Source organism: Heterocephalus glaber, unplaced genomic scaffold (genome assembly GCF_053883595.1).
Source record: "Heterocephalus glaber isolate CG9 unplaced genomic scaffold, H.glaber_assembly_v1.0 deba00001111, whole genome shotgun sequence".
Taxonomy (NCBI): domain Eukaryota; kingdom Metazoa; phylum Chordata; class Mammalia; order Rodentia; family Bathyergidae; genus Heterocephalus; species Heterocephalus glaber.
Window position 1 is genome coordinate 2,430,557 of NW_028258194.1, and position 70,499 is coordinate 2,501,055.

Consider the following 70,499-nt stretch of genomic DNA (forward strand, 5'->3'; position numbering starts at 1 on the left):
CAAAACCTGGGGCATCCAAGGCCAAGCTTCATCGGAAGGGAATTCTTGCAGCAAAAGTAGGAGGAGCTTCATGGGCAAAAGAGGGAAAGGCAATGTTTTTCTCCTCCTTTGAAGTAAAACCATTTGAGGCAACTGTGAAAAGTTTAGCAATACCCGGGGATTGTTTTCAACGCCTTTTGTTTACATCTCAATGATTTGAGCTGTCCACGCTCGCTGGCTCCTTACTTTAGCAGAAAGAGAGCTGCCAAGTTATTTTTTAAAAAACTCCCTGTGACAAATACATTACAAGGAAGGATGTTGGAAGGATGCTGAATATATACCTCTTTAGAGCATTCCCACATCCCCAGTGAGAGACAAACAGTAACAGAGCTGTGTTTATCTAACTGCAGCACATTCTAGCCAGTCACTAATCTGGACAGGTAACTTTTTCTGACTCCTGAACACATAAAGAAGGGAAATTACAGTGGAAGTCAGAACACTGAAATTATGATCCCCACTCAGGTGCTAATTAGTATGTAACCTAGATAAAGTAATGAATTTTCTTGTTAAAAAAAGTTGCTGCGCAGAGTTACTGAGAGAAATGAACGAGGCAGTACCTCTAACGCACTGGGCACCTAACACATTCTAAACAGAAAATCCTATTTTCAAACCCAGAGAATTTATCTGGCTGAATGTTGTGACAGACATCAAGGAAAGTGGAAATTCAGTTCATCACTCCAGAATCATCTTCCTCATTCACAAAAATAGACTCTCTCTTCAAGCAAAGCTACAGAACTCAGTGCAATTGTAACCAATGGGCAAAAGGATCTCTTGTGGCTCTTGATATGTTGGTTTGACATTTGTCAAAACAGTGGTTCACCAGCTGCATCAACAAGAATAGATTTCAAGACAAAACAATTTAAAAATGGAACTGTAAAAGTGCTAGGAGATCCAGGCCCAATATGTAAAACAGTAAGCAAATTCCGAAATGTGGCGATAGGAAGGCAGAGGCGCTGGTTCCCTCAGGACCAAGGGTGCTCCCTGATGAACCCCTGGGCTTGCCTAACAGGCTCCGTACCGGGAGCCGGCGAAGGTAGTGACTGAAGAGCCCCAAGACTTGCCTTCTCTCTCCGGCCTGGACCAGCAAGGGGCAGCCAGACAGGAAGCTCACTGCTCTGTTCCCGTGCAACCTGATGAAAAACTAGGATTTGGCAGCCCGGCAGCCCTGCCACTCTGGGCCCTGCTCCTCCCCATGCCTGTGGCCCTGGGGCTTTGAGAGGCTGCTGCTCTGCTCAGCAACACTGCTCTTTGCTCCAGCTGGAAGGGGCAGTGCAGAGGGTAGGGCAGGTGCTGACCCGAACTTCTTCCCTCCTTCACCAGCTGCAATGTCCCTGTGTCCCCTGGGTCCAGCACTTCCGTGTGCACTCTGGTCTCTACCTTTTCAGGTTTCTCGAGTGCCCTCAGGCTCCGTGGCAAGGCCTGCTTGTGAGTGAATTCATCCTTCTTTGTTTGCCTGCCCTCTGGTGGTTAGTAAGAGGGAGGCTGGAACTCGGGAGAATATCTCTTCCTGGAGGGTCTTCCGGGTGGCTAGGGCGTCTGCCTCAGTGGAGGATTTAATTCCTGGTTCTGGCGTCTGCCAGCTACAGGGGCCTGGACAGGTCCCGCCCTCTCTCTGCCCACACGTGGCTCATCTGGAAGGCCAGGGGGCCAGCAGATGGCGCTGCTATGGCATGACCAAAAGAAGGGTGAAATCCCCTCAGAGGCGTGCAGACCAGCCCCAAGGGCACAGATTCAGAGCTAAAACATGTTCTCTGGCAAACAAAAGCAGTTCATCTTTTATCTAGGACTTTCAGTTCACTCCAGTAGAGACTTTTGACCTCTCTGTGATCCCCCTGGTACAGGCCATGCCAAGAAAACACGGGGCGGAGAAAACCCAGATAGGCAGGGATTCCTACCAACCTGCTCCCAAACTGGTGTCCTTTCGCCTGACTTCACGCATCTAGTGTCCTTCTATGATCTCTGCCTGCACTTAAATAAGAATCTTTTTTAAACATCCTCAGACCTGTGGGAGTGTGTTCTAAAAGAAGTAAGCAATAAACTCCCCCATATTCTCTCTATATATATTAGCAAAGTTAAAAAAAAGTCCAGCACCCAGCCTGCCATGATTCATCTCTTGGAAATGACAATGGAAGCTGCCTCAGACTCTAAAGCATCTAATTTGTAAGTAGCTCAACTATTTTTATAAAAGGGAGAGAGAGAGCCATGGAAGGAGGTATCCAGTCTCATTAAAATTCTTACAGTGATTTAATGAGGATGGATTGTCTTCATTTTACAGTTCCTGGAACAGGGATTCAGAAAGATTAAGCAACTTTTTCAAGGTCATCCTACGCATTAACAGGGGACTAGGAATATAAAACCAGCTTTCTGAGACCGAGCATTCTAGGCTCTCTGTGTTGGCTGCCACAGCCTCACTAAGAATACATAGGGTGTTTTGAGTAGAAAAAAATGTAAACAAAAATCTTCCAAGTTTAGATGTAGAAAAAGGATGGCGGGATTAAACAATAGCATTCTAAGAGAAGAGTCCTTGGGACTCTCATATGAAAGGCAGATGGGCCCCAGATAGTCCCTCCCACCTCTGTTCAACCCTGATTTTATTTTCCTGCTTGATACATGCACGATTTGGAGCCACCCGCCCCCCACCCTGAAGCATGAGATACACCCTGAGCTCAGTTCTAGGATCTGTGTCACTTTCCCGGGTTGGAGGCGCCCAGCCGGGAGCCATTGCCTCTCCCTGACGTCCCAGACATTACAGTGGCACACAGGAGACAGCCAGGCTGGGCTTCATCTGCAGCAATCACAGGGAGAGGGTTTCAGGCTCCAGGATGTGCCAGCTGTTATTGCATTTGTCAGGATGACCTTGTACGATCGACAGATCACAGAATATAAAATCCCATGGCATTTTAATATGCTTTCCTGTTATGTTGTTTAACCAATTTGTAATTGAGAACCTTCTAGGCCAGGAAATTTTAAACAAATATAAATCCATGTCAATTAATCCAAAATTATGTACCATACTCAAGGTTAAAGAGCAAGGGCTCATGAGAGTAGACCAGGAGCTCACATTAAATATTAAGGAACAGAGTGAGACCAGAGATGGGCTGTCAGGCTCTTTCCATGAGTCCAGGGCTCAGAAATGTTACGTGTAGACGTCCAGACAGCAACTATTTCAGGTTTTGTGGGCCATGCTGTCTCTGTCACAGCTATTCAACTTTGTCCTTTAGTCCAGAAGGAGCCCTAGAAAACCTATAAGGAATGACTATGGATGCACCCCTCAAAACATAAATTATGGCCCAGATCGGTCCTGCACCCTGTGCTGCCTGATCCCTGCAGGAGGTTATAGGCTTGGCCCACGGTGTCCTCAGCCAGGTCTGTACGAACCAACACCTACGAACCAACACCAAGCCAAGCCACCTGTGTGCCTCTCCTCCTCATCCTGGCTGTGTGGCTTGGTCAAAGAACAGAAATCTACAATCAGCCCTGAACTTAACCTGCATCTTCTATTAGATTAAAATTGATTACAGTCACAGAAAATACCTGTGTGCCCCCGAAGGAGAAATTGTACATTTGTACTGGAAGAAGCCTGGTGACTGGAGCCCTCCAGGGGCCTCGTGGACATGTTGGCTCTGATTAGTCAGGTTCTGGGAATACCAGAAAAAGAAATGCATATTCTCAGGTCCCCTGTCATGGCTGGGTCTAGACATCTCCCCAAAGCCTCATATGTTCCTAGGTGGGGATTTTCAAAGGTGGCTTGATCTAGAGTGTATGATACTGGGATTAAGGGTGTGTGATAGCTAAATGTGTTTAGCATAGTTCTAGATGTCGATGATAGAAGCCCCACTCTGCATGTGGGTGGCACTAATCAAAAGGTTTGTAGCCTGGGTGGAATATAAAGGGAGAGAGGGAAGGCAGGCTTGCTCCTGCTCCTTGGTTCCTTCTGCCTACCACACCATGAACTGCTTCTCTTCTGTGATGCCCTCTGCCATGCCACCTGCTTGGAGCTGATTTGGACTGAAACCTCTACAGACTGTGAGCTAAAATAAACATTTCCTCCTTTAACTTGGGCGTGTCTGGTATTTCATTCCAGCAACAAGAAAGGTAACTAGGACACCTCCCGAGTGCTGCCAGGGCTCTGGGCCAGGACGCTGAGGACTTGAGCTCACCATGACCACATGTTCTTAGCCAGGCTATCCTTCTGGTCCCAGCGCCACAACACACGTGGGCTGAAGAACTCATGCAAAGGTGCACCATCCTTCAAGTGCACACCACGCCTCGGGCCTGCTGCCTGTCTCCTGGTGTCTTCTCTGAACCCACACAAAGGAGAAGGTCGATTTGGTGGGCTTGCCATGTGCCCCTCCAGAGGGTCCCCACTGAGCAGAGCTTTGGTCTGCTGTGTGCCAAGCACTATGCTGGGTACTGGAGACATACTGATTAACAAAACAGTCTCTGCTCTCAAGAAATGGCATTTATTCAGGGCGAGAGAGGACAAAGGGAAATGAATACATGTATGAAATTGTAGGGAGGGAGGAAAAGGGACATGGACAGATAGAGGGAAGGGAGAATTTCAAGTCAGAGGACTAGAGAGAAACTTTTGATTAGTGATATCTGTGCAGAGATGTGAGCAAGGCAAGGGCTGAGCCATGTGGATATCTGGAGGAAAAGTAGCCAGCAGGGCCAAGGGCTTGCAGTGGGAAGACAGCGGCAATCTGGGCAAGGTAAAAGGCACAGCGACAGGAGCAAGGCTAGCGAGGGGCAGAGGCACCAGAGGAGCTCACAAACCTGTCCGTGCTGCTGTGACAAAATGCCTGAGGCTGGGTGACATGTAAACAACACAAATGGTTGCTCACCATTTTGGAGACTGGAAGGTCAAAGGCCAAGACACCAGCAGTTCCGGTCTCTGCTTCCAAGATGGTGCCGCGAACACTGTGTCCTGTGAGGGTACAAAGAGTGTCCTTGCACAGTGGGAGGGGCACAGGGACACACCCAGCTCGGGATCCAATCCCTCTTGAGTCCTGAGACTCCACTTCTTAATATTCTTGCCTTGGGTTTTAGCATGGACTTTGAAATGGGTGTGAACACTCAAGCCATAGCAGAAAGATTGGAAGGGACCAAGCCATGCAGGATTTTGTAGATCTTAGAAAGGACTGGATTTTATTCTGAGTGAGATGAAGGGATTTGGATTTGGGAAGGGGAAAGACACACTATGGCATGAGCCTTGCTGTCCACCGCAGGTACGAGGTGTGCTGTGGGGGACAGGGAAGAGGGGAGAGGTGGGAAGGTGCCCATCGGGAAACTATTTCCGTCACTCAGATGGGCGATGTGGGCAGTTTAGAACGGAATGGCAGCCACCAGGATGGAGAGAGCTGGTCACATCCAGATGCGATTCTGAACTAGAGCCATGGGAATTACTCACGAGTGGACTGCAAGGTGAAGAGGAAGTGCAGGTCACGGACGACTCTCAGATACTTAGCTTTCCCATTCTGTGGAGACCCCATCAATAGTGGCCACAGCCTGGCTCCACCTTGGCCTCAGCTGCATGGTGCTTCTCTTGCCACCTGCCCAGGGGCTTCTCAGCCGCTCTCCAGAGCTCCCGGAGGGGCCACAGTCCAGCCATCCAGATGCCTGTGAAGCCTGGGGCTTCCAGGCAGTCAAGGCCACGGAGGCAGTGTCTACCACAGAGGGCGTGGAGCCAGGTCGGCAGGGCTGAGGGTCCCCCGGCATGGCTCTTCAGCAAGGCCTCCCGGACCCGAGCCGCTAGGCACCCGCAGCAGGAGCCAGCCCAACCGCTCTTCCCTGCGCTGCGTTCCCCTCTTTCCATTTTACTCTGCCCAGGGGCTCTCTATTGTTTCCTGAGTTTCCTTCCCCAAATGTACTCAAAACTCCCCGAATACCAAGGATCAACGTAGGCAGATGAATGTTCAAGCTGCTTGTTAGATCCTCAAGCAGAGAAGGCAAAGACACGGTCTGTTATGCGGAGTCTTGGATCAAGAGCACACGGTTATGGCGCTGGGACACGACAGGTGGCTCCCGCTCTGCAGCTCCACAGCACCATGCACCTCCATCTCCCAGGGCTCCAGAAAGGTGGCTCCTTCCTGGCCCTCTCGAGGAGCCAGAGAGGATGTGATGGACAGCAGCAGGGCCCAGCAGCGGGGCCCAGCAGCGGTCTGTCCAATCTGGCGATGACAGCTCTTGCACGCTGTCCTCGAGCTATGCTAGCTGCATGAGCTCTGCGCTTCATAGCACAGGAGCACCCTCATGCACAGGAAGGCTTTTGTAGGTCAGCATGGTTGCCTGACACAGGGACATTATCTTGTGGAACCTTTTTCCCTTCATTGAGATCCCTCCTGGGGTTTCAGGGAAGCAGAAAGAAAAGGGGTCAGATGGGAGGCAGTTGGAGAGAGGAGGCAGAGAAAGTGAGCAGCTTTGCCTCAGGGGGTCGCAGCCCCTCCAACAGCCCCTACCCTGCCCCAGCCAAGCCTGGATTTCCAACACCCTGCAGAGCCAGGGCAGGGCTTCTGTTTTCATTTCCATTTAATTTGCTCAAATAAAAACTGCAATTACTGAACAGTTAAACATCCCCATGTGCTCCAGGGATGCTGTCCCTGGCACTTTTGCTGTCCCCATTTGGAAAATTCACCCATAAAAGCATTTGATGTGCCTGCACTGTCTGTGGAAATCTGCAATGTCATCCTCTGTGTGAGGAATAAAAACTCACCCGGGGTACCAATTTTAATAAAGCTTAATTAGACCAATCTGTAGTAAGCTGAGGATTCCACGCTGCAGTCTGACAAGCAACTTGAGCTGTTTCACTACATTTTTATGTTTGTGAATTTCTGTGACTCAAACAAAAGGTCAAATGGAACATAAAATTCTATGCAAAGGACTCCTGAAGGAATTGCAAAATTCTGCTGCCACAGGAAAGTGTTTCATTTTGCCTTGCTTTTTATCATGTCCTTATGATGCTAAAGGAGCAACATTGAGGAGGAGAATAATGGGATCCTTTCATGTCATCCAGGTACCTGCAGGTGCAGGAGGGGACATGGAACTGGCCACCCCCTGTTCTCATGTCTGGAGAACGACTTCACAGCACCCAACACAAAAAGAACACAAACATCAACTAAAAACCACAGCATCACCCTGTGAGATAAGCCATCTTGCTTTGGAGTAACAGATACATTTCAAGCATTGTGTTATTTTTTCATCACTGTAACAGATACCTGAGGTAATCAGTTTATAAAGAGAAAAGGTTTATTTTGGCCCACAGTTTTAGGGGCTCCAGTCCATGACTGGCTGGGCTTGGGGCAAAGCAGCGCCTGTAGTGGGGGTGTCTGGTCACCAGGAAGTAAAAGACAAGGAAGAGAAAAACATAAACACCTCCCACTAGTCTCCAGCACATTGTACTTCCTCCAAATTGCGCCACTCCAGGGTGGAGCCTTTAGCCCAAAGGCTTTGGGGAACATCCAGAACCCAAACTATAGCACGCATTATACCAGGATTGGGAAACTGCTCCCTTGAGCTGTATTTTCATTCGGATGAGCAGCAGGTTGATGTTACTGGCTTTCTCTTCTGTGCCCTATCCTTGCCTAGAAATAACACATATGTTTCAAGCACTGTGGTAGCCACGTCTCTGAAATGTCATTCAGGACCACGAGGAGGAAAGATAATACAGAATCCACTCCTGCGGCTGCACAGAAATAGCTGAGGCCACTCTTCATGAGAAAGGAATGTGGGTCAGGAAACAGGAGAGGACAAAGTTGAACAATACCTGTTTTCTTGAGCGAACTCTGACAGAAATTCTAGACATTCTACCTAAAAAGGCAAGGAGTGGCCTCTAACCAAAAGATGTTTCAGAGGGGCTGTGGCGGACACAGCCAGGCATCCAGTCATCCACAGGCCAGAGGTGCATTGTGCCTGCTCTGGGAGGTGCCTGACAGCGCCTCCTGTCCAAGTGCTTCCCTCTGATCAGATGCATTGCCTAAATGCCTTCCAAATCCAAGAAAAAAATACGAAAAATGGTACTTTATACTGATTACCTGATAAGCCTGCTAACAATTCAGATAGACTGTTGGCAAAGTGAGTCTTGAGGGAGTAAATCTAGGTCAGCTACATTTTTCTAAAGTGCAGGGAAAATGAGCATAAAATGCTACCAGGAGGGCAGGCCCAATAGAGTGGAGATGAGGAGACAGTGGTGAAAAGCAGAGGAAAACCATTTGGCAGAGGAGAAAAGTTAAAGAAACATGGAAGAAGGGGGCAATGAGAGAGGGTGGCACCTATAAATGCTGCCGTGACGACACTGTGCTTATTTCTGGGGAAGGTTTTTAGGAAGCCACACTGTCACTTTGTCTTCTAGTGGGCAAGCCAACTGCCACTGGCCCCCACCCCTCTCTACCTGTGATCTGTGCTGGACACGCTGGCCTCCTCCGGCCTGAGAGGGAACGGCCAGGGCCAGCCCCATGGGGCTCCTCCTAGCTCATGCACCCCAGGCAGCCTGGGCTCCTGCTCACCGCCCAGGTCCAGGCAGTGAGTGCAGCCGGGCCTGCACAGCCTCCTGCATGCGCCCAGCCACTGCAGCGCGAGGCTGGCCGGCTGGAACTCGGCCTTTGCTCTGACCACTGGCCACCCAGATGGCAGACCAGCGGCCTTTTCACTGGTCCCATGGCCTTGAAAGGCCCACTGCTGCAGACAGTGTAGCCAGCAGCGCAGTTCCCACGAGGGGGCGTCACTGAGCAGCAGGGCTGAAGCTGCATCTCTGCGTGGGGCAGCCCTTCCCTGGAGCTGCTGAGCCTCGGACTCCCCCGCCTCCTATTGGCCCTTCCTGCATAGTAAAAAGAACAGTGTACCTGTGCTCCGAAGAGCAGAGACAGAGGGAGCTAAGTGCATTATTGATATAAAGGTAATGAACGCTAAGTTTTGTGGGACAATGATAAGCACATATATTTAAGCAAATATTTCAATAGACTTGCTCTCATACAACAGTCCAAATAAGTCACCAAATGAACAATAAATCATTTAACTAATTTCAAGGAAAACAAGCATTACTTTGGAAAGCTGTATTAAAAAGACATGCACTTGTAATCAACTGAATTTGAAAAATTTAACATTCAATAAATCAGATAGAATTTGGATCCAATAAAATGTAAAATTTGCTAAACTTCAAAATAATTTTTAGTTAGGCCAAGTTTTGTCAGAATAAAAGAATTAAAATAGGTATAGCATATTTGTTCATTGACATTTTTATAGTTTTTCTCCGTAGGAAAACCAAAGGAAATAAACGTCAATTTCAGATAAAATTATTGTGGGGAAAGCCTCCTCTCTCCTGCCTTCTCTGTCCTCAAAGGGAGTGGATTCACTGGGCCTGTGGAGCGGTGCCCACCCGCCTAGGCCTCCAGCATGATGGGACCATCCGTTCCGGGAGGGGTTCCCGGCCACCATCTTGGTTGTCTTTGTGGGGCCCAACCCAACCAAAAGCCAAGGAAAGGTGAAGCAAGCAGACCCTGCATTCCGCATGGTCTGTACAGGTCAGCCAAAGCTGCTTTGGGAGGAAGGGGCTCCTGGGAGGACAGGCGTGTGGTGGCCAAAAGGACGCACTCCACGCATCCGAGAAAGTGGGAGCACCGGATGGCTGTGGAGCCGCCTGGGCACGACATCCTGCGGGAGACGTGAGCTGCCCTCGTCCTGCCCAAGGCAGGCGCTGTGGGCAAACCTGGCTTTCAATCCTCTCTCCTCCCTCCATTCTCCCGTCACAGCCACTTAGTTCCGAGCACAAGTCAAGGCAGTGGCAGGTTTGTTCGAGTCTGATGTCCTCCAAGACTTTACAAACGGGGAATTCATGCTGAGTGGAGAGGATCCTTTGAAAGCCTTCCTCACAGGATCAGGTGGGACAGCGCATGCAGCTCCCAGGGAGGGGCACTGCCAGCAACCGCCGCAGGCTCCTCCTCCCTCCTTGGTGCATGTTTAAACCCTGAGCCGGGAGCTGATCAGGATCAAATTCTTTAAGTCACATGTGGGAACACAGAGGAAAAGACAACATGACAAAGAGCATTTATACTCTGGAGCCAAACTGAGACTGTCTCGCCACGGCAAACCTTTCTCTAAGCCCCGCCTCTGCTGCCCAGCGAGCCATCAGTGGACCCACTGAGGAAGCCGGGCTCCAGGTGGATGTGGGGGAAGCAGGAGGGGCTTATGTCACTTTTGAAGGCCTAAGCTGGGTCACAGAGTGGCTGGGAGGGGCCAGAGCTGCTCCATGGAATCCTGAGCCTTCACCCACAGGTGTGACCAGAGCTGCTCGGACGCCAAGTGCCCTCCACCCTGAGCCACAGCTGAGCAGCCCCACAGAGGCAGGGCTGGTGCGTTGGCACCGTGGCTCAGTCCTGCTGAAGCAGGCAATGCCTTCGGGGTCTGAACTCCCCCTTACCATTCGGGGAGCCCAGAAGATGGCGAGAACAGCTGCTGGGAGCTCTTCTTCCTTCCTCCCCGCCCCAGATGCCCTGAAGACAGGTGAAGGCTCATCGAGTGCAGGGGGCCAGGAGGCTTGGGGAGAAAGGCCTCTGACCCCACTTGTGCTTGGGCCCACAGGATCCAGGAAAGCTCGCAGAGACCTCTCTGGCCCGCGCCCCTCAGCTCCAGCCTTCTGCAAACCTGGTACACGTGGTAGTGTTGAGAGCCTTGCTGCTGTGCTCACCCACAGAGCTGCCTGTGCCACTGTGCGGGCTTGCTGTCCCATGTGCTGTAAACACCCAGGCTGGCGCACACACACGCACACACACACACCCCTGGCATAGGCCAGTCCTACTCAGTTTCCTGAAAGTCACCCCTGGAGTCCCACTGCCCTCTGCCTGGGGCACCTTTTCCGTGTCTCAAGGCTTATTTTCTAAACACGAACTGCCCGTCCCTCCCCCCAATTCACCTTCGCAGAGCTAGCTTGCTCCAAATTAATCTGAAAGGAAACCACGAGAAAAGCAATGGCTTTCATGCATGCTTTGTCATTTAGCTGTTTTAATTAAACCCTAAGTGGTGACCAGACTCCAAAGCTGGGAGATCATCTTAAAGGAATAAACATCTGAAGTCCTAATTCCAGGGCAGCATAATCACCAGCATTGGTTTATAATCCCTCTCTCTTGTCGTCCACTTGAACACTGTCACTTTTCCAGGATTAACATGGGTCCTGGGCAGGCTTGCTGGGCAGGGTTAGAACTGAATCTGTCTGCTGGTTCCTGGGAGCTGTCCTTGGAAGAGAGAGCTGGTTAAAATATCCTGGCGCCTGTCCCCACCCAGCGCTTCCCACACACTCTTGTGCTTTGTCAGATCTGGATGGTGTGCGTGACAGAGTGACAAAGAGTACCAAAGTGAACAGGAGCTTGTGGGGGGGGGGGGGGACCTCGGCGTGCTCTGCAGAGCTGTGGCAGCAGCTGGGAGACCTGGCACTCACATTTTATTTACTCAGGAAAAACTCGCTGACCTCTTGCCACATTATTTTTCTTAAGTAGGGTATTGTGTTCTTGGGTGTTTGCAACATTATCACCTAGGCCTTTTTGTGCCTGAAAGATCTCATAACAGGAAAGAGTTCCCTTAAACATGGCCAATGTTGCCCAGTCTTCCTCTGTCTGTCGGGTGGGCAGCGCCCCCTGGTGGTACTCGGGGCTTGGGAAACAGCCAGGTAGGAGCAGCCAGACCCGCCCTGCGCCAGCTGGCGATTCTCCTCCAACATAAACTGCTCTGTTCAGGGTCACGGTTGTTTTTTTCCTGGTTCAGAATTGTCGACCAGGGTGCACACACATTCCTGTTTCCATGGGGAGAAGGGAAGGGCTCCCTTATACTGAGCACCAAAGGGGCCCCAATTGTACTTATGCTTCTTCCAGGGCGTTTGTTCCTTGTCAAGTTCAACATTCCCAGTGAACCTCGTGATCACAACATCTGTATACAGGGACCGCGCAGCAATTATGAAGGTTTTAAGTCTCTGTATACCATGGAAGAAAGCTAACTGGTACCCTGGATTATGTGCACTAAAGAGGGAGGCAGAGCGTTTTTATTTCGGGTCACCTAATGCCCCGCCCAGCAGTTTGGCTTTGAGAACGTCCCCACGCAGGGGTAGTTGGTCCCACCATCACCACACACTTGCCTCCTCCACTGTAACCAGTCCGTAGACAGAGTTGCTCCATTGTAGCACTGGGCTGAGCCCTGAAACCTGCAGACAGCATCAGCTGCTTTCCTCTCTCGCCCACCAGTCAGCTCCCTGCTTGGATCTGGGGTCTGAATAACCCTCTGCCTGCTCTGACATCTTTTTCTTCCTGGATTGGGCTTTTTTAAAAGGTGCCCGAGGTAGGGCTGGGGATTTAGCTCAGTGGCTCCATTGCCTGCCCTGCAAGTGCAAGGACCCGAGTTCGATTCCCGGTACCAAAAATAAAAGTGCCTGCGGTTCAGCTAAGGCTCGATAAGGTAGGGGTGTCATGCAGACTTCTACTGGAAGCTCTGTAACCGACTGGGCCCCCAGAGGGTCCTTGTCCTTCTCCCTCCACAGTGGCCTTGATTATGAGTTGGAGAGAGGCTGCTCAGGCTTCTCGGGCAGTTACTCCATCCATGATGAGTCATGAGCAGTCAACAGCCCCTGACATCCTCCATCTTCATCATTTCCCTCAAACAGGGAAACCCAGAGTGACCAGGACAGGGGTCAGAGCAATGCTCACGGAGCCCAGGTGGAAGGTCAGCCGGTTTGTCCTGTCCCTTCTTTCAGAGGAGACAGGAAATGGACATGGGGACAAGTATGGAAGCATGGGCAGCCCTGGTGCCTCCGCGGTGGCTCACTAGGGGCATGAAGGTGGCAGGGCTATAGGTGTCCAGGCTCCTGAGTCTCAATCCTGCCTGAGACAGGACAATGAGAAAAGGTGGGGGTGGGTGCCTGGAACATGTGCAAGGTCATCGCCGCACATCAGGGCCCGGCACCTCGGCGCAGCCTCTGCCGGTACAGCACTGGACCACGAGTTGGCCCGCGAGGACCCGAGAACCGCAGTGACGAAGCCAGATGCCTGGTGCCGGCCACCAGCTTCACACGGCGACCGTGTCCGGTCCCTCAGACACTAGCCGCTCGGGAAGGAGCCGCAGCGATGCCTCTGCTGTCGGAATGCTAAGGACACACGCGCCCTTGACAGCAGGGCTAGTACTCCGACTGCCAGATGGAGGCATTTTCTATCATCTGTTAGTAGTGCTCTCTATCTATAAAAGCTAATGGAGGGTTTATCAATTATGACTAAATACAACTATTAAAGTGGACAACCCTGAAGTCGACACAGCTAATTTATAAAGTATAATACAGGACGTCTCACAGGAGAAAATGCTTTGGCTGAAACTTCATCCATTTATTTACTACAGTGCAGAACATTTTGTCTTTAGAAATCAGTGGGTTTGTTTTTGCTGACATTTCACTTGTTTAACAGAAAACGAAAGTCAGGAAAATCACGTGGTAAGTGGGAGCGACGTCATGGGTAAATTGCAAAGTGCATGGGACGTGCTTTATTCGGAATGACGTAGAGCAACTGGTCAGTGAGCCTCTCCTGTCTAAAAGTGCGGCACACTCATGGTCGCTGACAGCACTGGACGGGAGCCCCCTGGAGACTATCGAAGGCTTTCTGTTCACGCGTGGGACATCACAGGGGCAGAGGCCTCCATCTCCTCACCGATGGCTCTGAGTCAGAGACAGGGAGGTTCTTCACCCACTGAGCACCTTCTCGTGCCAACATGAACACGGCACCCGGATACTCCTCCATCTCGACGCATGACACACGGCCACCTCTGCCACACGCAGAGAAATTAGGAGGCTCGAGGACCTGCAAAGACTGCAAGAAACCGCTCCACCTCTGGTTGCGCCCTAGTGACACATGCGTATTTCCTGGTGACAGCCAGTTTTGGAAACAGTGCCAGACAGCAACCCCTCCCCTTGCTTGCTTTGCAGGCAATGTCAGGGCCTGTCCCCAGTCGTCCACCCTCTCTCGGGCACACACTCCTTTCTTCGGAAACATGAAACGTCCCCAAATAAGTATGCCTTTCTCCAAAGAAACACATTTTCCACTCGGTGACAAATACTGACTCCAAGCTAAAATGAATGCTGGCAGGCAGCTGAGGGTCCTTAGCAAACTTCCTTAAGAAGGAGAAATGTGTGGATGTCACAGCCATCAGTGAAGTCTGCATGCTGCCTATTAAATTAAACACACTTGCTGTCCTTATACACAACATCCAATGGGATCCTAGAAACAAAACCTGTTTTATAGCAAAAAATATACATACAGTGCTGCACTACAGTCCATATAAATGACGAAACGCTTGAATATGGCTATACCTCTATGTGTGTACACATATGCACTGTGTGCCCAGTCAGGCACACACGCTCTGCGGTCCTTCCCTGGCTCTTCCACTGCAGTGTCCAGGGCACCTGGCTTCAGTGTCCATGGCTGGCACGGAGGTCACCGCTGAGGACACAGCCCTGGCGCGATGCACCGTCCCCTGTGCAGGACCAAGTCAGCTGGACAGTGGCAGCCCGCCACACACGGCTTGCTGCAGGGACCGATGTCATTCCAGGTGTGACAGGTCTTCACACACCCCGGGCCACAGGGGTCATACACAGCGCCGTGCTTGCACTGGGTGGCTGCAGAGGAGGAGACAAAGCAGGATCTCAGCTCCCTCAGCCCGGGGCCATGCCTGCAGGCAGTGCCCTCACCCGGGTGTGCATTTTAAAAAGAGAATAACCAACAACTAACCCCCCTCCCATGCTGTGGGAACCACCTGCATCTATAAAACTAAATCCTAAGGTCTATCTCCTGGGTCAGTGAACTTCAAACTAACATATAATAATAAGGAAAGCTTTTCATTCCCAGGCGAGGCACACTAAATTCATAAGGCTACAGGAATAAACATAAGGTTATTTAGTTACTGCAAACAGCATGAAAAATTAATCCCAAATAATTCTTCCAGCGATTGAGCTGCGGTGAATAAGAATATTCTGTGCAACTTTATAAATATGAAAATATATGAAGTGATACACACAGGAAAACCTGCCAAGGATATCAGAAATGTGTGACATACTTCAGCCACAGCAGCCGAGAGCTGCGTGAATCCATCTGAGCAAGGTAGGGCGGGAGTGGGGCCCAGCCGCAGAGAGAAACCCACGTGTGACCGCAGCAGGGCAGAGCCCGAGGGGCGGCCAGGGAGCGGGCGCCGATGCTGGCGCGTAGGCGAGCCTGGCCGAGCTGCTCCGCCATGAGCTCAGGCCTGAGCTCATCTGGACAGCAAGCCTGAGAGACTCCCGGGGGGCGTGGTGAGTGCGTCCTGGAGGCCTCGGACACTCGGACCTCTCCACCTCTCCACCGAGCCGCTGCCAGGGGCAGGGCAGGGGCTGCCGCTCGCTCTCCCCGCCAGGATTGCTGCCCACGGGGGGTCTGGAGGTCTGGAGCGCGATTCTCCCAACACCAGGAACGATGATCCCCTTCACCTGAGCTCGCTCCCGGCAGAGGCAAACGCGGGCGGGTCCACAGTCCGAGGCACGCCCGTGCTGCTGCTGTCCACGGGCTCCCAGAACCGCCCCGGCGCAGGCTCAGGACTGCAAGGCTGAGGAACAAAGCTGGCCCCAAGCGGACGGCCCAGCCGCGCGCCCCCGAGCTCTGCGTGGAGAGCTGCTCTGCAGGGCTGGTGTTCGCGAACAGCAAGGTCATGAGACGACGGTAAATTCTAGGGAGGCTCCTGGGTGCCCATCACACGAGTCAAAGCCAAAAGAGCAACGTGCACCCTGTCCAGAGAGCTCAGGGATTCTTCACACTTTCTTTCTTATTTTCAGAACGGGGCTGTGAGACAGCACTGACATTTGACTGGAACCGATTTTAAAATACTGGACTCTACAATCAACATTTTTCCTGCCGGATTCATACGAAACCCCGGCCTATTATTTAGCCCTCTCATAAACGCTAGCTGAATTATGAGCCGTTGCTAAGCGCCCGCTCTGAGCACAGCCACTGTGCACCTGCTCACCGTGCGGCCTCTGTCTGGTGGGGAATCGCGGCCGAGGCGGAGACTGCGGATGGGACCTAGCAGATTCCCGTGCCTGGCTCCCCCGCTCTGCTCCGGAGGGGCGTGTTTCTGGCTCCCCTCCCGAACCGCTCTCCCACCGGCTCTGCCCCTGCCGTTCCCCTGCACACAGCTGCTCCCACCACGGAGCCGTGCTCGCTCTGTCTCTGACGCCGGAACGCAAGCTTGCAGAGGGCGGAATGCTGCCTGCCTGTGGCACCGACTCCAGCATCCAGAGGCCCCGCTACCACAGCCAGTGTGAGGCCTTGCTCGTGGGCGACGGCACCGTGAGCGGACCTCGGGCAGAGCGGGCTGGGCACTGCCATTTGTCCCGCGGTGGGCCTGCTCCCTGGCCGCCTCTACCTGGCTCTGCAGTCCGGGGCCCATTCACCTCCTCCTCAGGGGCACCAGGGCTCCCTGGGACACAGATCTCCAGCAGCAGATGGGAGGCAGGCGCACAGCAAGGCCAGGTCCTCAGTCCTCACCCTGTGCTGCTGAGGCCGCTGTGGGCCACTGCTCCCGCTGCGGGCCCCTCTGCATGCAGTGCTCCCGTCTCCCGGGTCCATCGCTAACTGCTCCCGGCCTTTTAGGGCCAGGTGAAAACAGCCCACCGGTCAGGAACTCAGTAAACATCTGCCGAGCATTTGCTGGGCACTGGGCATCCTCATAAGCCCGGGGTCAGAAGGGAGCCAGGTACCACCCGACCTCCAGCTACAAGAAAGCGGGCTTGGACCAAGCAGGTAAAGCTGGTGGGCAGTTTCCAAGTGAAATGCGACACAGGTCCCAGGAAACAGGGAGCCGGAACACAGTGGAAGCCAGAGAGGACTCGGGCTCGCCAGGCAGAGAGCAGGTCCGGAGGGCGTGAGAGGTGGGCAGAAACTCGCCACACAGGCACGGCGGAAGAGCTTCCCTGGCAGGGAGAGCAGCCGCGGTGTGACAGCTGCATCAGGCAGGGGCCCGGGCGTGGGAGGGTGGGGGAGACAGACAAAGACCAAGGCAGCACCAGAGACCACGGAGACCCACGGCCGGGAAGCGGGCAGCCTGGAAGCGGGCAGCCGGGGAGGCGTGTGAGCCGAGAAGGACACCCTCAGGTTGGCCATCCGTTTGGCACAGCTCCTGGGTGGCCTCACAGGTAATAGTGACTTGAGCCCTCTTTTATCTTAGGAAAAAGCAAATGTTAAGTTTTTAAACACAAAGGCCGTTTGGTTTGCACGCCTCTCTTTCAAAAGCATTCATTTGGTCAATTCCTTTAAAACAAAGAGCCGCCAAAGTGGTTAGTGCTAGCATGTGTTTATTCTCCAAGGGACACGGGGACCTCTGCGTGACCCACAGAACACGCGTGCTCATTGCACTGATGGTTCAGTGAGTGCGGCTCTCTGCCTCCCGGAACCGAGCTGCTTCTCTGCCCCACGGGTGCTGCAGGTCCCAGCACTGGGCCTCATCTCGAACTGACCCGTTGGAATGACGCCTGCCCCAGCGATGCCCGCTGCAGTCAGTACGCAAACCAAGGTGCTGCCCAAGGGACCCTGGGGTAAACTGCTCCGTGGTTAGAGGCGGCGTCCAGGCAGCAAGGAAAAGCTCCGTGTACACCAAGGGCAGAGTTGCTGAGGGGAAGGAGCGGCGTCACCTGGGCCCACAGAGCCCAAAAAAGGAGGAGAAGGGGGCTCAGGGAAGCCAGCGGGGAGCATCCACGAGCCACAGAGACACACAGCCGCCCCCCAGAACCCACTGCAGGGAGAAAGGGCACTTCTGAGGGCGCAGTGCTGATCGCTGTGGGTGGGAGTCAGAGGCGGTAATTCTGCTCAGACTGTGGTGTAAGACACGGGAGAGAGCAGCTTAACAAACTCACAACCCAGAGGCACCAAGGCACCCTGCCAGTGATAGGGAATGGGCGAGCAGACGCCGGAGCCATTATGGTAAACAAAGACCTGGATGTCACATAGCTGGGTGGAGCAGCTGGTGCTCACATGAACACAGCAATAAGGGTGAATCCAGTGCCGCGTCCTCAGAACGATAAAAACAGAAGCTGGGATGCAAACGGACCTGGGTTCCACTCTCAGCCTCCTTGTTTTCCAGAGCTCTTGGCTTTGAGCAAACTCCTTAACTATCTAAATCCTCAATGTCTTTATCTATAAGATGTGGCAACATAAAGCTGTTCTGGGCAGAAAGTCCGATAAAATATAATACAAGACGCTATTGTGGTCCTTGGGGAAGGAGGCGCTTTCAAAATCATAAACGCTAACAGAAACGGTATTATGGAACTGAGCACCTTCACTGGAGCCGTCAGCAAAGGTCCTTTTACGCAGTAATCCCCAGGCGAAATTACAGTCCTCCTAGTCTTTCCCAACACCGCGAGTGGGCACGGCCACGTTCAGAGCTCTTGGTCTTAACACCCAGGCCAGTTTTCAAAATGTCACTCGTTTATCAGGCTTTTTGGTGGCTCCTTGGTTGTCCGACGATCAGGCTTTGTACCCTGGACATTCCTCTCTTCTGCTTTACGCGCCCGCAATGCTGCTCTGGGTCAGAGCACCCGGGAGCTGAAACAAGCTACACACGGTCTTGCTGTCTGCTGAGGTGAGCGACTGAGAGGAGCCGTGTGGCTCTGCAGATTCAGCTCTTCGAGATGCCACTGTCAGACAGTAGCTGTCCGTGGTGTGCACGCACGCCTGTGAAGCACTGCTCTCCAGCTGCACTGTGATGGAGTGACTCCTCACCCCGACGGCTCCACTAATACTGGGAGGGAAAAGCGACCTTTCTGGGGCCACATTCCTCTTCCATTAGCAAAGCGGGTTCTGCTCCTGAAATGAGGGGGCCCACGTGAAGTGTGCAGCCCTCGGATGCAGCGTGCGCGGAACTGGAACTGAGCATAGCACTGGGCCAGGAGGAGAGGTCCCCAGACCCCAGATCCAACCCCAGCAGCACCGCAGCTGGCAGGGAGAGTCGTACCCCCGAGCCCTGCCTCACACCACGATGGACGGGAGACCTGGACGGGGATTTACTCCTTTTCTGGTAGATTCAAGGGCAGCAGGACTCAAGACAGAGCAAGGGAGCTGGGATATTCTGAGGCTGGAAGGACCCAGACCTCGCACATCACCCTCACGTGCTGCCTGCACCCAGGTCCCCACGGCCCTGCCCCTCAGCAGCTGCAGCCACGCCACGGTGTGGGTCACGGGCATCACATCCAGGCTCCTCTGAGGCTTGGAAAGTGCTTTCTGGTAGGAAGCTGCACTCGGCCTGCAGAGGCGACGGCCGAACTGAAAGGAAGGTCAGAGGAAGGCAGGACTCAGAGCGGTGCCTGCAGCCGGGCAGCTGAGGGAGCTCGGAGCCACCGGCCACGGGCTGTCACCGCGCCCCCAGAGCCCCAGGCAGACACAGCCACTCAGTGCTTTGCACTCCGGCCGCGCTCGGTCACCTGGGAAGTCTGTGACGCGCGCAGGGCCCTAGAAGCAGGGCCTGGGCACCGGAGGCTTCCGAGTGTCCCGCCAGCTCCTCTCGTGCCCCCCCCCGGCCGGGCGGAGGCGCCCACTCGGCCCAGGAGAACGGACGTCAGTGCTCCTTGAGCACAGCTTCGGTGCTCTCCTGACCCTCCACCCGCGGCCACGCCTGCCCCCACCAGCGCAGACCCGCCAGGCTCCCGGCAGCCACGCTGCCTTCTTTTCCAAGGCTGGGGCGGACGCTGCGAACCCGTCTCTTCATGGGGACAGAGACAAGGTGGCCACGCCCTGCACGGGTGACACCCAGTCACTCCCCGCACTTCTAAAGGATAGCAGCAGCGGCCACGGATGGCGTCTTCCGTGAGCTGGACACCCCTGAGCTGCCCCACGCACGCCTCACCGATGCTCCTGCCCCAGACGGCAGACGGCACGGGAACCCAGGCACATCCGGGCCCTCGCCCCTCTCTGCACATGCGCCGCCACCGTCCGCTTTAACCGGGCTCCTGCAGCAGCACCCTGCCAGGCCAGCTGCTCTCAGGCTTTCCTCCTGAACCTCTCCACACCAGGCCACCGCCGGGCAGCGGGCCAGTGCCGGTGCCCGGGGTGCCGGGAACGGGGCGGCACAGCGGCAGGTGAGCTGTGGGTGAAGCTTTGCCTGTGTTTGTGGCCGTTCCCATGACCACAGCACACGGGGCGTGGGGGGGGGCAGAAGCTCCCACTCTCACGGGAGCTCCACCCTCTTCACGTTACCGTGCGGGGCTCTGCGCTGTGCCCCCCCCCGATCACGCCCCCCCCCCCGGAACACTGTCTCCCATGGGACTGGTCCTGGGGCGCAAGGCTCTGCACGGCAGCCAGGGTCACCTCTGGAAAACACAGGGGCCGCTGGATGCCCAAGGGGCTCCCGCTTCCCTTGGGATGGGCGCTAGACGCCTGGCCGAGACTCACCGAGCCCCGGGAAGCCGGGGGCTGCCTGCCCGACCTCACCTTGGGCCCCTCTGTCCCCTGCCCCCAGGCCAAGCCTCACTGGCTCCTTCCAGTCTGAAGCGCTGTTGCTTCTCTGCCGCCTGGCTGTCCGACGCACTTCCTGCAGATGGGAGCTGGCCACCTCCCGCGGTCCTCCCGGCTGTGCTGAAGGCCCCGGGCCCCTGCGCAGAGGCCTTCCCCCTTCGCCCCTCTCCAGGGCTGGCCGCCTTTCCACTTGTTCACGAGAGCTCTGCCCTGTGTGTTTCCTTCTTTCTTCTCACCATAGTTCCAAGCGCCCAGCGCTGAGTTACTGCCTTTGTCTGGTTCTCCGGCAGCAGCCAGAGCCCCAGGGGCAGGGGCTCATCACTGGGCGTCACCAGGCCCCAGTGCCCCGCACAGTGCCCATCCTCAGCCACGTGAGGGGACGAAGGCATCCGTTTCACAGGGAGGAAATACAGCTACTTAGCTTCCTGGGGACAGAGCTCCCGGCAGCCGTCACAGACAGCTGTCCCTGTGGGGTGGCCAGGGAGGAGCACGCGCCAGGCCTGAGTAGCAGTCTCTCAGAAAACCACGCCGTTCCCCCAGGCCTTCAGCCCTGTGCCCATCCTGAATCTCCTTGCTCCACATGGCCCACGCCTCAGGGACAATGGCCCAGGAGCTAAGTGCGTGCAGCAGGTGGCTCGAGGTGCAGAGAACCTGGCCACGGCGGAAACCCTAGGTCGTGAAAGTGTGCTCCTCTCTGGACGCCACCCCCCGCCCCGCGTGGGGAAGGCCCTGTGTTACCAGCTGCAATCCAGTCGCACCGGCCCAGGGGACGTGGCCACTGGTGTCCGCCTGCGACCCGCAGCACAGGGGCTCCGCCAGGCTGTCCTCGCCTCTCACCTGAGCAGTGCTGCTGCGGCACCCAGTGCACCACGATGCCCTCTCTCTGGCAGGCCCGGGCGTAGGCCAGGAGCGACTCACAGTGGCAGTTCCTGTGGGCTGGACACTCACACACGTCCGTCACGCAGGACCTGGGGAGCAACACAGGCAAAGGAACGTTTAGAAACCTCAACTCATCAGGTACTGGAGTGCGAGCTGCAGGAAGCCCGGCGGCTGGTGGGGGCTCTGACCAGAGAGTGGAGAAAGGCATGAATTCTGCAGTAGTCTGAGCGCTGCATGCCTCTGAGCACTGTGACTCAGTTTCCTCCCGCAGAGCAGGGCGGCCAACAGACAGGAACGTCCTGCCACCCTCGCTGTCCACCTGGCTATGGCGCCCTGGTGCGCGGCTGGCTCCACTGCGGAGCCGATTCCTCCTCCAACTTCGCTGTAATTAACTGAGGTGTGAAAACCTGCTCCCACGGAGTGGTCACCCTGCAGGAAAGGCAGCTCTTCGGAGGCAGCGCCATTCGATTTCCCACCATCACTGTGTGCCCAGCAGTGGCCGAAGACAGAGCTGCTGCGGCCTAAACCACACAGCGACCGCTTGTTGACAGCACAGAACCCACGGCTTTCTGAAATGTGCAACCAGGACTCCCTCTGGGCGTCCCTTAGGGCCCTGGTCTTTTAAGGAACACCACATCCTCATTCTGTAGCAAGCGTTTCAGGCACCTAAGAAGACTGAGAGAGGAAGAGGGTTGAGTCTCGGTCCCCATAGCCTAAGAAGGGAAAGCGCGGAGCAAGGTGTGAGTCAATAGAACCAGAACCGTGTTTCTACACAAACCGACACATTTTCCACCGAGCTGACTGCAAAGCCAGCGACGACCTCACGCTGATGTGTCGTATTACACCTCACATCCATTTCACCCCGGACTGGTGAACAAGATGCAGCACGGCCTCTGTTTTACAAATGAACGGTCATTTCACACATGAATAGGTGGGCCCAGCGTCGCGCTTACAAGCGGCAGAAGAGCAAATCCAACTGTCCCTCCTTGCTCTGACAGCAGTGCTCGCTTTCCCAAACCATGCTGCAGTCATCATCCTGATCAGACAAATTTACGGCCTAACAGTTTCCAGCCGCCAGGTAAGCAAAGCCCCCAACTTTAACCAAATGAAACAGTGCTCATGGTTTTCACACCCCTGTTTGGCAAGTTCCTGTCTTCACAGAATCAAATTCTGAGGCTGAAGACAGGAAAGACTACAAGCAGCTCAGCTGACCCTGAAAAGTGTTTGGGACCCGGCCCTCCGGTGTCACCGGTCAGTGTTCTCGGTGAGGGACAGGTGGGCCCTCCCGGCGGTAGAGAGCGGCCGTGGGGCCCTGGTTAGGAGGCGCATAGCACCTGCTCCGAGGAAGAATGAGACACGGAACACACTCAAGGGCCCGTGGTCCCACAGTGCACCCGCAAGGGGCCATGACCCGCACTCCGGGCACAGACTGGGAAACGAAAACTCAGTCACAAGAGGAGCGGAGCGAGCGGCAGACTAAAGAGCCTGTTCATTTCCTGACTGACCAGTGGTCTTTACACAGGACAGAAAAGCCATCTCTCCTCTCTGCGATAACCAAGGGATCCTGCACAATCAAGTCTAGCAAAGGCAAAGACGTCCAGGCACTGAACACACAGGGAGCCCTTCTGTCGGGGGGAGCCCGGTCTTCCAAAGGCGAGCCAAGCCATGCTTGCCCTTGGGACGCCCGCTGAATGTGCACCTGCTTGTGAGCTCTCCCTGTCCACCTCGTCTCCTGCGCTGCTTCGTCCACCTCAGAAGCCCACACCATCCGCCCCACGCTCAGGTTCAGACAGCATATTTGCCTGCCGGGGTGACCGCCAGCCCCATTCCTGCTCACTGCCCGGCAGACTCGGGCTCCCCGTCCTCTCTCCCAGCCAGTAGGGTAAGGGCTGTTTCCTGGGTGCAGGGAGCCCACGGGGCTGACCTGGGTAAAAGGGCATCTAATGGGGCCGCTAAACCAGGGGCTGCACGCGGAAAGGCTGGTCGTCCCAGGAGGAAACGAGTCCTCAGTTTGAAGGAATGTCTGCTATGATTACGTGAAATTTCAGGAGTAAAAAAATTGAATTTATTTGGGTGATAGGATTGTTAGTTTACACTTTCCTCACTTTTTCTTAGCTTGTACTGCTGTCTTGTGAAGCTGTTTCTTCAACTCAAAAGAAATTATGGACAGCTAAGTCCAACTCATTGAGACTTTGAGAGAAAACACTGTGGCTGCACATTTACAATCGCTGTGTGCCCCTGCCGCACCGACAGAGCCGGGACGAGAGCCTACTCCACACCTAAGGAAGGCCGGGGCTCTGCACAGGACTTGGAGCCCACGAGAACAGCAGCTGAGGAAATCACGCTTGGCAAAGTCAGTTCTTTACTTGGAAGATTTTGAAAGTTTTGAAAGGTGTGTTTTGTCTCAGGTGTTAAAATTCTGAGATGCTGGTTTTCGCTGAGCAAGTTACCGACTTTCGCCCCAAAGTACCCGGGATGTGTGAGAACTCTTGGGCAGGAGGGTGAGACTGTGCTGTGAAGCCAGGCGCCTTCGTGGGCTCAGCCTTGCGCACCCCCTGTCCCCGTGGCTGCAGGGGCGGCGGCCGGGGACAGACGCTGCCACCACCCTCTCAGCAGGCAGGAGGCTTGGAGACGCCAAGGACCTGCCCAAGGTCACGTGGCTGGGACAGCGCCCGCCCTGCCGACCCAGGAATACAGCTCAAGTTCTGCTCGTGTCAAAGCCCACACTCACGACAACCACAACCACACAAGATCTTCCTAGAGAGCGCTGGGCCACATGGACGAGCTCTTATTCTCTGACAGGGAACCTTTACGCCTAAGGAAATGAGAATGAACATAGACATACATTTGATAGAGATTTTCACCGTAATGCAATTTAAATTAAGAAAAAGCAAAAACCTAAACTGCCCACAATAGAGGCTCGGTTAAACAAACTGCAGCGTCTTGTGCAGTGAGACTCCACAGCCATTATGATGACGTCTCAGAAATAACTTCTTATACTGTGCAGAAATGCTCTGGAGGAATGGAAAGGAAAAAGCAGGGTCACAAAATTCAGTGCTGCGTAGGCACAGATAAAAACAATGCTAACTGAAAACAGATATGCTCAAATATTCAGTGCCAACTCTGGAATTGTGGCTCTTTTTATTTCCTATTTTCTACAATGAACACCTCACTTTTCGAAAGAGACAAATACCACAGTTTGTGTTCAAAACAACAAAGCAGAGTAACGCGGAATATGATAACATTGATCAGAATTTGGAACTACAGTGGGAAATTAGCATCTGAAAAGGGAACCGCCAGACCCTGTGTGGTCGGTCTGTCCGACGACCGTCTGCTGTGAGGTACTCAGCTGAGGCCGCCCCGCCTGCGGGTGGGGCTGCGGGACACAGGCTTGATTCAGTCACCTGTGTGGCCTTCACACCTGCACCTTGCGGGCCTCTGCTGCTGGGACCAAGACGGGGGCAGAATCCACACTGGAGAATCAGGCACACTTCTGCTGGTACAAAGGGATTTATAAAGAGAAACGTGAAGGTATTTAAAATGCTCTCCCGACTGCAGGAAGGGGCGAGACTATAGTGATCCAGCTGTTCCGTTCCTCCTGATTCTCTGGGAGGAATATCTAATTTGGGAAACATCAGCGTTGAAATTTTGCAAGTTCATGGGAAATTATTGTTCTTTCGTTAACCCGTATGCACCGAGGTTGCACATTTATAATCACTTTATAGAGTAAGAAGCAGAACTGCAGTGACTTTAGCCGAGTTGCTGAGGTTCACGGCTTTGCCATCTCTGCTTTCGTGGCGTTGTGCGTCACATTCCATCCCGCCGGATGTGGAGTTGGTCAGGAAACTCAGCTGCCCGTCACCCCAGTGGGAAACACAGGAGCTTCTCCAGGAATCTCTAGGGTGAAAAGCTCGGGTCTACGCGGCGGGTCTCCACTCTGCAGGAATTAACGGAATAGCCCAGGAACGGGCCCTGCAATCCCTTTACAGGGCGCTCTGGCCTCTCAGCACCCAGCAGCATCAGGATGACTGAGGTCGGTCCCTCCCTGGAGCCCAGTGGACCCCAGCAACTGTGTGGGGGATCTGTCCCTGCCCTCTCCCCCTCAAGGTACCAACATTGGCCCCTGAGTGGCCCAAGACAGCGAGCACCAGCATATGTGGCTGTTTAGATCAGATTTCAGCTAATTACAATGGAATAAGATTAAAAATTCATCCCTCAGTCACACAGCTCACACTTCAGCATTCCGTGGCCACATGGCGCGTGGCCACCATGTCGATCAGCGCTAATGGGAACATTTCCAGCCCTGAAGAAAGGCCCACCGGCTGGTCCTGCCAATGAGGACGCTCCACCACTGTCAGGAAGCCATCCTGTGCATGCAGAGGGACTGCAAGTGGACGGAGACTAGGACCAGGCATGGCCCTGCCTTCTCACCGGGCACCTAGACAGAAAGCCCAAATTTCTTGGCGTCCAATTCAGTCCACCTTTTCCACCTCCACCTTGTTTCTTCTGCTATCCTTTCGCCAACTCCTGGGGACCCTCAGCCTTCCCCTGGCTGGCTCCTCCTGTCTGGAATGTGCTTCCTTGGGTTTTCCAGGGGAAAATCTGAGGCCGACCTTTCAGACTCGGTTCAGGTTGCTCAGTGGGGTTCACTGCCTGGCCCTGGGAAGGGCAGCTGCTCCCGTGAGCCCCGAAGCACCCTTTAGGACTGCACAGGCCTCAGAAGCACAGTCTGCTCTTTCATGCATCCAGCCCAGACAATGCCTGGACCACAGGCTTGGGAAACACCTGGTGAGCCAGAGTGGGTGAGAGCAGTCGGATCCCCTCTGCCGGAGCACAGGGCTGGGCAGCGGCCCTACACAGATTCCTCCCTCACCCCTGCGCCTGGCCACTGCCCACCACGGGCACAGAAAGCCCTGGGCTCAGCTACCTCTGCAAGACCCTTCCCCTTCCTGCTGCCATTTTCACCTTTAACTTCCCACCCTCCTCCCGCCTCCCAGGGAATTCCTGTTTTTATGTTATGACCGTTGGAAGAAGGGATCTGGTGAGTGAATTCTGCTTTAATGACACATTTCCAGCAAAGTACATGTGTGATATCGTGAGATCAGCCTAGAGCTCTCAGTCTTATTAAAAAGGCAGGCCTCCAGCAGCACTGAAATCGCAACCCCAAACAGGTCGTGCATCCCAGCAAAGCAGTCTGAGTGGCCTTCCCTCTGCTTGCACTGGCACAAGGGCTGCATCTGTCACACAGATGTGGTGCCCCTGCCTCTGGGGCACAGCCTTGAAAGCAGATGCATCAGCCATCGGGGGCTCTGCCAGACAGGAGCATGGCAGCCGGGGCCCTGGCTTCACCCTGCCACCGCGAAGGGCTCTGGCCGGACTGTTTGCAGCCTGCAGGGCAGAAGCAGAGACCTAGGAAGCCACCCTGGCCACAGGCCTCGCCTTGGGCACTCCAGGGCGTGCCAGCGAGCATCCATGGTCTGTGGGGAGCGGACATGTGGGGGGAGCCCCGAGAGGGCAGCTGCGAGCAAGCGCCTATTCAGGACAGACAGCACCAACACTAAGCCTCCCTCCGTCCTGGCCTCGCTCGGCTGTCCAGAGAAGCAGCTGGGGCAGCAGCCCAGGTGAGAGCCCTCATCCCAGCCGCATCGCCTGGGCTCAGCGCTCACCAGGTGGTGGCTCCTTGTGCTGCTCCTCAGGCTGCGAGGACTCCGTACCTTCCCTCTTCTCTGCCTGGCAGCGGCAGGAAACGCCCTCTGTCATGCACACGAGGGCTGCCTCGTGCAACTGGGACAGGGAGGCCGGGCAGGCCATAGACACTTCCTCCTGCCCCACCCCTGCCCGCCCAGCACAGCAGGGCACCGTGGCGGCCGGGCCCTGTGCCCTGGCCCTGGGAGTGCTCTGGCTCCTGGCCCACAGCACGCAGGAGGCCAGGCTTCCCTGGGGCCTGTCCATGGCACAAGCTCCGTGGGAATGCAGTGGGTGGGAATGCTGCCCACCTGGGGCTGTGGGTCGGAGCACATCTCCAGCCCAGCCATACCCCAGAGTTAGACACACACACACACACACACACACCCGCTCCTAGGTGAAAAGAAGGACTGGACGGGCCGCAAGCAAGACAAGGAGGCTGACGCAGAGGAGAGGTGGAGGCCTTACTACAGCCAGACCCCGGGCCGTTAAGGGCAGGCAGCCAGCACAAGGGGCACGGAGGGTAATTCCTGGGGCACAGCGGGACGGAGGAGTGGCCTGAGTGGCACAGCAGAGGCACAGGAGCAGGGGAGCTGGGACCTGTGGGATTCTGCCTGGTTAGAGACCGAGGAAAGGAACGTTCCTGGCGGTGGCAGCAGGAGCCCCAGTCGAGGCCCAGTTTCCAACTCCCGCATTTCAGGCTCCAGCACCAAGCCACAGAGCAAGTACAGCATCCCGGAGAGCCCCTGTGGCCTGGGGACCCGCAGGCTCCTTGCAGAGAGCTCGCAGGTGGCTGCTGGTGACAGTTCTTCTTCGGGGTGCAAATCCTCCTCATTGCAACCTGCAGGTCAGGCCAGCCATCTGCAGCCCGAGCCCCAGCATCCTCCTGCCACGAAGACCCCTGCTTCTCTCCCTGAGCCCCCTGCTGGGCCTTGCATGGTCACCTCCGCCTCCGTGTCTTTCCTCCTGGTGAAGGCCCCTTCTTGCCTCCGCAAGGGTGAGACGCCAACAACGTGGCCAGCAGGACGAACCCTTGTGTAGGATCCACCGTGAGCCCTTCGACCTCCTGTGGGCTGCTGAGGACAGATGACGGGCTCTCTTGCCTGCTCACGCGTAGTCCCAACACTGCGGCCAATCCAGATGCTCCAGGCTGGGAAACATCCCAGAGAGAGGATGACGTTGCCCGGGTGGCGGACTTGGCGGGACACAGGAAGTCCAAGCTGGCCATCAGCCCCTGCCAGATTAGAGCCATGGAGCCATGCAGGGATCTGTGGCCACAGGACTCCTTGGAAGGGAGCCCTGCTGAGGGTTTTCAGTGGTGCCAGTTTCAAAATTTGGTAAACCTGGTAAAGTTATACTTTCAGCACTAGCCGACTAGCAGCGTGCCGATGCTGGGATCTGAAAAAGTTCCTCCCCTCCTCTGCTGCGTCTCAGACCCAGCCAAAGGTGCGCTGCCCACACGCGTAGTGTGCTCGCTCATCTACGACTCTGAGCCCCTCCCATTTCCTCCGGCCACGGCCAAAGCCCAGGCCTCTAAGCAGCCCTTCTCCAGAGTGCTTGGACCAGGAGGGCTCCGGACTGCAGGGTTCCTTCCAGGTTTGACATACATACACAGAAGACGGGGCTTGGGATTAATCCATTTCCTACACCGTATACATGTGGCCTGGTGAGTTTCAGAGCATTTCTAGGGCTCCTGGCTATTAACCGCACCCTTCGCACCAGTTCAGTTAGGACTTTTGCGCGTGTGCCTCCTGCTGGTGCTCAGAAAGTGTGGGATTTGGGAGCATTTCAGATTTAAAATATTCAGAGTAGGGGCATGCAACCTGTCTCACAAGTCACACAGTTAAAAATGCCCCTCCTGGGAAGATGCACGGTGGTCTTTGCTCACCGAGGACACGCGGCTCCCCAGGGAAGTGGCCGTGGTCAGCAGGCATTGGCCAGTTGTCCGCTCCCAAGCCAGCTCCTCAGTGGTCAGTTAGGGCCAGGCTAGGCCGGCCGGCCCGGGAGGCCTGGTCTCCTCTGCCCCCTGGTGGGCGAGAGCGAAGGCGCAGTGGGAGGGAATGCTCAGCCCAAGGGCTCCTTGCTCGGAGGCGGAGATGCAAGGGGACGGGAGGAGCTGCTCGGCAGATGGTCCCTCACGTCTCCCTTACCCTGGAGCTCCATGCATCTTGGCCGCGCTCGCTGTCAAACATCGCGGGGCTGTGGGCTCAGCCCTCTGCTCCTAAGCCCAGCCCTGCCGCTGCCAGGAAGGGCCGGGTCCCGGCTGCCAGGCCAAGCCCAGGAGAAGCCTGCGCTCCTGTCTCCCTGCAAAATCCCATTTCACCTATGCGGGGCGCTGAGCTGCGCGTATTTTTGTTTCCAGACGGAATCTCTAAGGCTTCACCCAGCAGGACAGCAACTCCCCCTACTCCGGCAGGGGCGGAAACCCTGGCTGGCCACACACTGGCCGGGGCGCTTGTGGCACGGAGCAGCTCCTGGATGTACCGCCACCCCCTCTTCCGCAGCGGCGCCTGGGGTGTGCTGGGTCCAGGGCGGCGCGGCCCCACCTCCCGGAGCTCCGCCCCAGACTGCCCCGCCGCAGGCAGAGGCCACCACAGGCGCCTGCAGCGGGTGAACCCGGGTTCCCACCGCCCCGCCTCGCGCTCCATAACGTGCAACTCAGGGAAACGTGCTCCTCACGTGCACCCGTTCATCATAAGGGTGCCCGTGCAGAGCCCGGTGCGAGAGATGCGCGGGGCGAGGAGCAGACAGGGCCGGGGGCTCCCAGGGCCCACTGAGTGCAGCACTGCCGGGGGGGGGGGGCAGCTCCACTCAGCCCCTGCTCTGAGCTCTTCCTGGTAGGCGGGGTGATGGAAAGACACGGTAAATGTTTAAATTTTTAGTTACAGCGAAAGACACGTTGCGACGAATCCCTCAGAACCCTCCCCCCGTCAGACGCGCTCATCCCATCAGTCTGGCCACTCTCAGAAGCGGCTCTGCAAGTCCTCTTTCCCGAGCGTCTTGGTTGCAGCCCTGTCTGCTCCGTGCCCCGGAATCAATCCAAAGCCTTGACCTTTCCCGGTCATCCCGACTTTGGGGACAGCCAGAGTCGCTCGGTGCCAGGAACGAACGGCGAATGAGGTGGACGAGGACACGTCCGTTTCCACAAGCCCGCCTTTCTGCTGGACGGCGCTCGCCCGCAGCATTCAGTTTCGTTGCCACCTCGCAGACACTCAGGAGAAAGGCCTTCCAGAAGCGCTTCAGACAGTGGCCAGCACAGGGGTGAGCGTGGTGAAGCGAGGGAAGCATTTTGAGGGGACTCAGGGCGCGCATCCCGCACTGTAACACAGTCCTTAAAGCGCGCACAGCGCCCTCGGGTCAGCCTTGTACCACGGGAGGAGCAGATGGGGCCTGCAGGCCGAGCCCGGGCGCCGTGTCCAGGGGGCCCTTCCCGGCCCCTGCAAGGGCAGGGCTGGCGGGAGAAAGGGCCTCCTTGAAGGAGGCTTGCAGGGCGTGCTGCTGGTCTCTGGGCTTGGGGCGGGGGCGCTGAGAAGCCCTGTCGCCCCCCACCAGTCCCTGGGAGGAGAGAGACGATCCACAGCCCGGAATGGAGGCGAAGGCCGGGCAGGGCCAGACTCAGAGGAGAGGGGCCGCGGTAGCCAGCGAGGTCTGCGGGAGGAGCAGGCAGCGGCCCCGCCTCTGTGCGCGTCCCCGGTCGGTCCCAGACCCGCGGGCTGTTCCGCAGCGTGTCCAGCAGCGCGAAGCCCGGGGCCGAGGGCCGGGAACCTGCAGACTCCGGGCCAGCAGGGGGCCGCATCCCACGCGCGGCCCGCACCAGCCGGGCGTCCTTCCCATTAGGCGGCGGCCGAGGACCTCAGTCCCGAAGAGGGCGCCACGCGAGTCCCCCCCCCCCCGGACCCGGAGGGCGGGGTGGACGCGGTGGGCGGAGCCTTCCCAGGGGCCGCCCTGCGCCCCAAATACCAGCCCCCGCCCAGCCCAGGAAGGGCCTCTCCCGGGACTCGGACTGGGGGACACGGGACGCGCAAAGCCACCCCTGCCCGGGCCGGCCGCCCCTTCGCTGATCGTCCCCCGCCAGACGGTCCACAGGGAGCAAAGAGCAAGTCCGCACTCAGAGCTGCTCCAAGCCAGGATGGTGGGCGCGCCTGTCAGCCCAGCACTCGGGAGGCTGAGGCAGGAGGAGCACACGTTCCAGCCCAGCCCGGGCAACCCAGTGACTTAGTGAGACCCTGAGTGAGGCCCTTTATTCTCTCAACGAAGAAAAGAAAAGAATCCTGGGATGTGGCTCAGCACAAAGGCCCTGGGTTCAGTCCTCAGTACTGGGGGCGGGGGGGGGGGGTCCATGCTCTCGCCCCTCAGCGCTGCCTTCTACACACTGCCTGTTCCTTCCCAGGGCGCCTTCAGACCCTTGTGTGGGGAAGTGCCCGCTGCTCCCTCGCCCTGCAGCTCAGCAGCTTCTCAGGGGAGCTCCGGAGACCCCCACACCAGGTGAGGCGGCCCTGCTGCGCGCCAGAAAGGTTTTACTCCCGGCTTCTCCAGCCCGCGCAGCGCCTGGCCCAGAGCAGGTACTGGAAGCCTGTTCCCCAGACACGCTCACTGTGAGCGGCTGTGTGGTCAAAACCAGGTAGAGCAGCGCCAGGAGCAGAGTGGGGACCAGGCGGAGGAACGCCTGAGAGGTCACTGCAGGCGACCACGGCACGGGTTCAGCCACTCCTCACGGACCGAGGGGTCTGGGCCACCAGCTGGTCCGGGGTGGGCTCGGCAGTGTCATGGGCGTGGGGCCGGGAATCGCGGCCAAGCAGACTGGAGATGGAGAATCCTCCAGGCAGGGGTGAAGACCATGCCTTTGGGAGGCTGCAGTGAGGAGCAGAGAACGGGGGAGGCGATTAGAAAGGAAGCCAGGGCTGCGTGTGCGCGCGCGCGTGCGTGTGTGTGCGTGTGTGTGCGTGTGTGTGTGTTAGTATCCAGAAGACGTGAACTATTTGCACGACCAGAAGAAAAGATGCTGAAGTTAAACAGAGGGTGGGGTTGCGTGTGGCTGGGGTGAAGAACCCGGAAGACGAGATGGATGCAGGGGAGACTGCCCCTCTGCTCTCCCCCACGCGCAGCGTCCCATTCCAGAAAACAAAACAGACATCCCTGTGCCGGGACTAGAACCCCCACTTCTAGATCCCCGGTGGGGAAGGAAGAGCCAGGGCCCAGGGAGTATGCCGCGGAGAGGGCCAGCGGAGTGACAGGGCAGGGGCTTTGCAGGAGGGGGAGGCAGGAGCGACAGTGCTGCCCCTGGGTGGGCTCGCTCCCCGGCACCCAGGGCAAGTGAACTGGACACCGAACCGGAGAGGAAACGCAGCGCTGGAGCAGTGTGGCCTTACGCCTTCGGAGAACTCGGTCACAGCAGTTTTCTAGGCCGCAGCTGCGGGGTGCAGCCCTGCCATGGCACTCCTGGGCCCGGCACGGAAGGCCCGCGCTTGGAAACCGTGTCCTGAGGAGTGGCTGTGGCGGCCGTTTCCTTCCCGATCCTCTCAGTGCTCCTGTCCGGGAGCCTTCACACCAAAGGCCGAGCGCCCGCCTTGGCCTAGGATGGCGAGTGCACACCCCACCGTGAGCCCGCCGACTCCATAAGCAGCCCCGCGTGGGGTGCTAGGCCCAGTCTGAGAGGCCGCGGGGAACATCTGCTCGCCCAGGGCTCCTTTCACACACACCCGCAGACGGCCCGCATCTGCATGGCGGCTGAGATGGGCAGGGTGGCGGTCTAGGATCTCGCTCCTGTGACAGCAGTGTCAGCGCCTGCCTCTCAGGAAGTCTTCCTACGCAGTGCGTGAAAATGTGTTCAGCAACTTCCGCTCCGCTTGCCGTCTACCTTCTGTTGCACTGTGGAATTAGCTCCTACTTCAGCTGCCATGTGACATCGTCTTCAAACACATTGCATAACATAAGATGTTCCACTTAGACGCTACGCTTGTGGGGGACTTCAGAAGCACTCAATTGTGTCCTTTTACATTCTGTGCTCTAACTTTCCTTGTATCCAGCAGCTAAAGGATGCTCCCCCATAGTATACACCTTCTTCCCTTTTATTTACTCTTTCAATAAATCTCCACTGAGCAAAGCATTGTACTTGCCTGGAGGGAAGGGGAAAAGAGGAAAAACAAGAGTTCCCACTCCAAACTATGCAGCGTGGTAAGGTAAATTCTAACAGAAGGAGGGGCATGATGAGAGTCACAAACGGCCCCGTATTACCAAGGGAGTTCAGGGAATTCAAGGATTGTTCAGGATGGGACAGGTAGGGAATAGGAAAAGTTAGCAAAGTTTCAAGACCACGCCAAGGTTTATTGGGTTACATCCAAAGGAAGCTAAGTTTGCCTAGGCGGAGGGCAAAGAAGGACTTTCCCAAACCCCCGTCCCCTGGACACACACTGCGGGGAGACACGGACCTGGGGGCCCAGAAGGAGAGAAGTCGGGAGTCAGCAGCCGCGCTCACAGAATGACCTCCACACACGCCAGGCATGGAAGCACGGACCCCATGGAGATCAGGAGCCCCTGGCGCTGAGCAGCACGGAATGCTCCTCAGGGAAGCGAGCAGGGTGGGCGCAGGTGGAGATGGGGACTGGATGGAGCAGCGCGGAGCCCCCTGAGGTCGGGGGAGGAGACGCAGAGGCACCAGGGAGCACAGCACAGCACGCGAGGAGAAGGACGCGCAGGAGCCCAGGGAGAGAGGACACTCTAGGTTGGGAAAGGGGCGCACCGCACGGGGCCAAGGGAGAAGGGAGCCACGGAGAGGCCTCTGGAGATGGAGCTGAGTTTAAAGTCGCCGGAAAACGGGGAAGCCGGAGGATGAGTTTCACTCAACCTGCCCTGCCAGCCTCGGGGTCACGCGGGCCCTGGGGTGCCGGCTCTCGGAGTTCGGCGAGGAGCAGGACCGGACTGGTGTCACAGGCCTGTGTCATGGGGCCCATGCGCAGGGCGGCTGCTGTTGAGCTGCTGGTGTGACGTCGCCGACCGCGCGAGGGCCAGGCCAGGGCGGGCAGCACTGCGCCCAGGGGACGCGGCGGGCAGCAGTGGAGAGGGCCCGGGGCTCCCCCGAAGCGTCCCGCCCTGCGGTCCAGTGGGCAGGAGCTGAGGGCAGGAAAGTCACACCATGGCCAGAGGCCGGCCTGAGCCGCCTCCCGAGGGCCCCCGCCCAGCCCCGGGCCTGGTGCTGCCCCGGAAAGGGGCACACGGAGCCCTCAGAAAGGGCGGCAGGAACCGGAGTTCCTGCAGTCTGTTCCCCGCAATGTCCTGGGCGACTCGCCTTCCGGACTTTTTCCGGCCCGCCCGCCCTGAACGGTAACGGGCTCCCCGCGCCCGCCTAAGGCTGCTGTCACTGTGGCCTCTGCAGAAGCCCGGTGGGCGCTGCTCCGTGCGGGCCTCGGTGGGGCCGCTCAGTCCTCCGTCAGGGCCTCTTGGCTTTTCAGGAAGTAGAAGTGACTCTTTCCCACCGGCTTCCCAGGTGCACACAGCTCCGTCCGAGGAGGCGGGGCTGTGGAGGCAGGGTGCCTGCCGGACAGGGATGGAGGGGAGAAAGCCAGCAGCCGCGGCGGAGCTGACAGTGGGGCAGGGCGGCAGGCAGAAGCAGGAGGGAAGCGGCGGGGAGGGCTCGCTGGCCTGCACTCGCACCTGTGCGCGGGACAGCACAGACTGCGCCAAACGCCCTCCTGGGACGATCTCAACATACTTTTTTTAATTTGTACTGGGGATCGAACTCAAGACCTTGCACTTCAATTTACTTTTGAAAGCTTATTCATATGACTGCTAGACAGAGGCAATTTTACTGTTGCTGTTTTATTGTTGTTTGATTTTATAAAAAATCGTGAAAACAGGTAAAGTCCAAAGAAAATGAAAACGGTTTTTTAGAAAGATATAAGAATAAAATATTTAATTCAAATCTTGATCTTGGCTGGGTGGGATGTCACATGGCTACAATGCCAGACCCTGGGTGGTGCAGGCAGGAGGATCCTGAGTTCCAGCCCAGCCTGGGCAACTCAGAGAGACCCTGCTCAGGCCACACATGTGTGCACACGTGCACACACACACATGCACATACAAGCACATACACGGAGATGTAGCTCAGTATGAAGGCTCTGGGTTCAATCCCCAGTACCTGAAAAAACGTCCAAAGGACTCATATTCCTCTCTTAATTTCTACACTTTTGTAACTCTAAAGAATGAGTAACTCAAGAGAGGGGAGGACAATGAGCTGACCCTGAGTCTTGAAACACGACTCCTGCAGAGATTTATCTGAAATTTTCTTTCTTTGTAAACATGCCAATGAGGCAAGATAAAGTCAGGTGGAAGAATCACATTCCCTTTGAGAAATCCTCACTGTGCCCCAGAAGGAAGGCTGCAGCCAGCCGGCTGGCCACGTCTCCACCAGTCACCCGCCTCTCCCTACACCCCCTCCTCTCGCTGCACACCCGCCTCTCGCTGCACACCCTCCTCTCCCTGCACACCCGCCTCTCGCTGCACACCCTCCTCTCCCTGCACACCCTCCTCTCCCTGCACACCCTCCTCTCCCTGCACACCCACCTCTCCCTGCACACCCGTCTCCACTGCACACCCTCCTCTCACTGCACACCTGTCCCCACTGCTCTGCGATGGGTCCACACTCACCAGGCAGGCAGAAAGACCCCAGCCTCACACTGCTGAGCTGCTACTTCATCTCAGTCTCAGTCCATTCAAAACTGCATGAGGAGTTCCTGACTCTTTAACATAAGAACCAACACCCTCAGGTTGGTGAAGGTGCTTGACATGATTGTCCATCATGAAAGTGCACACCCACACCAGGATGGAGTTCCACAGCACACCCACTAGGCTGGCTGGACAATGACAGCATCGGCCAGGAAGTGGAAGACGCAAAATCCCCGCACGCTGCTGCGCAGTGCAAGCGGCAGCCACTGTAGATCCTCCTGGAGTGAGGACACCCAGTGTGAACAGGCAACCCAGCCACGTCTCTCCAGGTAAAACCTAAGGGACCGAGAGGAGGCGATCAGACCACGCGCGTGTACGGCTTTCAGTGTTTGTGTTCACAGTGGCCACAGGTGGAGGTGACCTAAACATCCACCCGCTAATCCCCCGGTGACCCGAGTGTGGGACAGCCACGTGCGGATTCTCCTTGACTCTCGAGAGGCCTGAAAAGCTGATGGCTGCCACAGCACAGAGGAGGCTTGAAATACCGTGCTAGGTGAGGAAAGCCCATCCCAAAAGGCGCACGGGAAATGTCCAGGGCAGAGGAGTCTGCAGAGAGCAGGCTGAGGTCGCTGAGGGCACAGGGTGTCACAGAGAGGAGAGGGAGGGGTGGCAGCAAAACCATGTGGGGGCCGGGGTAACAAATACGCTCTGAGACGGAGAGCAGTGTTCGCTGGGCACAGCAGGACCACCGGGTTATCATTTCAAAGGGCTGCGTGTGGGAATTATGTCAGTGCTTAAAAGAGGAAGAGGGAAGAGAGGGAGGAGGGAGGGGGAGGAGAGAGAGGAGGGAGGAGGGAGAGGGGACGGCCAGCCTGGCTGTGGCTCGAGCCCAGCCCTCCTCTCTGACATGTGCCCTCCCGGGGCGCACGATGATGGGCCTCGGCCGGAAGGCAGTGGCAGCCGGGCCAACGTCTCCCTCCCTTCGTAACCCTGGAGCACAGAGTGCAAAGGCCCGGGCCCTGAGCACTCCACAAACCTCTGAGAGACTGAATCATCCCATGGCTCGAATTCAGAGTCATCTTATTATCTGGTAATTGCTAATTCGATAATCTCGTTTAAGAACAGTGAACGCCTGTCGCCCCTTCACACGCTTCTCTGACTGTGTCTCTCTCACTGGTTTGGGGTGGGGCTCGTCATCACTCTGTGCTTGCGCCCCTCCAGCCTCACCTCAGCCCGTCCTCCGGACTTCTTCTCTCCTCTCGGTTCCTGAAACATCTCTTGCTCCTTTCGACCACAGGGCCTTTGCACAGGCGTCTCCTGCACTGCCCTCCCCTGATTGGTGCTCACGCCCTTCACGTGGCTTCTGCAGCTTCCCTTCCTCAGGATACCTCCCTGTGGACGAGGACCACATCGGGCTGCCATGAGGGTACGTAAGTCTCCCCACTTTTCCTGCGGCACCCGACACTTGTCCCAGTTTGAAAAGCCATTCCCCAGGGTGATTCCTGAGCATCTTTCCCCCTCTGAATTGTAAGCCCAGGGGGCACAGACCCTGGCCCTTTGATCTGTGTGTCCAGCCCCCGTGCCTGGTGCACTTCTCGGGATCTAGACGCACCCAGTAAATACTTCGCATGCATGAATGACTGGGTGCAGCGCCGGCCTCTGCTGGCAGCATGGTCTGAGGTTAAATCCCCAGATCCCGGGCCGGGGGATGGAGGCGCGGCCCGAGACCTGGAACCGGGTGCAGGCCTTGCTGCCTGTGCTGGAGATGAGGAGAGGGAGGCCTGAAACCCAGAGCCCCACGCAGACGGCTGTCTAGAGATGGAAACCCAGGCATGCTACCCGGGCATCGCCGCCCACAGATCACAGCGGAAAGGCAGCAGAAGGCCAGTGGTGTCGACAAAGGCTGTGCGCCGGGAGAGGGCGGCTCTGGCACCCAGGAACGCGGCCCTCAGAAAACACTGGAACACCCCGGTTGGGAGGAAGAGCGAGCGCTGGTGCCCGGGCCGCCCCAGGAGCAGTGCGTGGGCCGGAGGGGCCTAGAGAGGAACGCGGTGTGCGGCTGGGAAACCGCACCCACAGGCCCCGGAAGACGCCCGCTCACCGCGCTGCGCCCCGAGCACCACAGGACACGCAGAGCCGAGCTCCCCGCTGGGGCCCGGAAGTGACGCACACAAAGCCGCGGGAGCTGCACACACATTAACTTTAAAACTGTTAGTCACATAAATCCCAAGAGTTTATATTTCACTACACACCTTATTCCAAAACTGCACGGACAACATTTGCTCCTATGGTCAGAGAGCGTCCTGGATGGGTTCGAAAGAGAATGCGTGCTCGACAAATAAATTCCAGATGGATCAGAGATTTAAAATAAAATAAAGGAACTATAAAAGTGCTTGAAAAACTTACGCATATTTTTATATAGACTAGGGGCATGTAAACCCCACATAAACATAAATGCCGAGGGGAACCCATAAACCACAAAGAAAAACATATATATTTGACTACTGAAAAAGTAACAATTCCACGTGGGGAAAACCACGACAATAGAGAAACAAATGACAAGGGGAAGAAACAGCAGCATATGGTGGGAGCTACCTCACCAGTGCCAAAAGAGCTCCCCAAATCAATGAGAAAAAGATGAGTGCTGTTAGGAACAAGAAATTAAACTTTACCTGTTATTTTGGAAAGAAGTTCTTTCATTTTGCTTTCAAGATTTTTAGGTTTTTATTGTTTGTTTTAATGAAATGGTCTTGCTGTTTAAAAATTAAAAACTGGAAATTGGTTTTACCTTTATGGTACAGTTTAAAAATACACACACACACACACACACACACACACACACACACATACATATCAACCTATCTATACAGAAAAATCCTTAAAGTCTGCATGTCATTTAACTTGGCAACTCCCCTTCTGAAAACGTATCCTAAACAAATAAGGATGAGCACAACTATGCAGCTGCTGAGTACATTCCCTGAGATGGCACTTCAAATCACCATGAAAATACCATGTCCTTACCAAGAGTGAGTATCTGTAAAGCAGCTTGGATACATACCTCTGTATAGGTATCCGCTACGTGAAAATAAAAATAAATAAAATATTATACAGACACTTAGGATAATGCCACAGAAGCATACTTACTGGTGTGTAAGGTGTAAATAACACAGCTGCACTATAAAACAGGCTGCACGGGCTGCACAGTCTGACCTGGTTGTTGGAGAGCAGGTGTGCGTGCGTAGACAGACACAAGTCACCTCACAATGATACACACCCGTGATGCTGGCGAGGTGACTTACTTTCCTCATCGTCTGCATTTCCCAAATTCCTGTAGTGCCCACCGAACATGCAGCACACACGGCCAAGGCATAAGGAGCCCGCATTTCAACTTGCTAAGGGGAGAAATGCCACAGATCTCATGAACTCCTTCCTTCGAGTTTAAACACAAAATTTATACAAAAGTTTCCATAAGTTCTACAACACAATAGCTAGGTGCATTGTTCAGTAATCACCTAGAGCTTTTTCTCTTAGGCTCATTCAGAATGATAGCAACTCCCAGACATAATTTTGCCCTAAACTTTTCCCTTCAGGAGGCTGCAAAGGCGCTTGGCCTGTGAAATTCACACAGGTCGCCAAGGAATTATTTATCATCTTTCCATGCCAGCTGGAATCGGAACCAAAGCCTTGGCTCCAGATGACACCACCTGGCCATCCTCAGATGAGACTGATTTTCCACAGACACCCAACCACCCGCAGAAGACGAACATCCAGGCTGCAGCCAAGTGCCAAAGGCCTCACAATCCAACTGTGTAAAAGCAAAATCCACTGACTGACTGAGCAGACAAACTACATGCAGGGAAAGGTAACTGGGGCAGATTCAGTGTGAACCAGAAGGTGGTGCAGGTGGATCAGGAAAGCCTTGGGTACAGCTCACCAGGCAAAACCTCTAGCTCTGGTTTCCATGTGAAATTCTATCAAACCTCAGGACATGCCATAAAAGCCTAAGAAAAAATAATGAAAAGCTGCCTCCCTTCAGTGATTTTTCCGACAAATTAACAGGACCACATCCCTGAAAGCTAATTTAAGCATCAGTCTTCCGTATGGAAATCCCAGCACTGGCCCTCTCTGCTTAGCTCCCAAAGAAGGCGCAGCCATTAGATTTAACAGAAATCTGGTGAAGCAAGGGCTTTTGCTCCTGGAAACACTGTAGGGGCAAAAGCAATTCTATCTCCCCACAAAGTCTCTCTGACACCTTTATTCCTCAGGTCTACAGAGACCTGAGCACCCTAAGATTGCTATCAATTTTTCCAGACCTAATTTTGCACACTTTTCCTGCTTATGGAACCTTTGTGCATTTCTTCCTTGAATTATAGGGCTTTAAACAAAGAAGTAATCTGCCCTACATTGGGAAGAATCATTTGGGGTTTGGGGCCAACTCCTCCGGCTCCCACAGGAAACCTCCCCAGACGCAGCTCATTCCAGATCCCCATGCGACACAGCTAAACCTTTCCTGGGGACTCCATCAGCGATCCTCCCAAACATCGCAGAAACCCTGAGCGAGCGTGTAAGGTGAGAAAGCGCATGCGGTGGTGCTGAGGGGAGGGACGAACTCACGACTTCTGTGATTCCAGACCCACAGGCCAGGCCGGCTGCTCTTCTCGGCCCCACACCCTTCCCTGGCCCTCGGAGCCTTTGCAGTCTGGCGGGAACCCGTGACACCAGGCTAAAGGAACCGAATGGGAAGCAAAGGCTGACCTGCGCCTCCATGTTCTTTCTCTCTGCCCCCAACCCGACCCTCAGCTCCTGCAAACACAGAAGCGGACACGGGGCAGGGGAAGCGGGCAGAGAAGGAGCGCCGTGGGGACGCTGGTGGAAAGAGCTGCCGGGGACTCCGCCCTGCGTCCCGTGCGTTTACAGAGCCCGCGGGGCACAGCCAGCGCAGCCTCAGGCATGGGGAGCGGGGGAAACCCCGACCCAGGAGTCCGGGCCCGGCCACGCCTCGCAGCCGCATCCGCAGCAGGGTCTCCTTAGAAGGGTTTCAGGGGCAGCGAGGACTCTCCCTGGATGGCCATCCCCTGTGCACTACACAGGACTGCCAGCCTTCAAAATCCTACAGAAGGACAGAAGCCGGACATGTAAACAACAGCTGCTTCCCAAGCAGAAGAGGAGGAAGACGCTGAGGCAAACAGGGAGGCACCAAGCCATTGGTATTGATTAAACCCAAGAAAGGTAAATCTTTGAAGAAATGTTTAAAGTGCTGACATGCTCAGGATCAACCAAAAAAAAGGACTTTCTAACACTAGGATGACAGCAGGCATCTGGCACTTCTTTTTAAGAAAAAGTATAGATGGAAACAGTATAGTCAAGTCTCCTTTTCTCCACCTTGTAATCAAGACTCCTGCTAAAAGCCAGACATCCAAAGGCAGCTTAAAGCACACACACTCCTGTGTGTCTCTGCCCTTGGTTAAGGGCCGTGGCAAACTCTCCACACTTCACACGGGACGAAGCTGGCCAGCCTGCAGAAGGACACTCTGCTTCCTGTCAGATCAGGGGCCCGGGGACGACAGCAAAGGCAGCCTGGAAACTGAGAGCCTGTGGGCAACCTTGGCGATGGTCCTTGGCGTCGGGAATGGGGGATGCCCGTGGGGGAGCCCTTCGTGATGGCGTCCAGCACGGGTGCTTCAATCTCTCCCTAGCTCAGCCCTGGGCATGGTGCAAGGCTGTTCTACTCAGCCAGGCTCCCACCACTACCCTGAGACCAAGAAAACCACCTCTGCAGGCCCAGCGCCCAGAGGTCGGCACCCGGGGCCCGGACGACCCCACTCGCCCGCTGACCACCGGACTGCCCAAGTCGGCAGGGTGCCAGGGACAGTTCAACGCCTCCACAAACCTTGCAGATCCGGGCTGTAACCGACCCTGGCTTGTGTGTGTTTGTTTCGTGTCACTCCTCCATCTCCACGTTGACAAAAGATTACATAGCATTGATCACATAGCTAAATTGCATTTGAAGTCCATTTAATTTAAAGTTCACTCTTCAGCACTTATCTTACTGCAGAGTTTGTACTATGGACCCTAAATATATCACCTCATGCAACAGCTCCAAACCCTTATGAGGTAGAAGTAGCATTATGTGTGCTGTATAGATGAACAGATTGAGGCCGCAGATTTTGGGTCACTTTCCTAATGACATGTACTAAGGATAGAGCCGGGATCTGAGTCCAAACGCCTTGATGGTCTGCCCGCACCTTTAACCGCGCCGCCTAACCACAGCACCCCAAAAGGCCAGAGGTGCACAACCTCACACCTGGACCCCGAACTGCGTACGTCACATGGCTGCCGGCAGCTACGGGGTCTCCCGCGACATGAAAGCAAAGGGGTCTGGGGGAAAGGAGCCTTAGAGCACAGAGAGCCGGGCCCACTTACTGCTCAGAGAGCAGCCCGGAGGAGAGGAGAGGAGAGGAGAAGAGCACCTGGGCCCGACCTGCTGTCGGGTTTCTGTTTTACTTCTGGAAAAGCCGAGTCCAGGTCCAAGCTGCACCACACTCCGAACCGCTCCCTCAGCCACTGCCTCTGCTCCATCGCCGTCTCTGGAGGCCCAGCCCGAGCTGAGCACAGAGGGCTGGTGCAGATCCTGAAGCCGGATGTCCAGAGGACCCGGACAAGTCAGGGCGCAAATCCGCTCCATGAACCAGGTGACTGACCTGGCTCCTCCCAGGGAGAGGAAGGCGCTGCTCACCGCCCGCTGCGCCAGTGTTGCAGACAGAGTTCTGCACCACGTTTTATTCCCCGGAACCGGGGGTCGAACTCAGCACCCTGCACTTGCCAGGCAGCACTGAAGCCACCTTGTGTGGACACCTGTGCTATTGTCCTTCAGCCACCAGCCCTCTGGGTGCGCAGTGGGGGGCACAGACTTCGCCCGACCGTGGCTGTGTCCCGACATCACTCAGTCCACACCGGCAGGAGCGGTGGTTACGTAAGCTCTGGGCGATGGCTGTGGAGCAGGGAGAGGGAAGGCCCGTCCCTCAGACAAGAGCACTCCGAAGGGCGCCACAGAACAGCTCTCCCCACCTCCATGAGAGGCCGCATGGGCCTGGTCAGCGACAGGGTCCTCAGCGGCGCTCACCCGCACCCCAGCCCTGCAGGCTCAGAGCCCGCACCTTCACCCGCGCTCCAGAGCAGCCTGTGCCCACCGGAGGTCCAGGCGCCCTCACCGGCACACAGAAGCTCGTCTCACTTCCCAGCTACGACGGCTCCTTTAGAAACGGCCCATGGCCCGAGCAGAGCCCGTGAGGATGCTGACACTGGGGTCTGGGAGCAAAGCTCACCTGGCCCGTGCACTTGTCTGCAGCCATGACCGTGCAGACCCGGGCGGAGGGCTCCAGGGCGCCCCACTACCTCCTGGCCGGCCCGACTCCTCCCGGCCCACACACGTCCTCGGGGACTCGTGTCTGTCTGGGGGCCTTGTTCCAGCTCCTTCACTGGCCAACCACGCCGTGCAGACAGGCGTGGAGCTGCTCACACCACAGTGCAGGGCCTGGGGACCACCGGGCTCAGAAAGTCCTGCTGGAGGAGCTGAGGAGCCCACAGGGAAGCTCTCTAGCCCAGCGCCTGCAGCCCTCGAAGAAGAATCCCTTCCGCCGCACACAGTAGAGTGGCCCTGCCGGGGAGGAGGGCCAGGCTTCCTCAGCGTCTCCGTGCACTGAGGTCTCTGCAGAGCGAGGAAGCACAAGGAATGAGTGTCGCACTGCGTGGGGGCCCAGCAAGCGAGATGTGGGCAGACCTCGGTGCCTTTAGACATTTCTCAAGGAGGAGAAGTGTAGAAGCTTCTCAGCAGGCTCTAAAAGCAAGAAGAAGAGGAAAACAGAGAAAATGGCTTCAAAAGAACTCAGCATCAGGATTAAAGATCCAGATCCAAGCTGAGCTCAGCCTTCCACAGGGAGGCCAGATATGAGCATGCCGCAGACAGGAGCGACAGAGAAAGCACTGACTGGAGAAAGACCACCAACCTGGAATCCACACTGTATGCTTGTCTTCCAAAGACCAATGGGTGACATTGGTTTGTTTAAAATTCAGCGACAAGCCCTGGGGGGTGCACACCTCTAATCCCACACTCTGTGAGGCTGAGGCAGGAGGATCAAATATTCCAGCCCTCCTTGGGCAATGCAGTGTCTTAGACCTTGTCTCATAAATAAATAAACCAACAGCCAGATAAATTGACAGGTGATACATAGATAGACGAACGGCTGCCTGGGGATGTAGCCCGGTGCCAAAGTGAAGGCCTGGGTTCATCCCACGGACGGACGGAAGGAAGGAAGGAAGGAAGGAAGGAAGGAAAGCAGGCAGGCAGGCAGGAGGATGGACTCAATCAGCATAAACCAGAGCATATTACTTCCAGGGTCTGAATAGAAAATCTGGTTGAACACTTTTTAAAATCACAATAAGTTGCAGCATATGAAACATCTGCGAAGCCCAAGTGCGCAGCTCAGTTGAGAACAGAGCACGCGGTCGGGGCGGGGCCGGCGGAGGAGTCACTGCCAGGACAAGCTCTGCGGCAAACAGGTTCAGCTGCAGATCCTGCCCTGCCTCTCCGCCCGCCTTGGACAGCACCGGCCCCTCCTCCGGGTCTCTTCCTCCTCCTCACAAGAAGGAGCCGTTCAGCACCCTGACCTGCCGTGGGGCGCACTGTGAGCCCGGGTGCTGCCGGCTGTCACCGCCAACCTCAGCACGGTCCGGGCTGTTGACTCCATGGCCACCCAGGCTCGCGAGTCCAGGCCCTTCCTGACACGTGCTCAACATGCCTGCTGCTTCCTCCTGTCCCCAAAGGCCGGGGACCCCGCTAGGGGCTCAGGGCCTGTGTTCACTCAGCGCTGACCTTTGCAGTCCCCCTGAGGCCATCTCAGCTCTCTCAGTCCACACTCGCTACTCGGATCAGTAACCCTCAGCGGCCACACATCCTGGGGTTGGTATCTGCTCACCACCTCTCCTCCCTGGCTTTGATCACGGAGACCAGACAAAGACTCTGATTTCCTGGTTTCCTTCTCAGGTGGAAAAGCTTTCCAGGTTTCGGGCCCACGTGCTGTGCAGAGCCCCAGAGCGTCCGAGCTCCGTGCTCTCAGGGCCACAGCTGGGGTCCGATGGGGAGACCAGCTCGGCCCTCTCTCTCTGAACTCCACTCACCTGGCAAGACAGTGGAGGTCACAGAACAGCTCCATCCCCTGAAGAAGAATTACCAATTCCGGTTCCTCGCAGACTTCCCAACGTCCTGGCAAAGCGTCTGTTCCTCTACTGTCCATGTCCATGGACCAAACTTCAAATGTGAAGCCCACAAACAGGAAGTGGATTTTCACAGACACATCCTGTGGGCCATTCTGGGTCCGGGGACCTGGGCTCCGGCTCCAGGCCTCTCTGTCCTGCACACTGGGGAGGAATGTCAGGGCAGCCCTGCCTCCCCGGGAATTCGGGGCTTGGACTCTGTCCCGAGGCAAACTGGTGTCTACTCAGTGTTTGCACCCTCTTCATTGCAACATGCTGAGCAATTCATCTAAAAGCTACCAGCTGGTTCCCCACACTGGCCTCTCTGTGGGAAGCATCTCAGTGACCAAGAGAACTTTGACTGCTGCACTACAACCCAGCAGAACAAGCCTAGCACTTCCTCTGGTCAGGACCTGGTGACCCTAAGACCAAGGAGGTAGGAAGACGAGCACCCGTTAACTTCAGTCAGTCAATAAAGAGGTGGTTGACTCTGGGACCTGTACTTTAAAGTTATACGCCAAGAAATGACCACTTTGGTCTAGGTGGGCCTGTGCTTAGCTTCTAAGCCTCTTACCCATGGACTCACTCTGGGTTTCATCCCCTTGGAGACGGACTATAGAGGAACAAAAGAAATACATTTCCATCATTCAAATAAAAACATTTGCAAAGACTTTAACTCTCAGAGAATTAAGTTCATTGAGGACCCCAGGAAATAGCATCAGCACCTCCTGCAACCCCACCACTCAGGGCTGCAGTTCTCCAGATGTGGCTCCCAGGAACTGGTTTTCAAGCCTCCCCAGGACCCCTTGGATTGGCTCCACTGCTGACTGGGTTCATGCTAAAAGTGGAGGCCTGCTGACCTAACGCATGGAATCCATCACAGGGATGTTCACAGACTGAGGGATAAGCAAACACTGACTCGATGCTCCTGTGCTCTACAGAGCAGCTGTGCAGGACAATGGCTCCCAGGTCTCAGAGAGATGGCGCAGAGCTTCTTGTCCATCTGAGGGGCTCTGGGACGGAAACCTGCCAGGACCCAGCCGTGCCTCTGCCTCTGGATTCACTGTCCATGGGCCTCCGAGGGTGGCCCCACAGAACAGAACACCTCTCCATGGCTGCCCGGGCCAGGCTCTCACGGGCCTCCCCGAACTGACTGTGCAGTCAGCTTTGGCCGGATCTTCCCCCGGCTCTCGGTTCTCCAAGCATACTTGCTTTCCGCTGGGTGTTGCCTTCCCCAAGAAGCTACTCCCTAGCAGGGTAGGGTTCCTGGCCCACACAGCCCATGCTCACAGGGAACAGCCCTCCTGGGCCTGCGCGCCCTGGCCTCCCCTCCGCGCTGCTCCCGGGCTGCAGTGCCAGGCCTGTGAGCCCAGGACTCCTCCAGCACCGTGAGCAGCGCTCCTGTTGCCATCTAATCAATCAGTGGGCACTGCAGGAGAATCGGTGTGCTTCTCTCGCACGAGGCAATAGACACCTGTTTCAATTCATCATTGATTGCTTGGCTCTTAGGCATGAACAATTGACCATCACCCTGGAAAAGAGTTCTGTGGATACAAGAATAGGATTTTTCAGCACGTTTCTCCTAATAAAACTGGCAGTTTCCAGGCCTCTTTTCATCCTCCTAGGATACGCGCAGTTGTGAATATCTGGTCCCCAGCTTCACCTTGGCCCCATCCTTGGGCACAAGCAGCATGGGCGCGGCCAGGTCAGTGTCCTGCTGCTCCTCTCAGAGGACAATGACCCGGAGCCTGAGATTTCCATACAGACCCAGGAGAATGTGTCACAGCACCCAGGAATGCCAGTGCCCCTCCTCCTTCACCGCTGCACATGTGTCCTGGATTATGACTCCCATCTCTCGGCCGGGACCTGGGCAGAGTCCAGCATGACCATCAGACCCCACCCTGCCTCGAGCCTCTGCTGAGAAGCCCGAGTGTCGCTGCAACAGCAGCTGCCCTCACACAGTTACCTCCGCACCGTGGTGCTCACGGGGTCCTGAAGCAGGCTCATCGCACGCCCACTGCAGGTGGCCCGTGGGAGCCAGCTTGGCAGATACCCACCCAGGTGCCCTGGGATCTGTGGAGTGCTGGCCCCGGCAGGCACCCTGACTTTCCCAGGCCGAGCTGAAACCACAGCCTGGCCTGGCCTCACGAGGCGCACAACCGGGGAGGCGAACTCTTGGGCCTGGGATTCAGAAAAGAAACTGCTCTTAGCCTCACCAGAACTTTCGGTATCAACATTATGTCCACTGACAAGGCAAAGAGTGGAATTTCAGAGGAGTCAGGTCAATTATTCCTTAACTTATTCCAGAAAGGATTTAAGTCAGCGCACAAAGCTACACGCAGAATGGAATAAAATGAAATCTAGGGAATGAGGAAAACAGGAAAGAGAAAAATGAAACCAGGTTTGAGATGAATTTTAAAAATAAAACCATGGCCTGGATTTGTGTGCAGCTGATAAAAATGGGTCACAGGCTTGTCCCTGGCTGTCTGATAACCACTGGGAAAAGGATAAAACAACCGTGCACACCCCAACGTTCCTGCTCTGTTCCTTAGGAGAGCATGCTGGGTCTTCTTTGAGAACACTGTAACACAGCAGAGAGGGAGAAAGCAGGAGAGAGAGACAGGGAGGAGAGGGGAGGGCAGAACTGAGCAGCAGGAGGCCTGAGCTGAGCTTTTAAACTGGACTTGAAGGCTGCAGTCTGGGAGGTGGGACAACCGAGTGTGTGCTGCCGCCTGGTGTCACAGACCTTAATTACAGGTCCAGGGTGATGCCCAGTCCTGAAAGCCAACACAGTAAAGCTCACAATGTCACACTTACAATGAGCACCTCACTGGATTCGGGAACTAGCTCTAGTGTGAGTCTGCAAGTCATTAAGAGTAAATGTCTCAAACGTGTTCTTTGAACTAAGGAAAATGGGCTGGATATTAATGATAGGGTAGCAGTTATGTTTCCATGATTTTTACACACACACGCACACACGTCTCTCGTCCTGCTTGTTTCTCTCCTGTGTATTCATGATGAATGAGTGGCTTCTTTTGTATGGAAACAGAGGGCTGCTCAGGCTCAGGGTCTGTGAGCTGCCCCAGGAAGGGAGCCCCTGGCTGTCCAGGACTCCAGCACACCCAGTGCTGCTCTCCTCCTGCCCCCAGCTCCCCTGCCTCTGCCAGAAAGGATGCATCTGTGAATGCCAGGTGACCTTTCAGTTCCCTCCAGCTGCGGAAAGCGCTGCAGGGGCAGAAATGGCCATTTCCTAGGCACGGAGTCCCTGGACGCTTAGCCAGACCAGGTGGTTCCCGGAGTCACATTGAGCCTGGGAGAGCAGAGGGGAGATGGGGCTGAGAGGTGGTGGCCTGGACGCGTGTGGGCTTCGAGGCAGTCACGATCCTTCTCCTGGCTTCCCGGAAATGTGGCTGCCCTGGGCATCCTGCTACTGTGCTGCCGGCTGGGACCCATGCTCAAAGGTGAGGTGTGACGCCAAACACTTTAAATGTTTAAAATTTATTACAGTAGAAGACTGTCATGAATCCCCCTCAAAATCCCCCTCACTCTGAACACACTGACCCCATTGTCCTTCCACTTTCTGAAGCAGCTCGGAAATCCTCTTTCATGGGTGTCTTTAGCTGCTCTGTCATGGCTGCCTTGGTGTCCTAAATTGGTGTTGTGAATCAATTCAAAGTATTTCCCTTTTGTGGTCATTTTGGCTTTGGGGAAGGGTCAGAAGTCACTCAGTGCCAGAGCCAGTGGATAAGGTGGATGAGGACGCACTGCCGTGCTTTTATGAGCTGCCTTTCTGTTGGATGGCACTCAGCAGCAGCATTCACTGAATTTTGATCACACCTCGTAAAGACACTCAGGAAAGCGGACTTCCGGAACTGCTTCAGAAAGTGTCAAGAACCTCGAGACCAGTGTGTCTGAAGTGTGGGGTGGAGAGTAATTTGAAGGGGATTACTGGCAATGTGCCTTTCACTGTAATAAGTCTAATTTAAATAGTCACCCTGGAATGTAATCGCCCCTGCACATCATCCAAGACATGGGCCTGCGTGTGGGGTTTCATGGGTACAGGGACAGGCGTCTCTTCTTTGCCCTCTTTGGCCACACAGCACCCACCCATCTCCTGCCCTCCAAGCTGGGTCCTGCCCAGGGCTCAGGTGGCCAGCAGGGCAATGAGTTGAAATTGGCTGCTGAGAATCTTGGGGGACCCCTGACCCTCTCAGATTTCTCAGTTGGCCCCTTAGACACAAGGGAGAAGCAACTGAGGCTGAGAGAAGAGATGAAAATGAGAAATCCAAGAAGAAACAGGAAGACACACAACTCTACCTCCTCAGAGAAGCCAGCTGTGAACCTGGACAAAACTGAGTGATCCAGGTCCATTTCTCCACAGGACACCACCCCGCTGGCTGCTGGGAAGTCCTCACCATGCACCAAGAAGGAGTCCCGCAGAAACTGCTGCAGAGGCCATCTGCTGTGAGGAAATGCCAGTGAGCGAAGCTAGGCTAAGCCACATCGACACCGCAGGTGCATTTTTACCTCAGTTATCATCAAATGATTTTGCCCTCAAACCCATTTGATTGATTCAGTAAAGCAAATTATTCTGATTACAAAGAACTTGATCGGCCAAGGAGCGTTAAACTGATACGTGAGTAAATAAATAGCAAAGCTTTAAAAGTTTCCTGAGAGAACAAAAGTAAGTATTGCTGACTAATACGCAGTCATTTCTTGTTCATTTACAAAGTGGTGGCTTTCCAAGTATCTGACGAGGGATGCTTTACTACCTAGAAAGCTGTATTAGGCCAAAGACCAAAATAAAGCGAGAGAGATGAGCCCTCGGCATTGCAAAAGTAAGCGCCACTGGAGAAATCAGAATTACTACTTTGGCCTTATGGAAAGCACCATCTCATACCTGTGGTAGAATCTGCTTGGGGCAGGGGTGCGTGGTTCAGGAGTCCAAAACCAGCGGCCTTCCCTCTGGGTCAGTCCTTTCCTCTCTCCTTCTCTGGCTGTGACCAGAGCAGGGGTGGAAGGCTGGGTGTGCCTGACACTGCTTTACTCTTTGTCTTTAAAGGGGTTACAAACATTTCTCTGGATCGTGAGGGGAAATGAGAGGACACAAACCCACTACAATTCGTGCGTGTGACACTCATGACGTCAAGACAGTGCTAATCCTGAGCGCTTGTGTAACACACGTCACTGCCATGGCTCGGATCCTATTGGCCTGCTCACTTAGAAATCCCTCCAGTGATTTAGCGTATACAAGCAAAAACTACATGTGGGATGCCATGTGATCTCTCTTCTCTTTATTGTAAATCAGAAACAAGTGTTTTAAAAACAAGTGCAATGCGATCCTGACTGAGCCTGCGTCTTGCAGCCTCACGAGAGAAGGAGCTCAGCGTGCCCTTGTTGCGAAGCCTCAGCTGTGGGAGTCTATCAGGACAAACTCCTGATGAGGCCGGAGACGCTAACAGTCAGAAGGGTACCCCGCGTGCGGGGCACACACTGGCCATATCCCCAGAGAGGTGGGGACAGGAGTGCATACTTCTGGGGGTGTGGAGACCCCGCCAGCACGCAGGTGGGCAGAACTGTGGCTCCTGCCCTCCTGAGAGCTGCCGCCTTTCCAGGGGAGAGTGTCGGGTGTCGGAAGGGTCCCTGCCATCACACAGGCCACGACAGGCGGAGCGCAAGCCCACTCCCCGACACGCCGTCCTCGGCCTCCCTGCACAGAGAGCCCAGGAGGCCGCTCGTGAGCTGCTGCACTGGCCACGTCAGCCCTGACCCAACAAGCCACCTCCACCGTGCCGCTCTGCGCAGGGGACCCAAGGCCACGCCAGGATTCCGAGTCCCTTTGCTCCTGAATGGTGAAGTTGCTCTCACACCTTGTGCCAAGGCCCTCATCGCACGGCTGTCGTCTGGGATGGCAGCACTGACCAGTTCTCCAAAGGCCGTGGAACTACAAATTTAGCCTGCTCTTCAGTCTCGTTCTCAATATGACCCTTTGAAAGGGCAGAAAAACCAAAGCCTGGCACTGCCTTTCCGTTCTACTCGGAGCAGAGAAGAGTTCGATCCACATCTGCTCTAGAGATCTGGGGGAGCTTCCCAAAGTGGCCCCGCTGTTTGATGCTCTGGGCAGTGGTGGAAGCAATGGCATCAGCAATAACCTCACATCTAAGACAGCACTGCAAGGCGGGTCCTGGTCATCCCCACCTCGCAGACTGGCTCACTGAGGTTCGGAGAGCTTCGGTACTTGCTCAAGGTTCTATGTCCTGGCTGGGTTTTGAGCCCTGGAAGCTACAAAGCTTTGAGACTGGGTCTTTCTATGTAGTCCAGGCGGGCCTTGAACTTGCTGCAGAACCCAGACTGGTCTTGAACTTGTGACCCTCCAGCCTCAGACTCCCTAGTGCTGGGATTACAGGCATGCACCACTACGCCCATTCCACACAGTTCTTAACTGCTGCGCTCTATTGCTGCCCGGCAAACCTCAAGTGGAGGAGTGCAGCTCCCAAGTGGTGCCTGGGTTGTCCAGGCATTGAACAGTCTCATGTTGAGGGACCGAAAATGCTCAAGGTATATTCCATACACGTGCCCACTGCCCAACATGAATGAATGCACTGCGAACAAACACTACTAATGAAAAAGTTTTAAAAGATCTGTCTACGCACTAGGAAAAGAACAGGGCCAATCTGGGGGCCGGTGCTAGGAGGGAAAATAAGGGAACCTGAGGAAGTCAAACTACCTCAGGAAAATGGCTTCAAGGAGCTGCATGCACAACTTGGAGCCAAATGGTCTGGCAGCTGCAGCTGTGCTCGGGATCTGCAACGACAGGACACTCCTTGTCCCACCCAGTGGGAGCTGCCTTCCTAGAACTGTATCTTTTATATCCGAAGATCAAATAAAGGAAAGATCACATTTGATGAGGGCTGAGGGAGATGGCTGGTGGCAATTAAAGAGTAAAAATAACCTCTCTGTGGCTACAGACCACAGGAGTTTCCTAATTAGAAGTGGCACGGGCAAGTCACTGAAACAAGGCCTCTGGGCTGCGCTCGGCTCAGCTTCCCCCACACCCACTGCGGTTACAGCGATCGGCAGCCAAAGCTCTTGAGGTCCCGGAATTGTGCAGTAAACGGAAGCACAGCCAGGCCAGACCCATCAACCACAAGTGCCACCTCATAGCATGGGAGTCAGATCTAGGCTTCCTTTGCAGCATGTGGCTTGGAGTAGAAGGGGGTTAAGCAGAGTTACAAAAGGCCATGGAATCCCTCCTCTTCATGAAGGTCCTTTCTCCAACCTCAGTCCTGTTTCCACAGTCCTCTGACTCTGGAAACAAAGTGGCATGTTGGCTGAGAACCAAGGACTTCTCCCTTTTCCACATGCAGGTGGGTCTGGGGTAGACCAGCAAGCTGACCTGGACTCATTCTCAGCCTGGAGCAACTGAGCTTGCTCCGACACCAATAGGCAGCCACAGTGATTAAAGACTTCACTTTAGCAAACCATTCTATCCTAGACTTCTGTGGTTTAGGCTAGAATTTGGGAACACTTCCTCAATCTTAAGAGTCAAGCTAAAACCCTGAAAAAACCTCTAGGCTGTCATCAGTGTCCCAGGAAACCCACAGACACTCCCAAAACACGGAATCTCCCAGAGAAGCCCATCTTGGAACACTTCCTGGAGTTTCCCAAATGGGAACATGCTGTGGGGCAGACTCAGGACAAGATCAGCAGCTGGACAGAATGAAGGGGGACGTTTACTGTGGGCCCTGGTTTATGTGCCGGGCATGTGGTCCACTCCGCCCCCAGGTCACATCCAGCCTTGGCCTGTGACCCACTCATCCCCCAGAACGCAGAGGTTACCGGTAGAAAGCGGCGTAGTCCACCGTGGAGTGGCAGGTCTGAAACTCCCAGGACTTGATCTTCTGGCACTCCCGATGGGCTCGCAGCTTCACCTTCACTGTCCCGCGGCACAGCTCGGGTACTGGTCTCCTCCGAGGCCGGGTGCAGAACTCACTGGACTCCGCTCTCCAAGACTCGGCAAAGTCGTCCACATCGAACTTGAAGTTCCCATCTCCACCGATTAAGTCATCACGTTTATGTCCGTTGTAGTTGCCGCAGAGACCGCACAGCCTGCCCTTGAGATGAGGGGCAGCCATGACCTCTACAAAGCTGTCGCCGTCCCAGGATATTTCCAAACCTAGAGGGGAGAGAGCAAAGGAGGATCAAGCACTCCTGGACGCCCAGTCATCCCCAGGTTTGCACATCTTTGCACACTACGTGTGACCCTCATCCTCTAACAAGAGCGCAGTGGCTTGATCCAAATTCTCACCACTCTGAACACTGTAAATTACATGAATCATCATGTGTGGGGTGTAGGATTGTTAAACTGCACAAAATTTGCTTTTATTTATCTTATCTACTCCTATTTTGACCTCTACTGACAACTACTCTTAGACCATGCTACTCTAGGGTTTGTATTTTTGCCTTTTCTTAAAATACTTGTGTTAGTCCAAACTGAGCCTTCATTTAGCCAAAGACTAATGTGAAAGAAAGATGACAGTTCTTCGACGTCACTTTTGTTTCTTTATCCAAAAATGTCCCCACATAATTAGTCCTCCAAATGCCAAAGGAAATTTTCCAAATGATCTGCTACAATAAGAATACAAAGGCAATGAACCTATGAATAAAGCTTCTGAGCACATGGTCTGCAAAGGACAACACTCATAGAAGTGAGCACATCTGCTGCTTCAGGACGTTATGGTCATTCCTGGGACCTGGACCACTGACCTGGTTTCCTGGGGTTGAGTTGCTGGGAACCCTCCCTCTGCCTCTCCCAGGCCTCCCTCCCTGGTGTGCTCACTTCAGGCAGGTTGGAGACACCAAGCCATGGGTGGAAGTGCTCTCGTGCCCACCATCAGGCTGGTTCTGCGTTGGTGGTCAAGGAAACTCTCTTTGCTCCAGGAAGGAGGAAACACAGCCCCTTCTTGGCTTGCTGAGCTGACATCGAAAGTGTGGGAGGGCTGGCTGGAACATGTGCACATTCTTCCAGACACACTGGCCCAGGGTGTCCGGGAGCCACCGAGTCCCTGTCCACCACAACTTGGGTGTGCAACGTTTGCATTTCCTCCTACCCATCATACAATGTGTCATCTGATGCCTGGCATGGAATCAATAACTGAGCAAATTACCCTTGTAATGTTCAAAACCAAACTGTAAGATTCACGCTGGGAAAGAAAACAAAACAACCACTGTAAAGGAGATAAGCGAAACTGTAAATCGTGTTGTAAAACACTCTCCAAGGTACAGAAGAAACTTGACCTCACAAGCCTGTAACCAGGCAGCCACTTGACAAGAGACACGAGGGAGAAGATCAGTTCCACATACAGTCCAACCTTTAGATCAGAATCCCAAAGGTTTGCAACATTGCAACATTCCCCAAACTACAAATCTCTTTTCTTGACAGCAGGCAAACACTGTTCTTCCAAGTGCCAGAAGCAGTTGAGAATTTACACCCAAAGGAGCTCTTGTGTCTTCTGACAATGACATAATCAATGTGAGCCTTTGGGCCACTGAGTTCATGGGAACTCAGCCCACAGGGAATAAGCCGATCGCTGGGTCCTTTCTTCCCAGTGGGCCAGTGGGCGACACGGGCTTGGGAGGATGCAGACCCTCCGTGTTTTCAGCAGACTTCTCAAACCCCGTCACATCTCATTGTAACACGTGGTCTCCTGAGTAAGAGAGAAGTTTGTAATTCACTCTTCTTTCTCTTGCCCTCGGTTATTATTACACGAAGAGGATTTTCACAGCCTGTCAAGGGCTTCATATAGGGGAGAGGTGATCTATTCCAGCCCAGTGCCTTTGCCTCTTGCTGTATCTTTTACACGTGTTTGCATGAATATTTTTACCATCTCCAGGAGTAAAATCCACGCGAAGCAGATTATACTCATGAAAGCAAAAACAAAACAAAACAAAACAAAAATCCCCTAGTAAGCTGTAGTTGAGGGACTTGCTCTTCCGAATGATATTTTAGATCGGCGCCTTATGAGTGGGAAACCCCGTGGAAGGGTCCGAGGGGCTGAGCAGAGTCCTTTCCGCAGCTTGGTTGAGTTTCCCAATACTCAGCAGGGAAACTGGGTAGAAACCAGCAGTAGAGGCGGAGGGCTAACGCGGAAGCGTACACCGCCATCGGGGATGTGAGCAGCCGCCGCCTTCCTTCTGCTTTAGGAAAGGGTCCCCACTTTCCCTCTCCTCAGTGCCTGTTTTGCACCTTGTTCTTCCTCCTTCAGGTGTGTGACCTGGCTGCGGACCACGGGCCCGGCTGGACGCTGGTGGTATTTGTGTGGCTGTGCTGGTATTTTGTGGGTGTTGCTGCTGCCCAGCGGAACGGGAGAGGTGCAGAATCTGAGGGGGAACCACAGCGGTGTGTAAAAGTGGGCAGTGCTCCCGATCAGACTTACATCGGAGTGGGGCAGGGTACATTCTCTGGGTTCCGGCGTAGAGTTCCATCAAAAATAACATTAAAACCCACGTTGCTCATAAGTTAATGCTTCAGGCAATCTGATGTAAGACTGCCAGTCAGAGTTGAAGAGGTGCGCGGACTGTAAAAAGGAAGTGATTTTAAATAACTGGCTGAGGGCTGAGGGCTGGGCCAGCGTGGGGTGGGGTTGCAATGCTAACCCTAAGCCTTGTGCCCGCCAGTTGTTGGGGGATGAGCGGCAGGGCCTGATTCCAGGCAAGCTGCGTGGTGACCGACTGCCAGGTGACTCTGCCTGAAGGAAGGCTGAGTCCTCCCCCCCAGGCAAGGAGCCTTCCCCTGCCCCTGTCCCCCACCCCAGGCTGCTTTGATGCTACTGTTCTGAGGACAGTCCCCTTGGTCACCCGAGCTTATGAAACAGAACGAGGGATCTATGGAAGGAGAACACGTGAGGAAATGCTGTGATGTTTAAAACAGACAACCAATAGGCGATAAAAAAGGATAGCCCTAGGGGCGGTCCAAACTGAGTGGCCGGACCAGGGCAGAAATGCAACCATCTGGAAATCGACTTGTTCCACTCAAATGATGAGCACAGAGGAATGACATTCCTCCCAGGAAGCAGGAGGCTGTGTGACTTGTGTGCCACAGGACGCTGTCCAGCTGGGTGTGGAGGGTACAATACAAATGACTTGCATGATGGAATGAGATGGCAAATAAATGATAAAACTTGAGTTCAAGGCCTAGAGTGGTTAAATTCACTCATCTAATCATGGTATTTGTGGTCCATTATTATTTTCTTAGCAGCCTTTCCCTTTTGCCATTTTTACTACATGGAATCCTTGCAAAGAACAGGTTAATCCATGACCTTGGCCAGCTGTGGGTGAAAGCACAGAACCTCCTGCTAACAGACCCAGGACGCCTTGGAGAACTGGGCTGTAGCTGACTAGTAATCTCCTCATCGGTAGAATCTGCTCTGTTGGTCTGGCTTGCAAACAGATAGGGAAGGTGCTTCTCCTTAGCGCCCCGTCACAGTGGGTCATCTTGGTGGGTTTTATGGGGAGCTGGAAAGCGCTGCCCCCTTAACAGAATGAGGTGGGCCTACATCTGCACAGCACATGTCCTGTGGAAGGAACAAGCGTCTGAGGTTCCTGAGCAGGTCTCATCCCTCTACCATCCGAGAGAAGATTTCTGCACATCTGCGCCATGAAGAACAGGGATTTTTCCCTTTGCTGAATGTTCAAATACATTAATGCCTCCCATTGCCTCACTGAAACACTGATGTCCTTGCTAACTACAGCTTGCAGGGCTGCGCCTTGGCTCCTTGCCTTTGTTCACTAAGTGGGACACCAAAGACTCAAATCAATTTATCGAAATATATTTGGGCTTGAATTGAAACCACAAGCAGGGTTCTGAGGGTTGAGCAGAAACAGCCTTATGGACGCCGAGGGCCTGCTCGATCCAAAGCTTCCCTCTGTGACTGTATCTCCTAAGAGAGTTGGAGCCCAGGGGAGGCTTTCCCACTGCCAAATCCTCATCAGTAAGAAGGCGGTCAGTGGCTGCTTCCTTACAGAATCACGGTGCCCAGCAGAACACACGGCGCAAAATCCCCAGCAAACAACCTGGCGGCCCGCAGAGCACGTAACGTGGTGCCACAAAGCGTGAAGGTGAGCAGGGCATGGTCTCTGCAGCTGACACCGGGACCTGGATCCTGCTCCTAACCGGTTAAGTAACATCGAACAAAGACTTGAGCCTCGTGGCCTCCTAGCAGCCATGGACAGCTTGGCCTGGGGTCCCAAGGGCTGGAAATGTGGGTGCAACAGAGGGTGCTGGAGAGGGCTCGACCAGCAGCTCCGCGTGCTCAGGGCCCTGAGGAGGGTGCGCTCTCACAGCCAGCCTCGGCATCCTCAGCACAAGGCAGTGGTTGTGTCCTCAGGGCGGTGCGTCAGAGTGGACGGGACTGCTGGTCACACGTGCCTCCTGTCCCCCATCCGCACGCCTGCCCGTGGCAGCCTAGTTCCCCTTTGCACAGGGCAGCTAAGAGGAACAAGGTGACCAGTGCACACTGAGGCCAGCCGAACAAGTCCTGCTGCTGGGGACATTTCTGTTTCCTCCCTCCCTCCCTGCCCGCATACCAGCTACCCAGCTCAAGGCCTTTTCCCTGAGCTACATCCCTAGCCCACTTTTTCTAAATTATTATTATTTTGAGACTCTGAGTTGCCCAGGCTGGGATCAAACCTGCAATCTTCCTGCCTTGTCTTCCCAGAGCGCTGGGATTATGGGGAAGCACCACCACCCCCAACTTTATGTTTCTTCTGAACACCACCGACACTGAGCTGTTTGCTTTGGAGGACACCCCACACCGAGGGGCGGAGGTTGACAAGGAAACCCTGCATCCTCTCCCTGGTGTGAAACTGCACATAACTAGCTGAGCTGGGAGAGCCTGTGACAACTCCCAGCTTGACATCAGGGGCCAGGGTGAGGTCATCTGAAGAGCACGCCACCACTTCCAGAGTGAGGAGGGCGAGCTGTGGCGCGTCTGAAGATTGCAAGGCCACTGTGCCCAGCGCCCAGGTGCCAGACTGTATGCAGTGTCATCTGCCTGGGAGGAGAGGACCCTGTAGGGGCAGGGGGAGCGGATGCCTGGGCTGGGGCCCCACCTGCTTGGGTGGTCACCTTCACCAGGTAGCCATCCAGGTCCACGCGGAAGTGTGGCCCGAGGCAGGGCAGCGCCACCCGCGAGCCGTTCCAGCGCACGCCCAGGTGCTGCTCCAGGCTGACGGTGCTCGTGCCCAGGACCAGCTGCACCGACTTGGTCCAGGAGAAGGAGTGCGTCTGCCGGGCATCATTCTTCACCAGCACCTGGAAGGCCGAGGTGGGGGAGGAGCAGTCTCTGGTCAGCACGTACCGACACGTGCCCTGAAAGTTAAAGGTCCGGCCGTCAAAGGTGTTGTAGTGAGGGTCTCCGAACACTGTGCAGACACCGGGCTCTGTGCATGGGCGAGAGAGAAGAGTCGGTCACAGTGAGGCAGGACAGGTATAGACAGCAGCCCCACAGGCCCTGGGAGGGTGGGCAGCAAGGCAGGGCCCCAGCAGGGATGCTCTGAGGGAAATAACCTGCGAGGAAATAAACAGACATCAGGAGCTTTAAAAGGCTTTTCTCAGAGAACACTTCTGGGGCCGAGTTTTAAGTTATTTACAACATCTCTGAGCTCATAAGCTGTCTGCTTTGCAGCCTTGATGAGCTTCTGTGGATGAAGAAATGGAGCTCTGACACATAAGAACCAGCCTTACTCCATGACCATGTAACCAGGGCAAATTGAACACATAAATAGACAGCAACCCAGATGGCACTACACCGAAGTCTTTCCATGGTTTTTTTCTTTTTAATTTTGAGACGGGGTTTGTTAAGTTGCTAAGCTTCCCAGGCTGGGCTCAAACTTATGATCCTCTTGCTTCGGCCTCCCAACTAACTCAAAAAAGTTAAAAGCAATGAACATTACTCTAGGTTCTAAAGAAAATTAGGCTATTCACTAAGGACAAATAAACATCCATAATTAGTAGTGTCAGGAAACACGTTACTGATAAAGTTAATAACTGTAGGTCATCTTTATATGTTTTTTTTGGAAACACAAGGTTCTTATACTTTGATTTAAGTCAGAAAACAAATTACTGATAAAGTTAATAATTACAGATCACCTTTGTATGTTTTCTAGAAATACGGTTTCTTCCATTTTGATCTAAGTGCCAAAATACAAAGTTGGATTAAAAAAATCACAAAACTCTTCATTTAGTACTTTTAAGAAATTCCAATGAATTCTCACTCCAGCATATAATTCATTCAAATATATATGAGACCATGGTAATGTTCTGCATTTGGAAATACCTCAAACATTGTAATAAAATACTAAAATGTTTTTAACAAAACCTGGCATATCTATTTCCAAGGATGTATGAATGACAAAGGAAATGAGGAATTAATGTAGAGAGATTAGCTCATATAATGAAAAGACTGTAATAAACTGTTATGGTTTATATCAAAATGTCCCCCCAAGACCTTATGTAGTCATAGCGACTGGTTCTAAGGTGTGTGACACTAGGATTAAGAGTATCTGATACTGGATTAGTCCACTGAATTTTTTTATAGTTCTGGGTGTGGATAATGGGAAGACCTACCTTGGATGTGGGTGAGGCCACCCAAAAAGCTTGTAGCCTGGATGGGATAAAAGGGAAAGGGAGGCTTGCTGCTGCTGCTTGCTGCTTGCTGCTTCCTGGCCACACCATGAACTGTTTCTCCTCTGTGATGCCCTCTCCCATGCTGCCCTGCCTGGAGCCAGCTGGCTATGGACAGAGACCTCTAAAAATTGTGAGCTGAAGTAAACCTTTTCCTTTTTAATTTGTAGATGTAGAATATTTTGTCTCAGCAATGAGAAAAACAACTAAGACATAAACACAGCAACTTCCAGTCAATCCCAAGATCACAGGTGAAGAATAACAACCAGAATAAGCACAACACGTCAGGAATGAGAGACTGGCATCTAACCAACATCCCTGTGTCTGTAGGAAGGATTGATCCAGACACAGGGAAGATTTATCAGGCACAGGAAGGGTGTGCCAACCACCCTGATATGACCAGAGAGATCCCATGTGAGTACTTGCTTTCAGTGTCCAGGTGCTTGGAGAAAGATGTCCTTTATGTTATGAAACATGAAGTCATTTCACATGCCTGTTTCATGGGGCTCCACACAAATCACATATTTGGGATTTGCTAAATTATTTGTTTTGATTAGTTTTCCATGTCCATATTTGATACTCAAAAAAGAATTTTTGGTATATAGAAAAGTTTCACTGAGCAAACATTTAAAGAAAGAACACATAAAAGATCCCACCCAGAGGATCTGCTAGAGGAAGTGAGGGGTGGACACAGTCTCTGAAGTCAGCCTCCATTTCTGCTCCTTTGTTGTTCTTTTCTTGGTGATTTTTCCCTGTGGCCCCAACTTTATTATAGTTGCTTCCCATTGACACAGTACTAATTCTGTTAGTGTCCCTTGGCTCATTTTCCAGATGTTTCTCTGTGCTGTGAGATTCTGACAAATGGAACCTCTCCTCTGACATGGACACTGCTATTTGGTTGAAGGGGCACAAGGGAGGCAGTTGCCTGAGATGCCCCAGGTGACACTGACAGAAGGGTTCACAGTTATCACAGTCATGGGCCAAGAAAAGACGGACTCATAGCCGGACCCCCACAGTCTGGGGAATGCAGATTCTGGACTCCACCTATGCAGCAAGAAGCCTAGAACCAGAGCTGACCAAGGGTTCTGGGCTTTTGAGCTTCTCATGGATGGATCTCAGCTTGGAAAGGGCAGAGTGCTACCAAGGGGCTGAAATCATACCCCTGAGGCTGCCCTGGGTGGTGAGCAGCACACGGTGCCCACACCTGCTGCCTCCACATCCTGCCATGGCAAACTTCCTGGTCCCAGGGACCACTGAGGTTTCTCTCGCTGTCCTGGCTACAACTGCATCAAAATTGTCATAATAAAGCAGTCACGGCTAATACGTGCTGAAAATTCATGCCTATTCTAGCACTGTTCTCTGTACCTACCGATACAGATGCAGCATCAGGAAATTCATATCCAGATTGTCTCCTAACATTGAACAAAGAGCTGCACACTGTACAGTAGATCCAAGAAAATGAACAACATCTAGTCATTATGTTGAAATAATGTTCTCAGCCAGGTCTGGTGGTACATGCCTGTAATCCTAGCACTCTGGGAGGCTGAGGCAGGAGGATTTTGGAATGAGAGCTCATCCTAGGAAACTCAGCAACTTAATGAGACCCTGTCTATGTCATTTTATTCTAGGATTATCCTATCTTCAAATAAATACACACACATTCTACAAAATTACAAACACTGGCTATTTCTCGATGGCAGAACTGTAAGTGATGATTTTCTGCCTTCTTCCTGACGCTTCTCTGGCTTTGCTGCTCTTTTGCTTTGTTTCTAATGGTTCAAATGTGGGCATTTGCAGCCAAGGCCAAATGTGTGAGAAAGCAAATTCCCCAAAGAATGCACAGCAACCTGGAGGCCCTGTGTCACCCGGCAGCCAGAGCTTGCGCAGCACTGGGCGGTTGGTGACGGAAGTCCAGGGAGACGGGGCAGGGGCCACGAGAAAGCAGGGCTGTCAGGAGAGATCGCCTCTAAGCATCCCTAACTGGCAGAAGGGAAGGGCTTGGAAGGCAGGGTGATTTTTTGTGTGTGACAGCAATGTAGGAAAGGCCAACAAAACTTCATGACCGCGAGGATGCCTGAGAATTATGGCTGTGTTTGGGGACATTTGTATCATGAGCTAAAATAATTTGGAGACCTTTGCTCTTCTTCCTGGCACCTCAAGGCCCCTGCCAGATCCCACCAGAGCAGCGAACAGGAACGCATGTGCTGGGGAAGCTCAGGTTGCAGAGTCTGCCTCACTGGACAGGAAGAGGGCCAAGGACACTTTGGGACAGAAATGAATGTGTATCCACATGTAATCGCTTTCCAGCAGACCCAAAGACAGGAGCTGCAGGCCAAGACATGCAGATGTCAGGTCATGGCCTCTGGAAAGCTGGGCCCCAGAGTTGGAGGGAGGCAGGAAGTGGCTGTGAGGAGCAGACCACCCTACACCTCCTCTGTGAGTGCTCCTGTGCCAGGGGGAGAAGGGTCAGGCGCACAGTCCTGAGGTCACAGCCTTAGGTCTCGCTTTGTATTTGGCTTCTTGTCCACAAACGCACACAAATGCATGGGAATGGGAGGAAAAGATCAGAAATGCATGAGCCCAGGTATTAAGCATGGGTTTATTTTGCTCTTAGGCAACAGAACTCTGTGTGGCATCGCTTTACCTCTTCTTGTTTATGTGCATTTGCATTCCTGTTTACACTCACATTTCACTGTTTACACTGACTATAGGTATAGATACATGCTTTAGGGATAAGAACATTGCTGCAAGAGGTTAAAACTCCAGGATCACCACGCCTCCCTTCGATGTGAGAACTCCAATGAGATCGCTGCCTCCGGGCATCCAGTTCCCACGCCTTTCTCTGGGCTGCGTCAGGTGCCTTTATTTCCCCTGTAGATCTACTTATTCTAACAAAATGCTTTTCCTCCAAGAGGAAACATCTGTCAAGGAGAAAGAAGGGCAAAGTACACAGTCCCGTGTCCTAAAAAAGAAGCTAAGAGGGCCGAGGATCTAGCTCAGTGGTTTTGCCACCTGCCTCACAAACTGAAGGACCCGAGTTCAATCCCCGGTACCAAAAAAAAAAAAAAAGAAGAAGAAGGTAAGAGAAAACAAGTGGACTCTTACCACCTCCCCAAAACACAACACATGAAAGCAGAAAAGGCCTGAGGAAGGAAATACAGGATTGGTTATGTTTCTGTCACCCAGCAACCATTGTTCACAATTTTGGGTGTGACTGAGTGTGTGTATTTGTTTTAGCACACTTATGATAATCCTGAACCTGAAATTTTATTTCCTTTTCTTCACCTAACATGACAAATGATTCAAATGCATTTCACTTGAAAACGCAGACAGGCACTCACCCTCAGGCCTGGCGTCGGGAGAAGGAAAGTCTATCACCTGCGCACACACCTGCCCTGGACCACGGCTTCCTGGTGTGGCCCTGTAACTGAGAAGAGCTGAGCCACTCCACAGGGCTCTGCACCTCTCTGGGCACATGCAGCAGGGGGCTCCCCCGGGCTCTGGGTCATTGAGTCGTGGGAAGCTGGAGGACCCAGAGGGCAGGGCTAAGCAGCAGGGAGGCAGGGGACAAGCCCTGGTTCTTCTGCCCAGGCCTCCTGCGCTCTGGAGCATGGGCTGCACAGGCCCCAGCCTGTCCCTGGTAGCCGATGACCCAGGAGGAGCCTGAGGTCCCACAGAGGCCCCCCAGGTGGCACCTGGGTGCCGTAACACTTGCGTCGAGGCTTCTTGAAGCAGAGCCTCATCTAATTTTACTGTGTGTTTGGGGAGGGAGAGAAAGCAGAGGGCAGTGAGTCTCCTCCAGCAATGGAGGACAGTAACTGATCTGCACAGGAAACACTCATTCTCTGAGAGTTTGCATAGCTGTTTTATTTAGTGTATAAATTTCTTTTCACATTATGCGCTCACCAACCTTAAACAAAACAACAAAGACAACAATCCCTAACTTCAAAGGTCTAATCTAAAATCAATCCAGACCCAAAGCCATAGCTGTCACTCCGGGGCCTCCCCACCTCTCACCTCTGCCCAGTGGGCCCAGGGCGGCCCCACGCACCCTGCAGCTCTCCCACATCCTCAGCTCTGGGACCCAGTGCTGGATTCCCTGTCCCAACTGTCCTGAGCCCAGCCCAGGTCTGCTCTTCCCTCTAACTCCAAAAGCAAAACCAGTCACCTAGCTCAGGTGCTCAGGACTGTCGTAATTTCAAATAGTCCACTATTTTATGTTTTAGGATCAAAAATACAGTCATGAAACAGTTATGACAAACCCCTTCTCTAGCTGATCATGAGAACATCAGGCTGATGCCTTCCGTGTGTCCTGCACATCTGCTTCTCAGTGCCTGGCACCCTGGCTTGCAGGGGCCCAAACACACAGGTGTCAGATCCAGAGGCGGATTCCTGTCATGCCCAGCCCTGCCTCACACGTGACTTTCAGGCCTCAATGCAAACTGGCTGAATGAATGGGTCAATTAATTTAATAATATAATTGGTGAAAAGACAGAATTCAGTAAAACAGACACACGGAAGGGGCCCAACAGACTTCTGCTTAATCAATTAATTGGATAATTTATGGCTGATCTCAGAACAAAGAGATTATTAGAAAATGCAGGACATGAGGACCACTTTAGGGAACAGCGTCTGGTGCCACAGGAACCAACAGAGAAACCAAAATCCGCAGCCTGGGGCACTCACTGGGGCCACTTCCCCTTCCCCTTCCCAGAGGTCCAATTCTCTCACTAGAACAGACAAAACATGCCCCATTGCAAAGCACTGTCAGGCTCAAAAGCCAAATTAAAACCTCAGCAAGGTGAGGAGAGCCTGTGGTTCTAATTCCTGAGAGACCAGGTGTGTGACAGGATTGTGATCCCCAAGCACACCCACGTCCTGGCCCAGAACCTGTGGCCACGTGGTTCCGGAGCAGGAGGATGGGGTCTGCAGAAGGAATAGGGCTGCTCACAGGCTGATCTTCGGATGAATGTCAGTCCTGGAAGATCTGAAAGGGAAGCGTGTGTCACAGGATGCTCAATGGGAGAGGAAGGCAGCGACATGCGTGTCACAGGGTGGGGCACAGGGCACTCACCCTGCTGTCACTGGCCGTGCACATGGAGGAGGGGCCAGAAGCCAGCCCACCCCCCACACGGGCTCCTCCACAACTGGAAAAGGCAAGAAAAGGATTCTCCCTTGGAGCCTGCAGAGGAGCAGCCCTGCTGACCCCTGGACTTTAGCCACTGAGACCCTTCCTGCCCTCTGACCTCCAGAGGCAGAGCGTGCGAGAGAGTAAACGTGTGTTGCTCTAGCCCCTGGGTTTGTGGGTTTGTTACAGCAGCCACTGAAAACTGATAGGTCGAGAAGCAGCCACAGCCCAGCCTGTGCCAGGCCTGTCCGGCGCCTTCTGCCCTGTCACTCTCACGGCAGCTCTGCACACTGCAATCCCTGCCGTGATTCCTGAGCTGTGAGTTTGAAGAGGGTGCCTGTGGCCCACAGCCCCTCAGCCAAGAGGAGCCCAGACAGAGGCCCGGCCAGCTCCATGGTGCCCGGGCAGCAGTGCCTTCCCACGGTGACACAGCCCCGGCCTCAGCGCCCCTGCAGTGGCTGTTACCCAGTCCGGGGCGGGCACTCTGGCCCTGGGGCACACACGCACATCCTCTGAGGCAGGGGCTTGTGGACACCCTAGCTCCTAGGAGTCCGTGCATTTCCAATGAAGAATACCGACCTAGAGTTCAACTATAAATCATACTTTACGGCTCTTGCATTTAATATCTTCCATTCTTCCCAACTGCTCGAGGATCAGCTTCCACCTCTTCCCTGTGCGTCCTCTGGAGCCCTCCCAGAATGCCGAGACTCCCTAAGTGTTCACATGAACTCCTCACAGAAGATGCCACTCGCCATCCCCACCACCCACGCTCTACCTTCAAAATGAGTCTGCCTTTACCTTGTGAGTTTTATTTATCCACGAAGAGAGCTGTGTACCTGAGCTGAAGAAGTGTTAGGCTTAACTGTCAACCTAATTGCCTTTGGGACCCGCCCAGGGGATTGGAGGAGCACACTCGTGGGTGTGTCCGGGTGGGACATGCAGATAGGACTTGGGGTCTGCATCTGACCCCTGGCCCCTTCCTCTCTGGCTGTCCCCTGCTCTGCTTCATGGCCCCACAAACAGAGCAGACACCCTTCCACCATGGTGTTCCTGCCTTGAGCAGCCCCCATGGGTGGAACCCCCCGAAACCACGAGCCAAATAAAACCTCCTCTTTTAAGTTGTGGGTCCTAGGGATGGGAAAGCTGACTCCCACACATCTCTAAGGTAACCTGTCTTCCAGAATGAAAGCCCCCTTAGAGCTTTGCAAACTTCGAGCATTTTTCTCTGAAAAGCATCTTGGTTTAGAATCCTGGCCTTGCCATCCAGTGCCACCAACTCCCTGTGTCACTTGTTCACATCTCACACCCATATAAGGACAACTCCTTTGCAGGGTGACTACAAAGGTGTCATGAGTATCACAGATGCTCAGAGAGTGTCGATGTTAGTTTATTATTAATGCTGTCCAAGCACAGCAGAGGGACAGCTACTGCTGGATAGAACAGGTTGAATAAGACTATAAAGACATATCAAGGACAGACTGTGAGCAGACAGTGTGAGTGAGTTGGTCTACAAAAGGCATATAAAATGCAGAGTTGGGCTAGGGTGGAGTTAGCATTCTAAGCCAAAAGAACAATATCAGCAAGGCACAGACGCAAGAGGGAAGGCAGCTTGCAGAGACCAAGCTGACCAGAGGTGGCATTGCTCTGGAGATGTACGACCCTCACGCTGTCTAAACAGACTGGCCTGCGGTGTGCTGGCAGCCTGAGAAGTTAAACGTATTTCAGAGCCAATTTTTCTTAATATGCTTCCTACAAAACATCAATCCTGCCTGCTGCACTGCAAAATAATTAGAAATTTTAAAAGCTCTGTAGCTGAAATTTGCTGGGGAGGTGCTGTCGACCCCTGGCCCCCAATAAATTTACCAAGCCCACTGCGTGGAAATGGCCCTGAGGATTCTGTAGCAGGGAAGCACATTAGCATTTAACTGGCCCACATTTCCAGGATGGATTAATCAGAGGATCTTGTCTGGGAAACAGTACTCATAACTACCTGCAGCCCGGTGTTTTATGAAACACACTCAGGGTCTCTGCAGCAGGGCCAGGGCAGGTGGGGGTTCCTGTCAAAGCCAAGCCTGGTTCCGAAGGTGAGACACACAGGGCCCGAAGGAGAGGAGATGGCATTAGTTATGGGAAATGGGATGCAGCCTGGCTTTCACAGAAACAGAAGAAGATTATTTATAGGACAACAACTCAGAGACCATCAGCCAGAGCCGAGGACTGGCTCACAGCATGGGGGCGAAGTGCCAGAAGCCTAAGGAACACCATGGAGGCTCAGATCTGTGCAGCTGGGAGACGCGGCTGCCAAATGCAGAGTAAACAGGGCTGGAAGCAGCCACCAACCCCTCCATCCAACTCCCACCTCGGAGGCCTCCGAGTCAAAGGTAGCAACTGAGAGTCAAATTCAAATGCAGACTCGGCAGGAAGAATGTGCTGCCCTAAAAGATCAGAAGCTCAGCTCGACCATGTAGCATTTTGTCAAGAAGGGGTCAATGTTAAGAAGCCAAAAGTTTGCGCAAATTAGAGTCCAGGAGGGAAAGGAACGACAGGGCATGGGGAGGCAGAGCTGTGAGTCTGTGTAGGATGGAAAGGCAGAATCATCAGGACACAAAACTGCAAATGCTGGGGAGCTGGGGTGCTCATCTGCGCTGTTGGTGGGAGCATAAACTCATACAGCCGCTGTGGGACCAGTGTGCAGATTCCTCAGAAAACTAAAGCTAGAGGTTCCATTTGACCCAGCTACGCCCTTCTACGTGTCTCGTGAGAGTCACAGGTAGCACACTGCACATGCACGTGCATGCTCTCAGCTGCACAATTCACAACTGCCAGCCCATAGAAGCAGCACAGAGGCCTGACAACAGATGACTGGATAAAGAGTATGGCACTTACACAGTGCCTGAGAGTGTTTATCACCACGCCTGACACCGACAGGCTGGACAGGCCGCTACCACCACTAACTGGTGGTAGCAGCAGAGGCAGCAGAGGCAGCAATGTTTGCGGATCTTGCTTTGCTCACAGGACAAGCGAAGGCTCTGCACGCAGGGCCGTGTGATCCACTGCACAGTTTCCAGAAAGGGTGCTTTAGGTGCAGTTTGGGCTCGATTTGCTGTGTTGTGCATCTGGCTGCGTATCAGGTATCCCAATATTATAGGCAGCTGAGTTAAATAAAAATGTACGGGCAGTCAGATAGGGCCAGGTCCTCGAGAGTCAGGCCAAAGGTGAAACTCACCACAGCTGTGGCCAGAGACATCGGCTGGAAACCGGGCCTCAGGATAAAGACAGATGACCAGGCCTGCACACTTCCTCAGAGGACGAACACAGGGCCTAATGAAGTCCAGATGGACATCAGCCACCTCTGGACCCACCCTTTCCTAGGAGGATCCTTGTTCTTCCCATCCACGCTCGTTACATGACTTACTTCCCCAGTGGACACCGTTACCTAAGTGACTGTGCTTGTAACCTTACCGGATGATCGTGGCTGTGGCCCACGTCGTATCCATGTGGGTTTCACCCTATAAAACTCCTCTGTAAAGTGGGGTTCCCAGCCACCCACTCGGCACCCCTCTTTCGCCTCGGGAGCTTTCCTATCAATAAGTATCTTCCCACTCTTAACCCCCATTGTTCCTAGAATTCACTTTTTGATTTCTTGAGAACGAGAGCTGGGTGCGTCATACCGCCAGCAGGTCAGGAGATAGATTTCATATTTCCTCTCTGGTGTTATGTCCTACATCACCATCACTGGGCGTTTTCATCTTAAGTTCCCCCGTCACGTGGGCACTGTGTCACTCCTGAGGTTCAACATGGCAGCTAGGCTAAAATGTGCCCAGTGTCTAATTTATAAATCTCTTTACATACAAAAGACATTCTTTCAAAAGTTGGCTAGAAAGACACTTAAAATGGAATTAATGGTGCATTTATTTGAAAAACACCTTTGCCAAGCAAAATCCAGGGAAGCGTAGCAACTGAACACTGGGTCGGAAGGTTTACAGAAATGCAGGTCCTTATGGCAGCTCGTCTGCTAGTTCCCCTCGAGCCTCAGTTTCCGGGCCTGAGAGGGGGCGGGCAGGCCTCAGTCTCTGAGTCCTTGACACCAAAATGGTGATGGGCTTGGATGCCACCGTGAGGCAACTCTGCTCCCTCTCCCAGCTGGCGGGATTGTGTACCGAGTGTGCTCAAGTGCAGAACTATGTATATTTAATATTGTAAGCACGAGGATGGGAGGTCTTTAACCGTCCCCGAAGTGCGTCCACTGTGAGTTTCCAGGAGGAAAGAAGAAAGCCTAGGGAATGAGTAGAGCTGGAAAAGCCAGGTGGTTGACGTGGGGGTGAGCCTGGAGTGGCCTGAGGTCTGCGCCGGTTCCTGAGCTGACAGCAGAGGGGCCAGGGGGAGAAGGCCAGCGCTCTCCTCAGCTTGTCCCTCCCCAGGTGGTGAAGGAGGGAAGCGGCTGCTCTGGAAACTCCTCTTAGGTCCTCTCCCCTCTCCAGTCTGGTTTCCAGCCCTCAGCTAGAGCACCCTCCTGACGCCCCTCTCCCTCCCCATGCACCTTCTTCTGGAGCTGCATGAAAGACAGGAAGTGGAGAAGTCCAGCAGCCAGGCTCAGGCCAGGCTGCCTGGGAGGAGTTCGGGCTCCACAGCTCACCTTGGGCTCTGGGTCACCTCAACCTCCCTGCCTCAGTTCCCTCGCTGGAGAAGGGAGCTGATGCCACCCTTGGTCACAGCGTGGTCTTGCGGATAAATCAGATCAAACGGGACAACCAGAACACTGCTGAGACACACAGCAGATGCTGAAGGTCACTGGCTCTGGCTGCTGCTGTTGCTGTACTGCGATCTGATGCTGAGGAGCCATCATCCTTCCTGTGCTAACTAGTGAATATGAACTACTGCGTGCTCACCAAGTCCCAGTGCTGCTGTCCCAGTGCAGCACCTACTGTCCCTTCCATGGGTGTTGGTACTGGACACACAGTAGCACCCGTGTACCTGAAAAGACTGGCAATATGCAGCAGATAAAGGTCACTCTGCCCACATGACAGGGAGTGCCTGCTGTCTCCTCCTTCAGCCGCTTGCATACCAGGTGACAGAAAGAAAAGTTAGTCACGAATCCCCTGGGGCAGCACAGCCCAGGAGCAGATTTCCTCCTCCTCTTTCTGATGCTGCTCCTCCCTCCCAGTGGCCCCCTGGCCTTGGATGGGGCAAGGTCGGGTTTCCTGTGCCACCGTGTCGGCCACCAACCAGGGCCTGGGAGTGGCGCCAGTCCCAGCTCCAGAAGCTGGAGCCAGGAGCTCAGGGGCAGGCAGCTGCACCCCTCCTTGGCTGGGTGGAAGTCAGCACCATGCACTCTCACTCCCCTAGCTTCTCCAGCTCCAGTCTCACATTTCCTTGCTTGCCTGGTTAAGGGCGGAGTCTCAGGTGGAGGAACCTGGAGTCGCTGGCAGTCTCTGAGGCCAGAAATCTTGTTCAAACATGGAATCGCCAATTTGCGATCCTCTCTCAGTGGAGATTACTCATAAAATAGGCCCTAGGGTCACGGTTTTGTTGTGGCCTTTGCCCAGGGTAATCGGTCAACTGTTGTTCCATTCCTCCCGGGGTGACTGTCTAACTGCTGACACCTGCAGGGACCACAGGGGCGGAAGTGAGACCTGCCAAAGTCTCTGGGGCAGACTCCGCCCAGCCTGATAGGTGTGGGCCAGGG

General features: G+C 54.4%; 1 protein-coding gene across 2 annotated transcripts; it reads right to left on the bottom strand.

The window, feature by feature from the left end:
* Window positions 1-13,364: 13,364 nt before the first annotated feature.
* LOC147828391 (BMP-binding endothelial regulator protein-like) lies at window positions 13,365-59,139 on the bottom strand. 2 transcript variants are annotated; one of them, XM_087210135.1, is made up of 4 exons: window positions 58,113-59,130; window positions 52,842-53,178; window positions 21,363-21,493; window positions 13,365-14,671 (listed from the first exon to the last, which is right to left on the bottom strand). In XM_087210135.1, exons 2-4 carry the CDS (start codon window positions 53,135-53,137, stop codon window positions 14,490-14,492), a joined length of 609 nt encoding a protein of 202 aa, XP_087066261.1. In that variant the 5' UTR covers window positions 53,138-53,178; window positions 58,113-59,130; the 3' UTR covers window positions 13,365-14,489. The 2 variants fall into 2 exon arrangements, with proteins under 2 accessions (XP_087066261.1, XP_087066262.1); XM_087210136.1 differs by lacking the exon at window positions 13,365-14,671 and adding an exon at window positions 14,679-19,337 and having other exon boundaries at window positions 58,113-59,139.
* Between the last annotated feature and the right edge of the window lie 11,360 nt (window positions 59,140-70,499).

What these genes read in the sequence shown, in the direction of transcription:
- LOC147828391 (XM_087210135.1), bottom strand. Translation starts at nt 53,137, where the DNA reads ATGGCTGCCCCTCATCTCAAGGGCAGGCTGTGCGGTCTCTGCGGCAAC. An exon ending in GACTACGCCGCTTTCTACCG is followed by an intron (nt 21,494 to 52,841) that starts GTAACCTCTGCG and finishes GTTGCTCCCCAG; the next exon opens with GTCCTGCGTGACGGACGTGT. An exon ending in GCCGCAGCAGCACTGCTCAG is followed by an intron (nt 14,672 to 21,362) that starts GTGAGAGGCGAG and finishes CCTCCTCTGCAG; the next exon opens with CCACCCAGTGCAAGCACGGC.